Raw genomic sequence first — 61,232 nt, forward strand, 5'->3', positions numbered from 1 at the left:
TGTGACATAACATATGGTCTATTTTAGGGAAGGATCCATGTGCTGCTGAGAAGAAAGCATATTTTCTTGTTGATAGATAATATACTCTATGTCAGTTAAATCTAAGTTATTGATTGTATTATTGAGTTCTATAGTTTCTTTGTTTAGCTTTTGTTTGGTAGATCTATTGGTGAAAAAGGTGTGTTAAAGTCACCCAGAATTATTATGTTGTGATCTATTTGACTCTTGAACTTGAGAAGAGTTTGACTGATGAATGTAGATGCTCCATTGTTTGGGGTATATATATTTATAACTGTTATGTTTGTTGATGTATGATTCTGTTAAGCAGTATGAAATGTCCATCTTTATCCCTTTAGATTAACTTTGGCTTGAAGTCTACTTTATTTGATATGAGGATGGAAATCCCTGCTTGCTTACGTAGGCCATATGAATGGTATATTTTATCCCAACCTTTCACCTTTAGTCTGTGGGCATCTTTTCCTATGAGATGAGTCTCTTGAAGGCAGCATATTGTTGGGTCTTTTTAAAAAATCCAATCTACAAGCCTATGTCTTTTGATTGGTGAGTTTAAGCCATTAACATTTAAGGTTATTATTGAGATATGTGAGATATGATTTCTATTACCAGTCTTTTTAAAATTTTTGGTATTTAGCTTGATTTGATTTCTCCTTTTGTTGGATTTTCTTTTCTTTTTTTTAAAGAGAGAGTGAGAGAGAGAGAGAGAGAGATTTTTTTTTTGATATTTATTTTTTAGTTTTCGGTGGACACAACATCTTTGTATGTGGTGCTAAGGATCGAACCCAGGCTGCACACTGCCAGGCGAGCACGCTACCGCTTGAGCCACATCCCCAGCCCAAGCTTTTCTTTTTTTTAATATTTATTTTTTAGTTATCGTTGGACACAATATCTTCATTTTATTTTATTTTATGTGGTGCTGAGGATCAAACCCAGGGCCTTGCAAGTGCTAGGCAAGCATTCTACCACTGAGCCACAATCCCAGCCCCTTGTTGGCTTTTCTTTTAATGAAGTTCTTTCCTTTGCAGACTTTCATTGTTGTTTTTCATTTCTTCCTCGTGGATTGCCAAGAATGTTCTGTAGTGCAGGCTTTCTTGCTGTAAATTCTTTTAGTTTTTGTCTGTCATAGAAGGTTTTTAGTTCATCACCAAATTTGAAGCTTAATTTTGCTGTATATAATATTCTTGGTTGGCATCTATTGCCTTTTAGAGCTCGGTATATGTTGTTCCAGGATTTCCTAGCTTTGAGAGTCTGAGTTGAAAAATCTGCTGAGATCCAAATTGATCTTCCCTTATAGGTAATATGATTTTTCTGTCTTGTGGCTTTTAAAATTCTATCCTCATTCTGTTTGCTAGGCATTTTCATTATAATGTATCTTGGTGTAGATCTGTTGTAATTTTGTACATTTAGTGTCCTATAGGCCTCTTGTATTTGATTTTCCAATTCATTCTTCATGCTTGGGAATTTTCTGATATCATTTCATTGAATAGATTGAGCATTCCTTTGGTTTGAATCTCTGAACCTAATCAATCTTAAATTTGCTTTTTTGATGGTATCCCATAATTCTTGGATATTCTATTTGTGGTTTCTTATATTCTCCACTGTGAGAGAGATCAACCTTATTTTCAAGATTTATATTTTGTCTTCATTGTTTGAGGTTCTGTCTTCCAAGTTTGAGTTTTTTATTTGGCTTATTGTTTCTTTCATTTTGAGGATTTCTGTTTTTTGTTTGTTTGTTTTTTTAGTATCTCTTTCTCTTACAGGTAATCTCTTGCAACCTGTATTTGTCTTTGTTGGTGTGATCGATGGTCACCTGAATTTGTTCTCTATTTCTTTGTTGGAGTGATTGATTTTTGCCTGTATCTGCTCATAAGTAGGTCATTCTTTAATTCCCAAATCATTTTAGTTATGTATATTCTGAACTCCTTCTCTGCCATTTTACCTACTTCACTATCTATGGATTCTATTGTTGTAGTGTCTTGGTTTGTTTGGGTCACTTTCCTCCCTTGTTTTTTCATGATGTCTATGTGTCTTCCTCTCTTGCAAGTGTAGATCTGAGGTATTATAGCTTCTGCCCTTTTGTCTTATAGTGTGCCTACAGGTTATCAAATACCTCACTTTTAAGGGAGAGATCAATATTATAGCATTCAAAGTACCCAATGTGCAGCCATATATAAGTTAGCTTCTATTTTTACGTTTACAGTTTTGTTACTATAAACAGAAATGATGAGTTTGGTTATCTTCAACCATTTAATCAATAGGTTTGTGTAATGGTTTACAGTTTTTGATGGTGGAAGGGGAGATTGGGGAGCTGGCTGAGATGTTTATGAGGTAGGATGTGAGAATATAGAGGTATTGATGAGAGGATAATCATAGAAAGTTGGCTGATAGTAGGAGAAACAAGAGATAGGCAACCCTATGCAAGACTCCCTATTACCTCAGCAACAGGGATAACTGTTAGCAACCCTAGTAGAGAAACCTCTGGTGTAGCCAGGCCACAGGGACCTTGGTGATGTCTTACTGGGTCCTTATTGTTATCACTTGATAGAAGCAGTGATATCCCAGTGCGGGGTGGCTCTCAGCATGGGCATGGGGGGTGGAATTCTGGGCTGTGGTGGCTGAATTAGTTTTTTTCTAAACTTCTTGTTTTTAGTCTAGTCTACTGTGAAACCTACCTAGTAACTTGTTTAATTCAATTTGTTTTTCTTTCCAGGATCTTTCTTTTAAAAATTTAACTACTCAGATCAAAACAGCAGAATAGTAACAGACTGAAATTTCCAGTTCCCCTGCAGTTATGTATTACAACAGCAGTGGGCAGGGTGACAGGGAATACACTGAGGTTCAGTTTTTTAGACTGACAGAGACTTTGTGAGACTCGGAGACTCTGGGTACTGGAATAGAGAGCAAGAATGAGCTCATCAATTCCAAGTCTGCCCTTGTCCTTCTGGCTCAGGGTGGGGCAGAGGAATGACATGAAGGGAAAGAAAGTTATAAAAAATTGCTTAGTAAACAGTGGTAGAAGAGAAAACCAGATTGAATTTTGCTGATACAGAAACCATACAGAGGGCTGATGAGATGAAAAGTGTTCTGCTTCTCTTAACTAGTCAGTGGAGAGCTGTAGTGGGAAGCCATTTTGTGAAGATCGTGCCTAAACTTACATCTTTGGAAAAGACAATTTTTTTTTATCTCTTCTGGAGATAGCATCAAATATTGTCATGGAGGATCACTTTTGAAGCAAGTTGTCTTATACAATGAGTTAGCTGTGAATCAAAGGCCATCAAAATCTACCACCTACCAGAGCTGGGAATGGAGGAGGGTGGTGGTGCTTTTTAACATTGAAATCTTGAGATCTTCCTGGGTATACACATACACCTGTCACCCATGCAAGGGAAGGATATCCCTGCTAGACCAAGAATATTCTGGCACTATCACCTCTGCTACAGTAGGAGTTCTCTTGTGCTTGGGCCCATGGTGGAGCTCCAAGGACCACTGTAACAGCACCAGAGAAGGAGGGAAGTAAGGGCTGTGTTAATAGCCTTGAGATTGCAGCTCTTCTCATGAGTACAAAAAAGCAGCTGCCCATTCTATAGAGGAATCTGGGAACCTGCTGCAGACCTTAAGGATATGTGCCCCCTGTTCCACCAGAGAACACACCACCTTCTGGTCTCATAGTGCTAACAGCTACACATGCAAGCTGGAGTCTGGCAAGGTGAAGACTTAAAATTGACAAGCTCTGGAGCTTATACATATATAATGCCCTGCCCCAGCACAGAGCCAGTTGTCGGTTGACATCTCCATATGTCCAAAGATAACTCAGAGGACATGGCACTAAATCTTGAAAATTTTCCATACCTCCAACACCTGATGCATTCCAAATGTGGAAGTCCCAGAAAGAAGTCCCTCCACCTTAAAAAAACTCAATAAGAAAAAATTTTAGTATTTTTAATGTAGTTGATTTCACTGGTATTACTTTCTCTATTGGCTTCTTTTACTGCTCATTATTTGTTATTGCATACTGATATATAATTTAATGTGGTTTTTCTTTTTTTCTTTTAAAAATTAGTTCATTAATTGGATTTATTCTCTCCACCTTTTCTCTTTTCATTCTTACATTTTCCTTCTGTTTTGTTTCTTTTCCTCTTTTTTCCCGCCTACCTTCTTCTTTATTGATTGCTTATCCTGCTTTCCTTTTTTAAAAAAATATTTATTTTTAGTTACAATTGGACACAATACCTTTATTATAAATAATTTTTATGTGGTGCTGAGGATTGAACCCAGGGCCTCACATGTGCTAAGTGAGTACTCTACTGCTGAACCACAACCCCAGCCCTCTGCTTCCCCCCTTTTTAATTGTTCTATATAGTTTAATATTAAGTTTACATTATTTTGTAGTGGGGATTGAACCCAGGGCCTGTACCACTGAACCACACATCTAGCCCTTTTGAAGACAGGATTTTGCTAAGTTGCCCAGGCTGGACTTGAACTTGAGATCCTCCTACCTCAGTCTTTCAAGTAGATGGAATTACAGGCATGTGTCACCATGCTCACCCAATTTTATATTCTTTATTGCCTAATTTTCAGCCTCATCTATATTACTATTCCCTGTTTTTCTCTTTGATAAGCAGAGTTATAGAGAACAATTTCAATAGGTTTTTATTATAGGTTAGTATTTGCTGTCATCACTGCTACTGGTGATGGTTACTGGGTAATTCTTTCCTCTCAAAGTGGCTCTGGGATGTAATCTCAGTGTAGTTTTGATTTGCATTTCCCTGATTGATTGGAAGGTTGAATATTTTTGTAGGGCTTGGAATTGAACTCCAGGCCTTTTACATGTGCTCTCACTGAGTTACACCCTCAGCCAGTTTTCTTTTCTAATTTAGTGTGTAACAATGTTTTCCTTTTAAGAAATATTTAGTCAATTTACAGTGAATATAGCTACTAATGTTTAGTGTTAAAACAACTATTTTTAAAACACTAAATTTTTGTGTTCGTAATTTATTTTTTCTGCCTTTTTTCTTGAGTTATTTTTAAACAGCTCCATTTCCTCCTTCATTGTCTTGGTAGTTTTATACTCTTTCACAGTTCTTTAATCATTACTGTAGATTCTATAGAGAGTACAACATACATCCTGCTCTTTCTTTTCTTTCATTTTTGACACTGGTGATTGAATCCAGGGCCTTGCACATGTTAGGCAAGTGCTCTCACTGAGCGACATCCAAAGCCCCTTTTACATACTTCTAATTTTGAGGCAGGATCTTACTAAATTGCCCAGTCTGGCTTCAAACTTGTGATGCTTCTGTCTTAGCCTCCTCAGTCATTAGGATTATAGATGTGTGCTACCACTCTCAGCAGTTGATCTATTTTCAATTAATTTTTATATAAGGTGTGAGCTTTATGTTGAGGTTCAGTTTTTAGCATATGAAAGTCCAAATGTTCCAGTAGCACTTGTTGAAAGACTGCTTTATCTGCTTGATTGCCTTTATACCTTTGTCAGAAATCAATTGGCTATATTGTGTAGATATATTTTCTGAATGATGACCCTGTTGTAGGCATTAGCAAAGTGCTTTACCCAGATTCAATTCACCAGCCTGGTGTAGACAGCCATCACCAAGGCCTAGGTATCTCTGGTTGCAGCCCAGAGATTGTCATGAAAGAGTGAGGCAGAAGCATGATAAAGGTAGTGTGGTGCTGTGGCAGGTTCCTGCAAATAGGAACTCTGGCTTCTCTCCTGGCTCTATTATTAACTAGCTGAGGGGCCTTAAGCAAGTTCCTTCTCTTCTGTGAGCCTGTGTGCACTCACCTATAACATGTAGCCTTAAACTAGACTTTGTCTATGATCTCACTGATTTTTAACATTTGTATTCATGAGATCATAACTGCCTCCTGTCTTGGGGTGTTCCTTAGTTAATGGGGGTATAGAGTGTTGAAGACCCAATAGCTGAAGCATAAGAAAGCAGAGTTGAGGGGATTTACCCGGTTCTCTGGGGACTTAAGGGGGGTATTAGACTATGGACTGCAAACCAACAAGTTATGGAATGTCTCTGAATTCAAACTTTTTTGTTTTTTAGGTAAACATGTAGAAACAAGAAGATTTTTGCATATAAATATGTTTCCTTCTTCACTGAAAAGGATTTTAAAATGGGGTCACATAGGGAAACTCCGAGTGACCACTGTTCCTTTTATATGGAACTTATAGGGATGCATGGACTATACTGAAAGGGCTTTCCAGAGGCCCTATATCAGGGATCTGAGGACCAGGGTAGAGCCTGTGGTTCCCCCACCTTCTGTTCCAACAATTGCTGCAATTTTGAGGGTCAAAAGCTGGGAGAGAAAGCTTGAAGCAGGGCTTTTGCCTTTCCCCTGGAGGATTTGGTCCCTCCTGAGTAACCAAGGAACTCCTCTGTCAGCAGGCATCTGGCTTGGTACTTTGAACTTCCTTCTATGGCCCCTGCTGGTATAGCACCTGGCACCCCAGAACTCTGCCTCAAGAAGGGAGGCACTGGCAGAATTACAACAAAGGACCCCTTGAATTTGGGGAAACTTAAATTTGTAGGGGACAAAGGCTGCAAGAAAGGAATTACAAAGTTCTCCTCTCCCTGCAGATCGAGGAGATTGTGGAAGGCATCCTTGAAAGGCTCAACTCTCAGCTGGAGCCCAGCACAAAGGAGGAAACCCTACAGGCCATAGGCTCACTGGCAGGTAGCAACATCCACACCGTGGTGCTCATGCTGCTCAACAAACCCCTGCCTTGGGGTAGGTACCTCTCCACCATCCAGGGGCACAGTCTTCTGCTCAGTAGATCTTCTCCCCATCTACCTCAAACACAACAAAAATCATCACCTAGGGTGCTTTCTGTCTCCCTCCTTTCTGTTTGATGCAAGTCAAGCCTCATCTGTATGTTCTCTGGCCTCTTCCTCTTGGGTCTCACTCCCTCTAGTCGCTGAGAACTGGTTCTTCATGGGCCTGAGAACAGATTAATCCTAGGGGCATGATCACCAGGGCCTGTGATATAGCTTTCCCTGAATCTTACAAAATCCAACTGGCACCCAGCAAAAGATGACAATCAGTGTCCTGCAGCTGCTCCTGTGCATCTCAGAGAAGAACCAACCCAGAGGAGAACAGAAGGAGATGGCCTTCTAGCCTGTGGCAATCAGTACAAAAGAGGGGAGGACTTAGAGTTCTAGGAACCTGTGGGCAGAGCTGAGGACCCAAGGGCTTGGCCTGAGTGGCCAAACACGCTTTGGGTAGGAGCAAAGAGGAGAGTGTTAACCTGGAATCATTGATGCTGTACATCAGATTAGCACTTCAGCCTCCTTTTTGTACCAAGGACTGCAGAAAGGCAGAGGTCAGTCACATTTTATGGACAAGGAAATTGACATGCAAGGTTAAAAAGCTTTTTCCAGGTCTGGGATCATTTACTGGAATGCTGCTGTGCGGATGTCAGATAAGGGATGAGAGTCAGGAATTTTGGTACTTGGGATAGGGGTAGAAAAATTTTGTTCCCATATCATCTGCTGAGTAGGTTCCCTTTCCATTCCTTGCTTCATTTCTGCCTATTTCCTTTTCTCTTCCTTTATCCCTTCTTTCTTCTGTATCTCTCCTTCCCTTCTTTTCTCTCAACCTTCCTTCCTTTCTCCCACTCTCTTTTCTTTTTATGGAAATGGGGTTTTGCTTTGTTATTCATCATTGCCCTGTACTCCTAGATTCAAGTGATCTCCTGCTTCAGCCTCCTGAGTACCTGGGACTATGGTATGTGCCACCACATACAACCAGCCCCCCCCCCCCTTTTCTTTTTCTTTTTTTGGTGCTAGTTATTGAACTTAGGGGTACTTAACCACTGAGTCACTTCCCCAGCCCATTTAAATTTTTTAAAATTTAGAGACAAGTTCTCACTGAATTGTTTAGGGCTTGACTAAGTAGCTAAGGCTGGCTTTGAATTTGTAATCTTCCTGCCTCAACCTCCTGAGCTGCTAGAATTACAGGCATGTTCCACTACATCTGGCCCATTTCATTTTTTAATGTCAAGTGAGCAGAAGAGAAAGCCAATTGCATATGTGTGGGATCTGCTTTCCCTCAGGAGAAGGTTTTGGTTTTCAGCCTGGGGGGTGTTTGTTTCCTATAAGGCTGAGTTAGAGTGTGCTGTGGCCAGTAGGCAATGGGAATGTGGGCCAGGGTGGGCTCTCACCCTGGGCTGTCAGTGTGGGGTTGTGGTCTAAACTCAATCATTCTGCCCCCCCCTCTCAGATAGCATGTTTTTTATATGAGGTGCTCTCAGGACTCCTGTGCCAGAAGGCTGTTCAGGATCTTTGCTGTCTCTGCTGTGCCACCCCTACTGAGTGACTGAGCAATGTGCTTCCCAAAAGATGGTGGTTTATACTAAGAGCAAGCCCTTTGACCCCACTATGTAAGCCTAACTTCCAGATGATGGAATAATGGAACTAGTTAATTCCTGAGAACTGTTTGGGTGGGAGGAAGAGAGACGAGAGGTAGCCATAGATGTGGGTACTGGAGCATGGACTCCTGTACTGATTCACACAACACTTCATGCCTATTGTGAAAAGATTCAGTTTAGATGGCATTTTCTTCATATGAGTTGGACCATTTCAGTCAGTCTGGTTAGACCCTGTCTTGGCTTTGTCACCAATTGTGCCATCTTGTACAAGTCACCTTTAGAATTCAGTTTCCTCATATGTAAAATGGGGGTTGAACTCCTGAATAAATTGTTTTCATACTTTTTGCTTTAACCTCATAATATTCAAATAAAGCCAAGAAATCTGAGAAATTCTGAATTGTTAGATGTAGAGGTGGGGAGAGATTCTAACCCTGCTTCTATGTTCTTATGAGCAGAATTTGAGAACTCTATAGTCCAGAATCTATATAGTCTCTTTCACAGGACTCCGTGGCTGGATGAGGCCCACATTGTTGGGGTGAGTGGATAAGCAATTGGAATTGGGTTCCATAGAACCATGAATTAATTTTTAGTGGTACTGAGGACTGACCCCAGGTCCTTATGCATGCTAGGCAAGTGCTCTGCCCCTGAGCTACATCTCTAGCCTGAGCCATGAATTATTGTCAGCAGGAAAGTAAAACCTAGCAACCTGCGCTAAGAATTGTCTCTTAACTTGCCAATGGAGAGTTTTAATCTGGGGCATTCATCGTCCCTCTATCTGTCCCTTCATTTTCACAAACTCAATGGTGGCCTTCAGTTGTGCCCTGAAAGTAGTAAAGTTGATATGCGTAGTGGCAGTGTATGATGAGTTGGTGTTCTATGCCTATGAGCATCACTGCTGGAACCTTCTGCCCAAACCATATATTACTATGTAGGGATCATGGATCTGACAACGTAGAACCATTTCTCTAACATCCCTGCTACCACTCGACCCCTGACCCAAATCTTCCAGGTCTCAATACTCAACTACAGTAACCTTTGACCTTCCCTTCCCCATCTCCCAGTCCTCTGGTCTCCTGATTCCTTAGCCCTTGTGTTTTCTCTGCTTTGTGCACACTGGTTCTGGCCACTTTCTCCAGCAACTCCTCTGACTTCCTTTGTCCTCTCTGAGTGGCATTGTGAAGAACTGTGAACTCTTTATCTTGCACTAGATGCTGAACTACTTCAGGTGCCTGCTCAATTGCTTAGATGATCATCAGAAGATCATAACCAGGAACTTCTATGTGCAGGTGAAAGCTGGGGGGATACCAACAGCTCCAGTCAATTATTTCCCATAATGGTGGGACTATGCACCAGAATGTTACATAATTTTCCCCAGAAAGAGAAAATAATAGAATTAAGCCATTGAAAATGGGGTTCCCCTCCCTGTTACTTCAGGGGCCTGGTTAAAGGGAACATGGAAAGTCTGAGGAGGAAGTTAGCAGATCTAATATGATTCAACAATCCTAACATCTGGCTCAAAATTGCAACCTCATCTGCATCATCCCCCAAATTCTTATCCTTAATCTCCATTCCATGTACAGATCAGCCACTGGTCTAAAGTGGACACAGTCCTCACCTTAGTACAGGGCTGGAGGGCATGTGTGGGGAGTACCTGGTACCCATGAGCTTTTCTCCATCTATAGCTGTAATTTCTTTGTCTGCAAAGCTCCTCTGGCACTCATAAGTGGTACAGACATTGGGGCAAGACTTTGTGGGTGATCTGATCAGGTTGATCAAGCAGCCTAACCTCATCATGAAGGAAATCGGTCTGCAAGGAATCAGTAACCTAGTACTACACCCAGTATGTATGAGCCAGCATAGAAAAATATAGAATTGAGAAAAGCAGGAAGAAACAAATTATTTGGTGCCCTTCTAATAAGGTTATACCCTCTGCCCAGTCTTCCTCTCTCTCCTTTGCTGCCTGTGCTGTATAGCACTGTATTCTCTCTCTCTCTCTCATATATATATATATATATATATATATATATATATATATATATATATATATATATATAAAATAGCTTGTGTATACACACACACACATATTGTATAACTCAGCTTTCTGTTACTGTAACAAATACCTGAGATAATCTACTTAATAATAGGAAAGGTTTACTCAGTTTATAGTTCTGAAGTTTTCAGTCCAGGGGTGATTATCTCTGTGGCTTTGGGCCTAAGGCAAAGCATCACTTCATGGTTGGAAGCACATATTTGAGCAAACTGTTAACCTCAGAGATTATGGTTTCATAATACCCTTTGAGGCCATGCCTCCAATAACCTAAGACTTCATACTAGGTCCTACCTCCTACAGGCTCCAACCACCTCCCAATAGCATGGAGATAGGGGCCAAAACTTAATTTTGACACATGGTAAACTAAAGCACACATACATACATATATGCATGTCCCCCCCCCCCCGACATGTGTGTACACATGAGTAGTTTTTACAACTTTTTTTCATTTAATATTTTGGTACATATGGATTTATTGCATTCCTTTAACTCCCAAGTAGGTTTCCACATTATTGTTGTATTATAGTTTATTATTCATTCCCCACATAGATGAACTTTTAAGTTGTTTTATATTTTTACTGTTCAACCAATACTACATTCTTATGTATGCCTCTTTACATTTGTAAATGTTTCTCCAGGCTAGACTATAAAAGGCAGACCTTTGTCATATGTATTTAGCTTAACAGAATTTAAAGTAAAACACTTAACTTCCTTTCTATCTTTTTAAAATATTTTTTTTAGTTATACATGGACACAATATCTATTTTTGATCTTTATTTTAATGTGGTTCTGAGGATCAAACACAGTGCCTCACATGTGCGAGGCAAGTGCTCTGCCACTGAGCCACAACCCCAGTCCCCCTTCTTTCTTGATATTAATTACAATCACTATCTTTTTTCATGTCAATCATTTTTAAATCAGTGTGAGGTTGATTCACTGGAAAAAACACCAGAGATAATCAATTTATTGGGAGGAAAGTTTATTTTGGGTGAAGGTTTCAGAGGTTTCATTCCTTGGTTCTTGGTACTGTTGCTTTGGGCCTGTGGTGGTACAGCATGTCATGGTAGGAGTAAGTGGCAGAGGGGCCATGTTCACCTAATTGTGGTTAGGAAGCAAAGAGAAAGAGGAAGGGGATGGGGTTCTTATGCCTCCTTGAAGGGCATGCCTACAAGGACCTACCTGATTTCCACTAGGACCTACCTCCTTATAGTAGCACCACAGGCTATGGACCAAATCTTCAATACATAGGTCTTTGGGAGACATTTAAAACCAAATGACCCAGGCATGGGGGCACTTGCCTGTAATCCCAGAGGAGGCTGAAGCAGGAGGATTTGAGGGTTCAAAGCCAGCCTCAGCAAATGCGTGGTGCTAAGCAACTCAGTGAGATCCTGTCTCTAAATAAAATATAAAATAAATCTAGGGATGTGGCTCAGTAGTTGAATGCTCCTGAGTTCAATCCTTGGTTAAAAAGCAAAAACAAAACAACAACAACAAAAAACTAGGAATGGAACCACCATTTGACCCAGTTATCCCACTCATTAGCATATATCCAGAGGATTTAAAATCAGTATTCTATGGGGTTGTGGCTCAGTGGTAGAACACTTGTCTAGCATGTGCAGGGCACTGGGTTCTACCCTCACCACCACATAAAAATAAATAAATAAAATAAAGGTATTGTGTCCATCTGCAACTGAAAAAAAATAAAGTACTGATAAGTACTTAAAAAAACAAAATCACTATACTACACTGACTTGCTTTTTTATGGAGTAATTTTTGCTCTTTTTTGGTAGCTATGTTATGCTTTGCCTCTGATTATGGTAAGATATTTCTTTTTCTTTTGAGTTTTCTACAGAAGTACAGAGAATAGTGTCATCAACTCCCAGGTATTCATCCCCCATATATAGCAAGTATCAATTCAGGACCAACCCTTTTTTCCCCATTTCTTCACCTATACCTATTCCCTGCCAGGATTATTTTAAATCAAATCCCACACTTCGTGTTGTTTTATCTAAAATAGTATACATTTCTAAATTATTCTCTTTTAAAATTAATACATGAAAAACTATAATGTACCATTATGAAATAGAATATAAACCATCAATGAATTTTCAAGAATTTGAGAAAGGGATTTGAGGCATCTTAACCAGACCCCTGAGGCTACAAATTTATTCTTTTCTGACTTTGAAGTTAGGAGCACTTCAGAGAAGCATTTACCAGTCCTAATTTACCACCCTCCTAACCTCAGAGACTGAATCATTTCTCCATGGTCATAACACTGAATCACTTGGGGAACCATGCTCCCACATAGTTTGTTTGGTCCCAAGAAAGAGAAAGGGAATGGAAATTGGGAGTTTGGAGAAAGATACTCTTGAGATTTCCAGTATATATCAGAAGAAAAATTTGATATCATCTTTCAAAACCTTTGTTAGCCAATGGCTATACCCATGTTTTTTCTTTCAATCTCCAATACTTTAGTTTTTCTATATAAAGGGTATACATTTATATAATGAAAGATTCCATGATCCAATGTAAAATTCAAATGAAAAAAATAGAGCAATATGTATGTAAAACTAAGGACAATATCTGTATTAAATTTTATTTTAGTTTTATCTATTTATTAACTATTATACAGATTAATGAGATACAGTATAATGGTTCAATATATGAACCATACATAGTGTGTAATAATCAAACCAGGATAGTAAACCTTTCAATTTCCTTAAATATTTCTACTAAAATATTAAATATTATAAAATGTAAAATATTAAAAATTAAATATTTCTACTAAAAAGTTTTTGAGTCAGGTGCAGTGGCTCACACCTATAATCCCAGTGGCTGGGGAGGCTGAGGCATCACAAGTTCAAATCCAGCCTCAGCAATTTAGTGTGGTACTAAGTAACTTAGTGAGACCCTATTTCAAAATACAAAATAACAAGGACTGGGGAGGATGGTGGAATGTGATAGACATCATTATCCAAAGTACATGTATGAAAACATGAATTGGGTGTCAAATTGGGTGTCAAAATACTTTATATACAAAAAGATATATGAAAAATTGTGGTATATATGTGTAATAAGAATTATAATGCATTCCACTGTCATTTTTTAAAATCAACAAAAACCCCCAACTATTAATATTTGATTAAATTTTGTTTATATTAATTTTCATTAGTTATTATTGATAACAATAAAATATGATCCTATTAGAAAAAGGACTGGTGATGTGGCTTAGTGATTAATTAATTGCCCCTGGGTTCAATGCCTGGTGTCAAATATTTTTGATTAACATAATAATTATACATATTTATGCTTTATAGTGTGAACTTTCATCACATGCATACAATATGTACTGTTCTAATCAAGGTAAATAGCATTTCCATTTTCTTTTGTCCCCCTTTTTATTGCTGTGTAGACAACTTTTTAATTTGATGCTATCCCATTTATTAATTCTTGGTATTATTTACTGAGTTTTAGGAGTCCTATTGAGGAAGTTGGTGTTGTGCCTCTATGTTGTAATGTGGGCACTGTTTTCTTCTATGGAAGTTGTAAAGTTTCTGGTCTAATTCTGGAGTCTTGATCCATTTTGAGTTGACTTTTGTGCAGGGTGATGGATAGGGATTCATTCTCCTACCTATAGATAGCCAGTTTCCTCAGAACTATTTACTTAAAAAGCTCTTTTCTCTGTTACATGTTTTTGGCACTTTTGTCAAGGATCAGGCAACTGTATCTTTGTGGGTTTGTTTCTGCATCGTTTATGGACCATTGGTTTATGTGTCTGTTTTTATATCAGTTCCATGCAGTTTTTATTACTATAGCTTTGTAGTATAATATGAAGTCAGGTATTGTGATGCTTCCAGCATTGCTTTCTTGACTATTCTGGATCTTTTGTTCTTCTAAAATGAGTTTTTTTTTTTTTTTTTTAGTTCTGTGAACATCATTGGTATTTTGATGGGGATTGCACTGCATCTGTGGTTTGCTTTTGGTAGTGTTATAGTTTGAATGTGAGGTGTCTCACAAAAGCTCATGTGTGAGACAATATAAGAAAGTTCAGAGAAGAAACGATTGGCTCATGAGAGCCTTAATCCAATCAGCGGATTACTCACCTGATGGGATTAATTGAGTGGTTGCTGAAAGCAAGGGAGAGGTGTGGCTGGAGGAGATGGGGCATTGGGGACATGGCTCTGGGGTATATATTTATATCTGGTGAGTGGAGATCTCTCTCTCTCTGCTTTCTGATCATTATGTGAGCTGCTTTCCTCTGCCACAGTCTTCCTCCATCCTGTTCAGCTTCACCTTGAGCATGAGGAATGGAGTCTGCTGTCTGTGGACTGAGACCTCTAAAACCATGAGCCTCCAAATAAACTTTCTCCTCTACAGTTGTTCTGGTCGGGTCCTTTAGTCTCTGCAGCCAAAAACCTGATTAAAACAGTATGGCCATTTTAACTATTAATTCTGCCTGTTCATGAACATGGGAGGTTTTTTTCTATCTTCAAATGTCTTATTCAATTTTTTTCATCAGTGTTCTATAATTTTCATATATATAGGTCTTTCACACTTCCTTAGATTTATTCCTAGGCATTTTACGTTTTCTTGAAGCTATTGTGAATGGAATTGTTTTGATTTCCTTTTCAGCAAATTCATTATTGGTATATAGGAAAGCTGTTGCTTTTTATATGTCAATTTTATATCCTGAGTATGTCCATCTCCTTATCATATGTTGTGTTTGGAGCCCTTGAGCTCCTCTCTTCTAGTACTTCATAAAATTATAATAGGTTATCGTGAGTTATAGCCCCTCACTGTGCTGTGTTACACTAGGACTTATTATTCCTACCTGTGTTTGTGTGTCCATTATACCTCCCTCTGTCATTCCACTTCCTCTGCCCTTACCAGCCTCTAGCAATCACTGTATAGAAATGTCCTTCTGCTAGCCACCTGGTCCTTGCCAGGAGAGGGGGTCAAAGTAAAATGAACTTGTTGGTTGCATCTCAAGAGAGCAGCCATGATACATCAAGGATGCTAATAACTAGGAAGCAGTATATCTGTCCTCTTTGCTCTCACCCTTCCTGCAGTTCTGCCCCCCAGCATGTTGTACCACTGATGCTTTTTCCTTGCTTTTAAGCTGAGATCTCTGCAGTATAATCTCAGGGAAATTATATCAAGGATAGAATTGTAGACCCCTCTGAGTACCAGAGACTTTGCCTTTTTAATTGCACCCAGATTCTAGCAACAAATGTCCACATCATCTAGGCAGGAGGACACTTTTCCAAAGGAAGGTAATTCTAGCTACACTTACATCCATACCTAGTATCCAGCACTTCTTGTGGCAAAAAACAGAACAAAACAAAAAACCCCAAAACTTACATATTTTCTGTTATAATACAGGCAAGTACAGCTCTTTCTGTTTCCAGTATAAATGAAATCATGATACTATAGACTTTGCTTCTTTTGAGGAGCTAATACCAAAACTGTTCTTAGAGTCAAATTCTGGTCCTGCATGATTTGGCCTCTGTCTGCATCTCTAATTTGTGGCTGGTTCATCTTTTGGTTTTCAGCTCAAGCCTCAACTTCTCCTATAGGCATTTACTGATAGACATCTACAGGGGTCCTTTCAGTCATTCTTTCTCATTAGTCAGTTCAGATTCCTTTTTTGTTCTGAATTTGTGTTTGCTTGTAAATGTGTCTTTCCCTCAGTAGAATTAATTTCTCGAGGATGTGAAATCTGTCTTGTTTACCACTGTGTCCACAGCACCTAGCCAGAGTGCCTGGTGATATTTAAGGACTCAATATTTGTTGATTGAGTGAATGATTATTGTTTATAACAGTGAAAAATTGGTGACTATTTATTTAGCAATGGTGGTTCATAAAAATATGATAGGATCATGTGATTATATTACACACTATATGGAAAATATTTATGGGAAGAAAAAAATATTAGTCCTATGTTTGTAAAACAAAATTCTGTCTTCAGTATTAAAAAAATACTACAAGGTAACTAAGTATGAGTGATTCCTCTTCCCCAACCCTGCTTTCTTTCTTTCTTTCTTTTTTTTTGCTTTGGTACTGGTTGCTTAGGGCCTCACTAAATTACTGTCACTGGCTTTGAACTTGTGATCCTCCTCTCTCAGCCTCCTGAGATGCTGGGATTGCAGGCATGTGCCACTGCACTTGGCCTCACTTGTTTTTGAGCGGAGTCTTGTTATGTTGTTCAGACCTGACAGGAACTTCCTGTCTTAAAATCCCTTTGCTTTAGTGTGCCAAGTCAGTGCTTTTGTCCAGTTGGATGTGCATACTACCACACCCGGTTTTCCTTTCCTATTTTCAAAAACAATTTGTGTTTGAAATATTTTATACAATGAAACAAGTGATATTTTTACAGTGACAAGAATGATTCTAAATGGAATTATGCAATAATGACTTAACATTTGGGAAGGACATGCATGGGGCTAGGTAGATAGTTCTCAGGGATCCAGAGTCTGAGTTGATCTCTGGTTTCAGCTTTTGAATGTATGATCCCAGGGTGCCTATCTAATTGATGGTCAGTACTATCCTGAAAAAAGTGGATGACGATGTGAGATACAGGCTTCCCATACTTCCAGGCTGAGCCAAATTAGCATTAATTTTCTCAAGGTTTTAGCATCAGAGGAAGCCCCAGAGAGAAAAAAAGTACCTCCTTCAAGATTGTCAAATGGGAAACAGATAATGTTACAAGCATTAATATGTAATCTGGAATTGATTCCAAGGTTTTCTAAATTCCTTTTGCAAATGGCACAATGGAAATGTGAAAAACCCCTTGCTTATAACTGGCAATTTATATAAAACCTCAGTGGAGACAAGCATGATGTCTAGAAGTCCAATTAAAAGAAGCTAAGTCTGTCTAAAAAGCACCTACTTAGCCATCACGGTGAATATTTAAAGCTGGTGACCGAGGCTTTTTTTGGTTGTTTGTGCACGTCAGTGCTTTTGTCCAGTTGGATGTGCCATTTTGATCTTGGAAGATATGTTATGCTTATTGTCCTTTTCTCCCTAGGGGATTGGTGGCTATGGGATATGCACTTGTAAATTTATTTTCTCACTCCAAAGCTGGCTGGCCTCATTCTCAGTTCTTGGCATTTGGGGATAAACCCTAGTGACAGCTCCAGAAGCATGTCCTTCAACATTTAGGAAAGGTTCTCATGACAAAAAGAAGGGACATGATTTCAGAACAGCTTGGAACTTAGTTTTCTATCTTTTTCTGCACCTCTGCACATGCTGGAAGACATTCCCATTCTTGATACACACAGGCATGTTCAGATTGCAGGGTAGAACATTAAAGGGAGGCATATAGGTTATGTATTGCAGAATAACTATTACTTTTCTCCCATCACTGAAGACAGTGTATCACATAGCCACCAAGTAAGTGATGTTCTTATTTGATAACTTAAAACCATACTAACTTATTTATTTTGATGTTTTTATCAGTGTCATAGTTAACATAGTAGTTGGGTTCATTTTGAAATAATCATGCCTGCATGGAATATATTTTGCTCCATTTCAGTCCCAGTAATTGTTCTCACAATCTCTTCTTCCTTTCCTGTGTTTCCCTTCCTCTACTTGACTGGTCTTCCTTCTATTTATTGTTTTAATTAGTTGATACTTTATACATGTACATAAAGGTGAAATTCACTATGTATTTGGTCAATTTCATTTCTATTCCTTCTCCTTCCCCCTCAATTCCTTTCCTCTATTCTACTGATTTCACTTCTTTTTTTGTGGGATCCCCTCCCTTCACTTTAAAAACCATTCTGAAGCTTTGGTTTGAATCTTTGTTCCCTCTACCACGTAACAATTGTAGGGTCTCATGGTTTCCTCCACTTTTTCTCTGGAAACAGGGTACCTTAACTGTTCTGTGACCTGTCCAACTTCATGTTTTCCCAGAGGCTTTAACCAGGTGGGGGCATTGAACATTCCCAGGCACTGATAAGGGTGTGTTTAGGTTCTTGCCCAAAACACTGGAAGAAACTAGCCCTGGCCCAGAGCCAGATTCTTTCAGCCTCATATAAATTTTATCCCCAAGCCCATTTCTATGGACATCCCTGGGTATGACATCCCTTTCTCTCCAGATTCACCATGAGAATATGCTGCAGCCACCCTATACTTAAATTTCCCTGGCAAAGGCTTCAGACTTTGACTTGTCAAGCCTCCACAATTACGAGCCAATTCCTTAAAATAAATCTCCCTGCTTCTCTCTCTCCACATCTTGCTGGTTCATTTTTTTATGGAAAACCCTGTACTATACATGGCCTCATTTTCAAGATTCATACACGTTGTTACACTTGTCATAACTTTTCTTTTGAAGGCTGAATAACATAGTAGTTAGGTTCATTTTGACATAAAGTATGTATGTACCACATTCACATTTTGTTTAGCCATTCATCTATTAATGGACTCTTGAGTTGCTTTTACCTTTTGGTTATTATGACTAATGCTACTATAAACAAACATGCACAAATATATCTTTAAGATCCTGCTTTCACTTCTTTTAGGTATATCCAGAAGTGGAATTGGCAGATCATGTCGTGTTCTATTTTTAATTTTTTGAGAAACCCTCATACTGTTTTTCCATAGTTGTACCATTTTATACAGGCAGTATATAAAGTTCCAATTTCTCCACATCTTGCCAATACTAATAGTAGCCATCCTAATGGGTTGAGAGAGTATCTCATGGTCTCTTTGATTTACATTTACCTAATGATTAGTTTTATGGTTTGGATGTGAGGTGCCCCACAAAAGCTCATGTGAGACAATTCGAGAGGTTTCATAGGGGAAAAGATCATGTTGTGAGAGCCTTAATCCAATCAGTGGATTAATCACCTGATGAAATTACTGAGTGGTAACTGGAGGCAGGTGGGGTGTGGCTGGTGGAGCTGGGAATTGGGGTCATGGCTTTGGAGTATATATATTTTGTATCTGGCAAGTGAAGTCTTCCTGCTTCTGATCATCATGTGAGCTGTTTCCCTCTACTACAATCTTCTGCCATGAGTTCTGCCTCACCTCGAGCCCCGAGGAATGGAAGCTTCTGTCTGTGTTTTGGGACTGCTGAAACCATGAGCCCCCAAATAAAATTTTCCTCTTCTACAGTTGTTCTTGTTGGGTCCTTTTGTCACAGTGGTGAAAAAGCTGACTAAAACAATTATTGGTGTTGAGCATCTGTCTATGTGCTTCTGGACAATTTGTATATCTTCTTTGGAGAAATGTCTGTTCAGATTTTTGCCCATTATAAAATTAGGTTGTTTTCATATTATTGAGTTGTAGTTCTTTACATACCATAGATATCTGATATATTAGATTATCAGATATATGATTTATAGATATTTTCTCCCATTGTAGAGATTGCCTTTCTGTTCTGTTGATAATGTCCTTTGATGCACAGAAGTTTTAATTTTGTTCCGATATTCATCTAGTTTTAGTTTTATTGCCTGTGCTTTTGGTGTCATATCCAGGAATCATTGCCAAGTCTAATGTCAGGCAGCCTTCCCCCCATATTTTCTTCGAAGAGTTTTATAGTTTCAGTTATAACTTTTAGCTACATTGTGGGTTTAGTTTGATATGTGCTATAAAGGCAAGGATCATTTGCATGTGTATGCCTCTGTCCTTTAAAAATACTATTTACTTCAGAAATCTTACTACTTCCATAGCTTTGGGTGTAAATTTTTTTTTTTAACCCAAGGGTGATCAAATTACTATATCCAGCTTTTACCTGTTTCCTGCATTCTAGACCCCATTTTCAAATACCACTGAAAACCTCATGGAGGCACTATAAGCATGGCAGCGTGAAAATTCAGTGTGGCTAGTTTTATGTGTGAAAATGATGTGTCCTATACCCATCGTAGAGTAACTTAATGAGCAGAGGTAATATATAGGTACATATGGACATAGAAATAAAAATAACTAGGTTTCAGAGAAATATTGTTAGAGTACATCATGAACTGCCAATGAGGAGAGGCACATGGGGTCTTGGGGATAGGAGCAAGGTCTTTATAGAGGTATTTTCTCTTATAGACAGATATATTTCATGGACTCTCCCAGAACCTAGGTAACATGTGTCACTCAAATTCCTATGGTTTCCTTGTTATGATATGCTCATTAAGCAATTTTCAATTCATACACAAAAGAGAAATGAGCTTTTACTTACTGGAAACAGCTCCTTTACAAAGAATCCATTGCATGAATGTAAATTTAGCCATCATGCATTTGTAGTGAGCCTGAGACTTTTTGAGTTTATTGAGATAATTCAGCTTCTGGATTGATATTCAGGCACTACTTGACTGAAGGTATGCCAAGGCTAGGCTAGACCCCAAGAAAAGATCCCCTTCAGAGGTCTTAGTCCTGCCTGAAACATGGATGGGTCCTCCCTATCCTTGCCCCAAATAATGTTCATCTATCAAACCATAAATAACAGTAGAATATTTATTTTTGCCATTCCTGTTTTCTACTTTCTTTTTAAAACTTTTATTCATTCTTTTTAGTTATATACAACAGTAGAATCCATTTTGATATAAATATACAAGCATGGAATATATCTTATTCTAATTAGGACCCCTTTCTTATGGATGTACACCATGGTGGTATTCACTGTGGTGTATTCATATATGTACATAGGAAAATTATGTCAGATTAATTCTGTTTTTCCTTTTCCTATCCCCCTCCCTTCTATTCATTCCCCTTTGTCTAATTTACTGAATTTATAATCTTACCCTCCTCCCTAATGTTTGCCTTTGAAATGTATTATTACTCTTGAATTCATTATATTTGCCATTCCAGTTGCCAGAAGACTAAATCTCAAAGTTTGATTTATTTACATTCAGGACCAACTTTATTTATTATTATTTTTTTAAAAAGAGAGAGTGCGAGAGGAGAGAGAGAGAGAGAGAGAGAATTTTTAATATTTATTTTTTAGTTATCGGTGGATACAACATCTTTGTTTTGTATGTGGTGCTGAGGATCGAACTCGGGCCGCATGCATGCCAGGCGAGCACGCTACCACTTGAGCCACATTCCCAGCCCCTTTATTTATTATTATTATCTTTTATTCATTTATTGTTAGATTTATATTATAGCTGTATTCAAAAGACCTAAGAAAACATAAAAAAAAGCACAGGGAGGCTAAAACAAAATCCAGTTCATGAATATTAGCCATAACTAACGTTATTGAGCTTTTATAATGGGGCATGCAATGTGTTAAGCACTTTATGGGATTTCTCATTTTTCAATATTATTTTTTAGTTGGACATAATCCCTTTATTATCTATTTATTTTTATGTGGTGCTAAGGATCAAACCCAGGGCCTCGTATGTGCTAGGCGAGCACTCTACCCCTGAGCCACACCCCCAGCCTGGATTTCTCATTTGATCTCACAAGAATCCTTTAAGGTAAGTCCTATTAATTTTATAAGAGAGACTCTCAGAGTGCTTAAAGTCACTCAGCTGATTTAATAGTAGAGTGGGGATCTGAATCCTGATAGCTGTGATTTTACTGCAGCATGTACTTTACATTAGTAAGAAAAAATGCTGGCCAATCAATAGTTTTTTTAAACTGCACACTATTTAGCTTTGAGATTACTAGTAGTAAATGCAAAGACATTGTGGGTTTAAATAGCTCTGTGGATCTATAGAAAGCAGATTTCTACACTAGTAGAATACTTTTTCTTCCAAGTCTTGAGTTTGAGAGGAGTTTGTTAAGCAGGTCTTTGATTTAATTCAACAAATGTCATCATTTGAGACTGTTAAGTAAGAAATTCACTGGTGATCCCCATAGGGCTAACTTCTGATTTTATATTTGAGATGAAGCCCAGGGTCTAATGTTAGGAATATGACTCTCTTACTAAAAAAACTTCTGAGGTAGGAGTGAGGGGAGGATAGAAGTATCAATCCAGGTTTACAGCCTAGTATTAATTGCCTTGATTCTCTCTATTCCTGATGTCACTTTTATTTTGCATTGCTGGATGGAATCTGTAGCCTTGAGCATGCTTGGCAAGCACTCTACCACTGAGCCACATCCCTGCCTCTATTGCCATGCTTGAGGTTGAAGTCCCTATGGCACTGTATGGCTTAGCACACAACCCAGTTTGCCTACTTCTGGTCTTTTTCCCTGCAAAATCATCCTTAAAATATTAAGCTTTTGGCTTAATATTTCCAAGACATTGCTTTTGTCATTTAATTCTTCTGTTCAAAACACTTGAATAACAAATTGCTCTAAAGTTTTTAGCTTGCTGTTTAGAACCTTGTACAACCAAACTCTGACTGACCTTCATGTCCCAATCACTTTCTATTCCTACAATGGTTGTTCTTAAATTGGAAGATTCATACTCTAGGAGGGATGGGGAGAATTTGAAGCAAAAGGGTAAAACCTAATGTGTCTTATTTTTCAGTTTGAATTGACAAGAATTAATTTTTTTTATGGTGAAATAGCAAATATGGATGATATGTAATTTTTACATTATTTTTAAAGTTTAAATTTTAAAGACCTTTTTAGGGTTTTCTTGGGCCACATTCTGTGACAGTGAAGATTATAAATTCCTTGCCCTCTTCCAGTCAGTGGGAATTGGAAGCAGATAACAAAAACTGACTCTGGCATAACCTTTTGAAAATTCCCACATGCAAGCTTTTACACAGCTTGTTGGAACACTGGCTTCTCTCCTCAAAAACCTTTCCTCCAGGTTCCAGCAGTTCTTCCTGATACTCCTGCCCTGTCCGGAAGTCCAGACAATTTCCAGAGTCATTCCCAGGAACGCTTGCATAAAGTGCTCCCTGTTATTTTATAGAATCATACTTTCAGAAAAGTTGAGAATCAACTAGCCCAATTCCCAACTGAAAAAAGGAGAAACTTTAGGGAGCAGAAGGGATGTTTTGTCCTAATTTGAAGGTGAGCCCTTTGAAAAAAAGTCGTAACTTCTTCCACCTTTGCAGGGCGGTGCCGTGCACGGAGTAGGAACAATTCCACGGAACTGTCATCTCCAGAGCGCTTTCACTTAGACGCATTCATCTCTTGAGGCTGAAGATACTGCACAGCTCTGTGGAGGTGGCAGGGCAGGGTTCCTCTGTTTTAGAGACAAAATAATGAAACTCCAAACATGCTATAAGCTGACAAAAGCCAGGACCAGAATGCAGGGTTTGGATTCTCGAGTGCAGCGCTTTGACCTTGGGGTATTTGGTAAAATATAGGCCAATTTGATCAAGTCAGCCACTGCTGAGCGCCCAGTACACTTGGCGCTAATGGACAGAAGCTCAACTAAACACCCCTGCACCGGTCCGAAAAGCAGAGGGAGTGGGGCACTGAACCAGAAGTTGTGGTCTGGATTCCCACCCACAGCCTTAAAGGTCCGTTGCGTCCAGAGTTCCCAATGCCACTTAATGCCGGGCAGTATTCTACCGCCCAAGCTCAATGGCGCAGCCCTCGCAAACCCCTGGTCTTCTAGGTCCTGGCTGTCTTGTGCCGGGGTAGTGGAGTCTGCAGGTGCAGTGGCGCGGGGGGCCTGGCAGCGCACGCTTCTCTCTCGGTGGATGTTGGCCAACGTTGACAGTCGTTAGTGCAGAGGCGGGGCGATGCAAATTCGCTACCGGCTGACTTGATTCCTCGGGGGTCTGACCTGTTCGCGCTGTAAGAGACAGTAAGCCACGGTGAGTGCTGCTCAGGAAGGGCCGCCCCAAGGAGACACCTGCGTGGGACAGGGTTGGTAGTAGGACCTCTGTCTGTATTGTTTCATGTAATCTGCAATTTGGGGGAGGCAGAGGTGAGGGCTGGAATATCTTTAATATTCCAGACATCGGATTTCATTTCTCTTTTCTTTCCTTCTTTCTCTCCCTTTTATTTTGAACCCAGGAATGCTTTAGTACTGAACCATGTATATATACACACACACTTTCTGATGTTTTTAATTTTTTCTTTTAAGGCTCAATTTTGTTAAGATGCCCACACTGACCCGCCACTGGTGATCCTTCTGCCTCAGTCTCTAGAATCATTTGAGATTACAGGCCCGCACCACCCAACCTGGCCCCACAATGCACTTCATCTGAGTTTTCAGCATGCATCTCTAACAAATTATTACTTTAAAAAATACATAATTACATATAATAAATTATTAAATTCTAATATCTCTGCATATCCAATATGGGTTCAGCTGTCTCTTAAGATATTGTCTTTTCATAGTTGTTTTATCTGAATCAGGATCTTGATTAGATTCAACTCTGCATTTGTTTATAATCATCCATTTTTGGCCCCCTTTTACAAGCCCTTGTTGACAAACTGGATTACTTTTCTTGTAGACTTTCCCATCTAATGAATTTGACTGAGTGCTTGCTTGTGATGTAGTTTAGTTTTTTTTCCAGTTTAACAGTTGAATGGACTAATACTCAAGCATTAAAAGAGAATAAAATTATAGCATTTGCAGGTAAATGGATGGAGTTGGAGAATATCATGCTAAATGAACTAAGCCAATCCCCCAAAACCAAAGGCGGAATGATGATAAGTGGATGCTAATCCATAATGGGGGGTGGGGAGCATGGGAAGAGTGGAGGAACTTCCTGAAAAAGGGAGAGTGGGGAGAGGAGGTGGCAGGAAAGATGGTAGAATGAGATGGACATCATTACTCTAGATACACATATGACTGCACATATGGTGCAACTCTATATTGTGTACAACCAGAGAAATAAAAATTGTGCTCCATTTGTGTACAATGAATCAAAGTGCATTCTGCTGTCATATATACCTAATAGAACAACAACAAAACAAATATTTCCTGGGTGGTGCTTTGTGGTTCCTATTACATTGCATCTACAGCCTGTGAAATTTCACTTTTAGTAGATTCATGTGTTATCAGCTGACATTGATTATAAAGTTTCCATTAGCCTTTGCCTAATGGTTGTACTGTTCATTAGTGTTCAGAGTTAGATCCATAATTTCATTAAGGTTGAAAAGGTGGTTTTATGACTTGCTCATTCCTTTTCCATTTACTAGCTAGAATCATGCTGAGAACTTTTCTCAGCAACTGTTTGGTTACTCTGTAACTCAATTTGTACAGGCAAGGTAGGAAAAACATGATGTTTGTCAATTTTGAAAGTAATGATTCGATATAGTAGTAACCAATAATGGTGAAAAATGAGTAGTATTCCATGGTGTGGATGTGTCACAGTTTGTTTAGCCATTCACCTATTGAAGGGCATTTTGGTGGTTTAGCTTTTGGCTATAACAAATGAAACTGCTATGCACATTTGTTTTGCTGGTTGCCTCCAGTCATGGGGACAGTGATCAAGGGGTGGGATTGGTAAAAGAGTGTGCTGAGAGTGAGCACCTCTGGAGTCCCATAAATGTGCCAGGCCATAGGAATGGACCAGAAGCAGCTGGAATAGGAAGATAAATCCCTTTTCCTGTACTTTCCCTCCAGCCCCCTCTACTAATAAAGCCTACCACTGTGTCAACTGGCAAATAAATCTTCCAAAGTCCATGTTCAGTATTAAGAAAAGAAGGATTGAAGGGTTTAAACACAGGGCCTTGGGTATGCAAAGAACATACTTTAACACTAAACTCCATCTTGCAGATATATTTTATTTTCTATTCCAATTAGGTATATATGACAGCAGAATGCATTTTGATTCATTGTACACAAATGGAGCACAACTTTTATTTCTTTGGTTATACTCAATGTAGAGTCGCACCATATGTGCAGTTATACATGTACCTAGAGTAATGATATCCATCTCATTCCACCATCTTTCCTGCACCCATGCCACCTCACCTCTCCAGTCCCCTTTTTCCCTGAGATACAACAATCTGAATTTATGAGTCTAATAACATAACTTTAAATATATAAAACATAAAATTATCAACAAAAAATAGAAATTGGTAAACCCAGACTGAAAGTGGAGATTTTAACTCTTAGACTGGATAAAACGAAAGTATAAATACATATTTGAAAGCCATAACTAGCAAAATTGATAAAATAAACTTAACTGTATCCAAAATTGATATGTATTCTTCTCTAGCATACACACACATAAAAAACGCATAATATACTGGGAACTAAGGCTAATCTCTACAGATTTTGAACAAAAATTTATACAGAACATGTTCTTTGTCTACAATGTAATTAGAAATCTGTGTTTTGCATGCCTGAGTTCTTGTGTTTGAGTCTCACCAGCACGATAAGGAGCTAGAGAAAGAGAAAAGGAAGGGGAAATTAATATACTTTTTGATGAATTAAATGTGAAATGTTCTCCTTGATGAATTAAATGTGAAATGTTCTCTTTGCCTGCAGATCTATTTTATTTTCTGTTAATCTACCTATGCTAGCTTTTCTTCTTTTTTTCTCCTCCTCTTTTTTCTTTTTTGTATGAGGGTCAAACCCAGGGCCTCATGCATGCTAGGTAAGTATTCTACCACTGAACTAAATTCCCACTCCCATACTAGCTTTATTTTGATTAGTATTTATATAGTCTATTTTTTTCTTGTATTTTTTTAAAATTTAAATTCGTTTTGGAGTTGTAGATGGACAGCTTGCCTTTATGTATTTTTATGTGGTGCTGAGGATTGAACCAGGTGCCTCATCCATGCTAGGCAAGCGCTCTGCCAATGAACTACAGCCCCTTCAATCTTGTATCCTTTGCTTATAAATAGCACATGGTAGGTTTTCTTTTTTAGTTCTAGGGATTGAACCCAGGGCCTTGCCCAATCTGGACAAGTACTCTACTTCTGAGTTACATGCCCATCCCTGTTTTCTTTTTAATAAAGTATACCAACAATCTTTTTCTTTTACTTAGAATATTTACTCAATTTACATTGAATGTAGGTGGTAATATTTGGATGTACATCTACCATCTTTTTTAAAAAAATATTTTTAAATTTTTGGTACTGGGGGTTGAACCTAGGGACATTTTAACACTGAGCTATATCACCAGTCCTTTTTATACTTTTTATTTGAGACAGGATCTCTCTAAGTTGCTGAGGGTCTTGCTGAGTTTTTGAGGTTGGCCTCAACTTGAAATCCTCCTGCCTCAGCCTCTGGAGTCACTAGGATTACAAGAATGTGCCACCACTTCTGGAATATCTACCATCTTTTAAAAGCACATTCTCAATGTGCCACTTATTCTGTGTCCCTAATTTTTCTTTTCTCTCTTTATTCTTTGGATTGAGTTGGTTTTATTTTATTTTATTGATTTTTTTTTGAGTTGGTTTTAAACCATTCGGTTTCTCCTTTTTATTACTTTGATAGTTTTACATTCTTTATACTTCTTTAGTCATTACTGTACAATGAGTACAGCATACTTCTTTTTGTTTCCTTACTTCCTCCATGCCATGTCTTATTGCCATAAGTATGCCATAAGTTGCCTATTCTTTTGTAGGTGATTTGTATTTCATTCTCATGGTTTTAGGATTTTTCTTTTTACCCCTGATTTCTGAAGTTTTACTAAAGCATGGTTTTATCTTTAGATAATACCTATGGTGCACTTTAAATTAGAAGATTCTGGCCTTTTTCACTTCTGGAAATTCTCAGTTACTTTTATATATTGCCTTCCCTCTATTCTTGTAGAACTCCTCTTTCCTCCATATCTGTTCATTGTTCTTTTATGAAAAATTGTTGTGTTTCTCTGCTTTGTATAATGGATAAATTCAATTTCGTTATTCTCTCTTTAACTATCTCCAGTCTTAATTATATTGATTGGGTTGTTTGTTTTTTAGGTGTTAAGTTTTTTGAGTTCTTTATATATCTTAGAGATTAGTGCTCTATCTAATGTATATGTGGTAAAAATTTGCTCCCAAGATGTAGGCTCTTTCTTCACTTCATTAATTGTTTCTTTTGCTAAGAAGAAGCTTTTTAGTTTGAATTTATCTCATTTATTGATTCTTGATTTTATTTCTTGTGCTTTAGGAGTCTTGTTAAGGAAGTTGGGGCCTAATCCAACATGATGAAGATTTGGGCCCACATTTTCTTCTATTAGATACAGGGTCTCTGGTTCAAGTCCTAGGTCCTTGATCCTCTTTGAGTTGAGTTTTGTGCATGGTGAGAAATAGTGGTTTAATTTCATTTTGCTACATATGGATTTCTGGTTTTTATAACACCATTTGTTGAAAAGGCTATCCTTTCTCCAATGTATATTTTTGGTGCCTTTGTCTAGTATGAGATAACTGTGTTCATGTGGGTTGGTCTCTGTGTCTTCTACTCTGCACCATTGGTCTACATGGCTATTTTGGTGCCAATTCTATGCTGTTTTTGTTACTATTGCTCTATAGTATAGTTTAAGGTCTGGTATTGTGATGTTTCCTATTGCACTTTTCTTGCTAAGGATTGCTTTGGCTATTCTGGGTCTCTTATTTTTCCAAATGAATTTCATGATTGTTTTTTTTTAGTTCTATGAAGAATGTCATTGGGATTTTAGTAGGCATTGCATTAAATCAGTTTTGGTAGTATGGCCATTTTGACAATATTAACTCTGTCTTCCAAGAACATTGGAAATCTTTCCATCTTCTAAGGTCTTCTTCAATTTCCTTCTTTAGTGTTCTGTAGTTTACATTGTAGAGGTCTTTCACCTCTTTTGTTAGATTGAAGCTATTTTTAATGGGGTAGTTTTCCTAATTTCTCTTTCAGTGGATTCATCATTTATATATAGAAATTTGATTTATGGGTATTGATTTTATATCTTGCTACTTTGCTGAATTCATTTATTAGTTTTAGAAGTTTTCTGGTAGAATTTTTTGGATCTTCTAAGTATAGAATCTTGTCATGGGCAAATAGTGATAGTGAGTTCTTCTTTTCCTATGTGTATCCCTTCAATTTGTTTTGTCTGTCTGATTGCTCTGGCTAGAATTTCAAGGACTATATTGAATAGAAGTGGTGAAAGAGGGCATCCTTGTCTTGTTCCAGTTTTTAGTGGGAATGCTTCAGATTTTTCTCCACTTAGAATGATGTTGGCTTTGGAATTAGCATAGATAGCTTTTACAATGATTGTACTACTCGTACTTTTTCTAGTATTTTGAACATGAAGAGGTACTGTATTTTATCGAATGCTTTTTCAGCATCTCTTGAGATAATTTATGATTCTTGTCTTTAAGTTCATTGATACATGATGTATTACATATTGATTTCTGTATGTTGAACCAACCCTGCAACCCTGGGATGAACCCCACTTGATCATGGTGCACTATCTTTTTAATATGTTTTAGTATGTGGTTGGCCCAGGATTTTATTGAGAATTTTTGTGTCTATGTTCATCAGGGACTTGAGTCTGAAGTTTTCTTTCCTTGATGTGTCTTTGGTTTTGGTATCAGGGTGATGCTAGCCTCATAAGATGAGTTTGGAAGGGTTCCCTCCTTTTCTCTTTCATGGAATATTTTGAGGAGTATTGGTATTAGTTCTTTTTAGAAGGCCTTGTAGAACTCAGCTGAGAATCCATCTGGTCCTGGACTTTTCTTTGTTGGTAGGCTTTTGATGATTTCTTCTATTTCCTTGCTTGAAATTTATCTGTTTAAATTGTGTATGTCCTCCTGATTCAGTTTGGGTATATCATATGTTTCTAGGAAATTGTCAATGTCGTCAAGATTTTCTATTTTATTGGAGTATAAATTTTGAAAATAACTTCTAATTATCTTCTGTATTTCAATAGTGTCCATCGTGATATTTCCTTTTTTTAAAATATTTTTTTAGTTAAAGATGACATAACTTTATTTTTTTAATGTGGTGCTGAAGATCAGACCCAGTGCCTCACATGTGCCAGGCAAGTACCCTACCACTGAGCCACAATCTCAGTTCAATATTTTTCTTTTTCATCATGAATTTTAGTGATTTGAGTTTTTTTCTCTTCTTTGTTAGCAGGACTAAGAGTTTAATCAATTTTATTTATTTTTTCAAAGAACCAACTTTTCAACAGAGATATGATAAATTGTAGTATAAAGGTGTATTAAGAATTGTAATGCAAAAAAAAATCAATAAGAGAGCTCATATATAATGGCATAATTTGCTGTGAACATACTTTATATACAGAGTTATGAAAAATTGTGCTGTGAATGGATAATTATGAATGTAATACATTCCACTATTGTCATATATGAAAGAAATAAAAAAGAACCAACTTTTCATTTTGTTGATTCTTAAAAATTATTATTTTTTGTTTCAATTTCATTGATTTCAGCTCTGATTTAAATTATTTCCTGTCTTCTTCTACTGTGTTGATTTATTTTTTCTAGGGCTCTGAGATGTAATGTTAAGTCATTTATTGACTTTTTATTATTTCATTGAATGAGCTCAATGCAATGAAATTTCCTCTTAGCACTGCCTTCATAGTATTCCAGAGATTTTGATATATTGTCTCAGTGTTCTCATATACCTCTAGGAATTTTTTAATCTCCTCCTTGATGTCTTCTGCTATCCATTGCTCATTTAATATCATATTATTTAGTTTCCAGGTTTTGGAGTAGCTTCTATTATTTTATCAATGATTTCTAGTTTCATTCCATTATGAACTGATAGAATACAGCGTAGTCTATTTTTTTTTTTGTATTTGCTGAGAGTTGCTTTGTGGCATAATATATGGTCTATTTTAGAGAAGGATCCATGTGCTGTTGAGAAGAAGGTGTATTGCTCGATGATGAAATACTCTATATATGTCTGTTAAGTCTAAGTTATTGATTGTATTATTGAGTTCTATAATTCCTTTGTTTAGTTTTTATTTGGAGATCTATCCAGTGGCGAGAGAGGTGTGTTAAAATCACACACTATTATTGTGTTGTGATCTATTTGCTTCTTGAAATCAAGAAGGGTTTGTTTGATATATGTAGATGCTCCTTTGTTTGGGCCATAGATATTTATGATTGTCTTTTTAAAAAATTTTTTATTGTTGGTTGTTCAAAACATTACATAGTTCTTGACATATCATATTTCACACTTTGATTCAAGTGGGTTATGAACTCCCATTTTTACCCCATATACAGATTGCAGAATCACATCAGTTACACATCCATTGATTTACATATTTCCATACTAGTGTCTGTTGTGTTCTGCTGCCTTTCCTATCCTCTACTATCCCCCCTCCCCTCCCCTCCCCTCCCCTCCCCTCTTCTCTCTCTACCCCCTCTACTGTCATTCATTTCTCCCCCTTGTATTATTTTTCCCTTTCCCCTCACTTCCTCTTGTATGTACTTTTGTATAACCCTGAGGGTCTCCTTCCATTTCCATGCAATTTCCCTTCTCTCTCCCTTTCCCTCCCACCTCTCATCCCTGTTTAATGTTAATCTTCTTCTCCTGCTCTTCGTCCCTACTCTGTTCTTAGTTACTCTCCTTATATCAAAGAAGACATTTGGCATTTGTTTTTTAGGGATTGGCTAGCTTCACTTAGCATAATCTGCTCTAATGCCATCCATTTCCCTGCAAATGCCATGATTTTGTCATTTTTTAATGCAGAGTAATACTCCATTGTGTATAAATGCCACATTTTTTTTATCCATTCGTCTATTGAAGGGCATCTAGGTTGGTTCCACAGTCTTGCTATTGTGAATTGTGCTGCTATGAACATCGATGTAGCAGTGTCCCTGTAGCATGCTCTTTTTAGGTCTTTAGGGAATAGACCGAGAAGGGGAATAGCTGGGTCAAACGGTGGCTCCATTCCCAGCTTTCCAAGAAATCTCCATACTGCTTTCCAAATTGGCTGCACCAATTTGCAGTCCCACCAGCAATGTACAAGTGTACCCTTTTCTCCACATCCTCGCCAGCACTTGTTGTTTGACTTCCTAATGGCTGCCAATCTTACTGGAGTGAGATGGTATCCTAGGGTGGTTTTGATTTGCATTTCTCTGACTGCTAGAGATGGTGAGCATTTTTTCATGTACTTGTTGATTGACTGTATGTCCTCCTCTGAGAAGTGTCTGTTCAGGTCCTTGGCCCATTTGTTGATTGGGTTGTTTGTTATCTTATTGTCTAATTTTTTGAGTTCTTTGTATACTCTGGATATTAGGGCTCTATCTGAAGTGTGAGGAGTAAAGCTTTGTTCCCAGGATGTAGGCTCCCTATTTACCTCTCTTATTGTTTCTTTTGCTGAGAAAAAACTTTTTAGCTTGAGTAAGTCCCATTTGTTGATTCTAGTTATTAACTTTTGTGCTATGGGTGTCCTATTGAGGAATTTGGAGCCCGACCCCACCGAATGTAGATCGTAGCCAACTTTTTCTTCTATCAGACGGCGTGTCTCTGATTTGATATCAAGCTCCTTGATCCATTTTGAATTAACTTTTGTGCATGGCGAGAGAAAGGGATTCAGTTTCATTTTGTTGCACATGGATTTCCAGTTTTCCCAGCACCATTTGTTGAAGATGCTATCCTTCCTCCATTGCATGCTTTTAGCCCCTTTATCAAATATAAGATAGTTGTAGTTTTGTGGATTGGTTTCTGTGTCCTCTATTCTGTACCATTGGTCCACCCGCCTGTTTTGGTACCAGTACCATGCTGTTTTTGTTACTATTGCTCTGTAGTATAGTTTGAAGTCTGGTATCGCTATACCGCCTGATTCACACTTCCTGCTTAGCATTGTTTTTGCTATTCTGGGTCTTTTATTTTTCCATATGAATTTCATGATTGCTTTCTCTATTTCTACAGAAATGCCGTTGGGATTTTGATTGGCATTGCATTAAACCTATAGAGAACTTTTGGTAATATCGCCATTTTGATGATGTTAGTTCTGCCTAGCCATGAACAGGGTATATTTTTCCATCTTCTAAGATCTTCTTCTATTTCTCTCTTTAGGGTTCTGTAGTTTTCATTGTATAAGTCTTTCACCTCTTTTGTTAGGTTGATTCCCAAGTATTTTATTTTTTTTCAAGATATTTTGAATGGAGTGGTTGTCCTCATTTCCATTTCAGAGGATTTGTCGCTGATATACAGGAATGCCTTTGATTTATGCGTGTTGATTTTATATCCTGCCACTTTGCTGAATTCATTTATTAGCTCTAATAGTTTCTTTGTAGAGCCTTTTGGGTCTGCTAGGTATAGAATCATATCATCTGCAAATAGTGATAATTTAAGTTCTTCTTTTCCTATTTTTATGCCTTTAATTTCTTTCGTCTGTCTAATTGCTCTGGCCAGTGTTTCGAGAACTATGTTGAACAGAAGTGGAGAGAGAGGGCATCCCTGTCTTGTTCCAGATTTTAGAGGGAATGCCTTCAGTTTTTCTCCATTCAGAATGATGCTAGCCTGAGGCTTAGCATAGATTGCTTTTACAATATTGAGGTATGTTCCTGTTATCCCTAGTTTTTCTAGAGTTTTGAACATAAAGGGATGCTGTACTTTGTCGAATGCTTTTTCCGCATCTATCGAGATGATTATATGGTTCTTATTTTTAAGTCTATTGATGTGGTGAATAACATTTATTGATTTCCGTATATTGAACCAGCCTTGCATCCCAGGGATGAATCCTACTTGATCATGGTGTACAATTTTTTTGATATGTTTTTGTATCCGATTCGCCAGAATTTTATTGAGGATTTTTGCATCTAGGTTCATTAGAGATATTGGTCTGTAGTTTTCTTTCTTTGAAGTGTCTTTATCTGGTTTAGGTATCAGGGTGATGTTGGCCTCATAGAATGAATTTGGAAGTTCTCCCTCCTTTTCTATTTCCTGAAGTAGCTTGAAAAGTATTGGTATTAGTTCTTCTTTAAAGGTTTTGTAAAATTCTGCTGTATACCCATCCGGTCCTGGGCTTTTCTTAGTTGGTAGTCTTTTTATGGTTTCTTCTATTTCCTCAATTGATATTGGTCTGTTTAGGTTTTCTATATCCTCCTGACTCAATCTGGGCAGATCATATGACTTCAGAAATTTATCGATGCCTTCACTATCTTCTAATTTATTGGAGTATAAGGATTCAAAATAGTTTTTGATTATCTTCTGTATTTCTGAAGTGTCTGTTGTGATATTGCCTTTTTCATCCCGTATGCTAGTAATTTGAGTTCTCTCTCTTCTTCTCTTCGCTAGCATCGCTAAGGGTCTGTCGATTTTGTTTATTTTTTCAAAGAACCAACTTTTAGTTTTGTCAATTTTTTCAATTGTTTCTTTTGTTTCGATTTCATTAATTTCAGCTCTGATTTTAATTATTTCTTGCCTTCTACTTCTTTTGCTGTTGTTTTGCTCTTCTTTTTCAAGGATTTTGAGATGAAGTATGAGATCATTTATTTGTTGTTGTTTTCTTTTTTTAAGTAATGAACTCCAAGCAATGAATTTTCCTCTTAGAACTGCTTTCAATGTGTCCCATAGATTCCGATATGTTGTGTCTGTGTTTTCATTTATCTCTAAGAATTTTTTAATTTCCTCCTTGATGTCTTCTATAACCCATTGATCATTCAGTAACCTATTGTTCATTCTCCAAGTGATGTATGCTTTTTCCTTCCTTCTTTTATCGTTGATTTTCAGTTTCATTCCATTATGATCAGATAAGATGCATGGTATTATCTCTACTCCTTTATATTGTCTAAGAGTTGCCCTGTGACATAATATATGATCTATTTTTGAGAAGGATCCATGTGCTGCTGAGAAAAAAGTGTAACTGCTTGATGTTGGGTGGTATACTCTATATATGTCAATTAGGTCTAGGTTATTAATAGTGTTATTGAGTTCTATAGTTTCCTTATTCAACTTTTGTTTGGAAGATCTGTCCAGTGGCGAGAGAGGTGTGTTGAAGTCTCCCATGATTATGGTATGGTGGTCTATTAGACTCTTGAACTTGAGAAGAGTTTGTTTGACGAACATAGCTGCACCATTGTTTGGGGCATAAATATTTATGATTGTTATGTCTTGTTGGTGTATGGTTCCCTTAAGCAGTATGTAGTGTCCCTCTTTATCCCTTTTGATTAACTTTGGCTTGAAATCTATTTTATTTGATATGAGTATGGACACTCCTGCTTGTTTCTGAAGTCCATATGAGTGATATGATTTTTCCCAACCTTTCACCTTCAGCCTATGTATGTCTTTTCCTATCAAATGCGTCTCCTGTAGGCAGCATATTGTTGGGTCTTGTTTTGTGATCCATTCTACTAGCCTGTGTCTCTTAATTGGTGAGTTTAAGCCATTAACATTTAGGGTTATTATTGAGATATGGGTTGTTCTTCCAGCCATATTTGTTTATTTCTGTTACTAAACATGGTTTGTTTTCCTCTTTGATTATTTTCCCCCCCTTTACTGTCCTACCTCCCACTGTTGGTTTTCATTGTTATTTTCCATTTCCTCTTCCTGTAATGCTTTGTCGAGGATGTTTTGAAGAGATGGTTTTCTAGCTGCGAATTCTCTAAACTTTTGTTTATCGTGGAAGGTTTTAATTTCATCTTCCATCCTGAAGCTTAATTTCGCTGGATACACAATTCTTGGTTGGAACCCATTTTCTTTCAGTGTTTGAAATATGTTATTCCAGGATCTTCTAGCTTTCAGAGTCTGTGTTGAAAGATCAGCTGTTATCCTGATTGGCTTACCCCTAAATGTAATCTGCTTCCTTTCTCTTGTAGCTTTTAAAATTCTCTCCTTATTCTGTATGTTGGGCATCTTCATTATAATGTGTCTAGGTGTGGATCTCTTATGATTTTGCACATTCGGCGTCCTGTAGGCTTCTAGGATTTGGGATTCTGTCTCATTCTTCAAGTCTGGGAAGTTTTCTCGTATTATTTCATTGACTATTCATTGCTCATTCCTTTAGTTTGGACCTCTATACCTTCCTGTATCCCAATGACTCTTAAGTTTGGTCTCTTAATGTTATCCCATATTTCTTGGATGTTCTGCTCATGGTTTCTTAACAGTCTTGCTGAGCTGTCTATGTTCTTTTCCAGTTGAAATACTTTGTCTTCATTGTCTGATGTTCTGTCTTCTAAGTGTTCTACTCTGCTGGTAGTATTCTCAATTGAGTTTTTAAGTTGGTTTATTGCTTCCTGCATTTCTAGGATTTCTGTTTGTTTGTTTTTTATAACCTCTATCTCCCTGTATAGTTGATCCTTTGCTTCCTGGATTTGTTTGTGTAATTCATTGTCGAAGTGATCTTTCATTGTCTGATTTTGCTGTCTAATGTCTTCCTTGAGACTCCAGATCATCTGAAGCATGTATATCCTGAATTCTTTATCTGACATTCCATCTGCTGCAGCTGTTACCTCTTCTAAAGTTGAGTTGACCTGCACTGCTTGTGGTCCTTTCTTTCCTTGTCTTTTCATACTGCTTGCGTTTCTTTCTGCTTGGTAAAACTGTTGTGTTTTTGAAATGTTTTTTTCCCCTATATATTTATATTGCTCTTGTATAGTTGAAAAGTCTCCCTTGCAGGGTCGGGCGGCGGTCTGCCTACCTTGCAGGCGCGGGCGGTGGCTCTGCTCTGCCCTTACTCCAATTGGGGTGACGTGTCTACCACGCCGGCGGGTCGCTGGGCTTATTCCGGGCGCGGGAGGCGGCTCTGCTCTGCCCTTACTCCAATTGGGGTGTCGTGACTACCACGCCGGCAGGTCACTGGGCCTGAACCGCCGGTCGGTTGCAGGTCTGCCTACCCTGCAGGTGCGGGCGGCGGCTTTGCTCTGACCCCCTTCAATTGGTGTGACTTGTCTACCATACCCGCGGACTGCTGGGCCTCTTCCGGGCGCGGCCGAAGGCTCTGCTCTGCTCCTACTCCAATTGGGGTGATGTGCCTACCACCCCGGCCGGCCGCTGGGCCTGTTCCACCGGTCGTTCGCAGGTCTGCCTACCTTGCGGGCACGGGCGGCGGCTCTGCTCTGACCCTACTCCAAATGGGGTGTCGTGACTACCACGCCGGCAGGTTGCTGGGCCTGTTCTTGGCGCGGGCGGCGGCCCGGCTCCGCCCCCTCTCCAATTGGGGTCACGCGACCACCAGGCCGGCGAGCCGCTGGGCCTGCTCCGGGCGCAGGCGGCGGCCCGGCTCCTCCCCTCTGGCTCGAAGACAAAGCGAGAGAGACTCAGGTGTCTGTGACTCATCCTCCCTACCAGGAGACCAACTGTTTCTGTCACCGCTGGTATTGATGAAGTTCTCTCCTCCGCCGCTTTCTGATGACATCAGATCTCTGCCATGTTGGTATCCTATGCGAATGGCAGCATTTCGTTCCCTTTGCCGGGTGACCAAAGCAACGTGTGAGTCCTGACCGGCCCTCACGGGCCCCGTCTCAGTCCTGTTGCCACTGCCCACGAAGGCTCGGTTGGTATTTACCTCCACAGTACTCAGCAGGACCCGGACCGAGAAGCAGTTTCCGCGGGCTCCTTAGCCCTGGGCCAGAGCAGTTCCGGGAGCCGGAACTCAGCCGCTCTGTGCTCGGTGTATGCTCTGATAAGAGCAGGCTCCAAGAAGCAGTTTCCACGGGTTATTTAGCACTGAGCCTGAGTAATCTGTCTGCAAGCCGCAGGCGAATGGCAGCCTGAAATTACCTGTTCTATGGCTGAATGAGCTGTGGTCAGTCGAAAACAGGGATGGTGACGTCAGCTCTCCAAGATGGTGGCCGCTGGCCTCCTCTGTGATCTGACCGGTGTGGAGAACCGAATTGGACCGCCTCCTTCCCCCGTCTCGAACCCAGAATTCAGCACTGAGTACGGTGCTTGCACGGCTGGCAGAAACTGCAGAGCTGTATCCCTGCGTCGCTATCTCCTCGTTTCCCTGCGCGTGCTGCAGACTCTAGCCGTGGGGCGATTTGCTGAATAAGCAGTGTTACCCTCCGTGCGACAAATCTCTTGCGTTTGAGTCCCCGTAGCCGATCCTCGTGCGATGGAAATCCTTCCTCCAGGTTCCGGAGCACCCCACTATTGCTGGAAATTCCTAAAAAGATAGCCTTTAGCAGTCCTGACTCGTCATTCTCCCACACAGTGACTCGGCACACGGGGGCAATGCACTCCCCTCGCCACCATCTTCGTGACTTCGATATTTATGATTGTTATGTCTTGTTGATGTATGATTCCCTTAAGCAATATGTAATGTATTTCTTCTGACTAACTTTGGTTTGAAGTCCACTTTATCTAATATTAGGATGGAAACCCCTGTGTGTTACGTGGCCCATGTGAGTGATATGTTTTTTCCCATCCTTTTACCTTCAGTCTGTGGATATCTTTTCCTATGAGTCTCTTGAAGGCAGAATATTGTTGGATCTTTTATTTTTTTTAATTCAATATGTCAGTCTATGTCTTTTAATTAATGAGTTTAGGACATTAACATTCAGGGTTATTATTAAGACATGGTTTGTGTTCCTGGTAATTTTGGTTTATTTTTGGTTTTTGAGTTGATTTCTCCTTTTATTGGATTTTCCTTTAGTGTACTTCCTCCCTTTGCTGATTTTCATTGTTGTTTTTCATTTCTTCATGGAATTTTTTTTTTTGCCAAGAATATTCTGTATGTAGTGCAGGCTTTGATTTTTGTTTATCATGGAAATTTTTTACTTTGTCATCAAATCTGAAACTTAATTTTTCTGGATATAAGATTCTTGGTTGGCATTCATTTTCTTTCAGAGCTTGGTATTTGTTGTTCCAGGATCTCTTAGCTCTGATAGTCTGTGTTGAGAAATTTGCTGAGTTCCCCTTATGTAATTTGAAACTTTTTTCTTGCAGCTTTTAAAATTCTTTTTTTATTCTGTATGGTAGGTATTTTCATTATAATATGCCTTGGTGTAGATCTGTTGTAATTTTGTACATTTGGTGTTCTGTAAGCCTCTTGTATTTGGTTTTCCAATTTGCTCTTCATGCTTTGGAAATTTTCTGATATTATTTCATTGAAGAGATTGTGCATTCCTTTTGTTTGTATCTCTGTGCCTTCCTCTATCCCAATAATTCTTAGATTTGGTCTTTTCATGTTGGCTCATAATTCTTGAAGGTTCTGTTCATGGTTTCTCACCATCTTCACTGTGTTGTCAACTTTATTTTCAAGATTATATATTTTGTCTTCATTGCCTGAGATTCTGTCTTCCAAGTGATCTAGTCTGTTGTTGATGTTTTCTATTGAATTTTTTATTTGATTTATTGTATCCTTCATTTCAAATATTTCTGACTTTTTTTTTCAGGGACTCTATCTCTCTCTTGAAGTAATCTTTTGCTACCTGTATTTCCTCTCTTATGTTTTTGTTGGAGTGGCCAATTGTTGCCCTTATTTCCTTTCTTAATTCATTCTTTGCTTTGTAGATCATTTTAATTATGCACATTCTGGACTCCTTCTCTGATACTTCATCTACTGTACAGTTAATAGAATCTATTATTGCATCAGCTTGGTTTCTTTTGGGCAATTTCTGAATATCTTCCTCTCTAGCAGTATCCATTCGAGGTATTACAGTTTCTATTTTATAATCTTGGAGTATCCCTACAGGTTACCAGTACCTTGCCTACAGGAACCAGGATGATGGTCTTGTAGGTCCTGGCTGTTGTCACTAGATGGAAGCTGGAGAGGAAGCTGAAGCTACCATGTTGGTAGATGGGGTTGCTCTACTGCATGCAGTGGGCTGGGGTCACAGTCCTCTGCTGCTCCTCCTTCTGCACAGCAGGTGGCTGAGAGAATGTTTTATAAAATTAGTGTTGATTTTGTTGGCTTTCCTAGTATTCACTTTCTGCATGTCTTTTGGATCTTGGGTTCATTTGTTTGTTTTAAATGGCATCTTTCTGTGTCTCTTTTACTTCCCCTCCCTCTCCTCCTTTGTGCACATATCTCCTTTCTGGTTGTTTTGTGGAGGTATCACCTGCATCCCTACAACATGGTATAATGTGCATCGCCTTGTCTAAAAATGGCAATGAATGCTTCTCAGCATGGTGGCACATACTTGTCAGCAATTAGATCTTGTCCCAAAATAAAACAATAAAAATGTCTGGGGATGTTGCTCAGTAGTAAAGTGCCTCCGGATTCAACTCCAGTACCCCCCACACCCCAAACAACAACAACAACAATGAATGGCTCCTTGCTTTCAGTTGTGCTGTGGATTTAAGCAGTGTGCTCAATTTTGTAATTGTGAATAAAATAATAAGCTTTTATTGAGTTCTTACTACATGCTAGTTACTCTTCTTCATATATTGTCTCACATAATGCTCATAACAACTCTGTGAGGTAGGTAAAGACTACAATACAATGATGAGGACCACAAAGATGACCACACGCCCTTTAAGTAAAGTAAGGCATGGCAAGGTTAAGTAATGTCTTTAATAAAAACAAATGAAGCATTCAAATGAATAAATTATCCTTAATAGTAGTAAACTGAGACCCAACTAATCAATGTGCTAAGTTATTTTCTTTCTGAATAATATTAACTTATGACTCAGGTTAATGTAACATGCTTTGTAGTTTGTATAATTATAACTTTTAGTTCTGTGGATAAACACTCACCACCCTTAAAACTCACTGGTCCCTTAAAAGGCATGTATGACCTTGGGGAAATGATGTTATCCAACAGACTGGAGTAGATCCAGAAAGTTGATATCTACTAACACATATCCCATTATTTTTGATTCTCATGTTAATCTTTCTTATACTTATTTCATGCATGAGGAAGTAGAGATTCCTGGAGTTAAAGATTGCTTAATATGTTATATTATGACAGAGTTGGAATCAGGAGTTAAAATATGTCTTCTTATTGTTTTTTTAAATTAAAAAAATTGTTTTTTAGTTGTAGATGGATACAATACCTTTACCTTATTTTATGTGGTGCTGAGGATCAAACCCAGTGCCTCACACATACTAGGCAAGCATTCTGACACTGAGCTACAGCTGCAATCCCTTTTTATTCTTTTTTTAAAAATATTTATTCTTCAGTTTTAGGTGGACACAATATCTTTATTTTACATTTATGTGGTACTGAGGATTGAACCCAGTGCCAAGTGCATGCTAGGCGAGCGCTCTACCACAGAGCCACAACCCCAGCTCTCCCTTTTTATTCTTAAATGTCTTTTTGTGTGTGTGTGTACATTTTCTCCATACCATGGTGAAATACTTCTAAGGAAATACCCAACTCCTAAATGAAATAAACAGCTCTCTTCCTCAACTTCTTTATTGTTTACAGAGATATTTACAGCTATGTTAGCGACCTCTGAAAGGGACTTGATGTGGGATATCACAGGAAGGAACATCAAGAAATTTATGGATGCCCTCCAAGTTGCTGGTGAGGTGAGGATGTTTCAGATACCTTCCTGGCTCCAGCCAGGGCAGGACCACCTCCACCAAAGTAGTGGGTTGGGCACATAACCACTATACAAGGAGGATGGGGAGAATTTCTAATCAGCGGAACACTACATGGTCTCCAGTCCATTCACAGCTCCAGGCCTGGTTTCCATGTCCTTGGTCTGACCCACACCTCTACACAAACCCTGACCCAGCTTTAATCCACTCCCTAGGTCCGCTCTTCCTGTTCCTTTCTCTACCAGGGATTGTTATCCATTTTACTATTTTCACCCTTCAACATTACTTTCCCCTTGAGTTCTCTCTTTCCTACAGGTATCAGCTGATAATGTCTTAGAAACTCTCAAGCTATTAGAAGTCAAAATCTTAAATAATAAAATGTCAACTGCACTGTGCCAGAAGGTGACAGATACCATCATCACCTACCTGAAGATGTTGGTGAGGAGTCTATGCTTCTATGTCAGGGGAAAGGAAAGGTACAAGATCTGATCCCAGAAGTTCTCTTTTGGTGGCTTATTACATTTGGAAGCTAAATGGCACCTGGAATATGAGTAACTCAGGTTTCTAAAAAGTTTATTGGAGTCCATGTCTTGTATCCTAATGCATGTCAAGAATTGTGATCTAGGTAGTTTGAACATATAGCAATGGAGTGAAGTAATAGGCAGGACAAGTGAGATGGAAAGGGGGAAGGATTTGGGCTGTTGGCCTCAAGTGTGATCTTGTCCTCAGATTGTGACCTAAATCTCCTTCTAGGATGCTGTACACAGTCATCTTTGATACTGTAACTCAACTAATTATCTCAATCTGTTTACTAACTAACCTATTTACGACTACCCATCTGTCTGCTAGCCCCTTTAGACTAAACTTGCATGTTGTCTATGTATCTATCAACTCACATTCATACTTTTATATTTACTTTTATGACCCTAGGTTAATCTGCTGCTTTATTTTCTTAGTTAACTATCCACCTATGAGGTGTTCTTCTTTTTCAGATAACCTGCCTTCCCCTGGCACACTTGTCTTCTGACCTAGACCTTGGATCTATCAGGGATTTTCCAAAGTTATTGCTTCTGTTCACATTTTATTGGTTAACTTTCTGCAGCAGAAAAAGCTCTGTACTCTGGAAACCCCAGTTCCCACCCCCACCACAAAATACTAGACAAGAGACTGTATAGACTTAAGAACAAGCTCTTGTTATCCATCATTAGAAACATGCGTATTGGCTGGGGTGTGATGTTGATATAAGTGAGTTCCTGCTCTCTTGATAGAATTGGTTGTTGACCAAAGCTGATTCTCAAAAGCCTGGGGAATGTGTCTTGGTTATTAACTTTGGCAGTTAGTTTTTCTTTCTTTCTAGAAGCCACATGGAGAACTGGAGGAGATGTGTACAGCAGTCTTAATGGCTGTGGGGTCCCACTTCCCAGGAATGATCATTGTCAAGCTGTGGGACAGACCTGATCTGCAGAGCCTGCCCCCAAGGAGCCTCTTGGTGGCAGTGGGGAAACTTAACCTCTACCAGGGTATGGATCCCTGTGATGGAGGAATTAATTTGATCAGAGGACAGGACATTGGGTGTGGGTCACTGTTAGGACCTGAGACTACCCTCATCACCATAGTTCTTCTCATGGAACAGCTCCACCTGGGTCAGGCTGAGGTTGTGTGTAGGGTAGGACTGGGACAAACCAGCATCCCTGAAGGGTGATGGGAACATAGGAGAGAGTTCTTGGAGACCAGGAATGGCATAGAAGGAAACATGTTAAGGCCTGGGAGCCTGGTTGGCTGAGGAGGACATTTAGGAACAAAGAAGGGAGTGAGCAAGCAGAGTAGAAAGTCCCCACTTGACAGAGGGAGTGGGGAGGTCATGAGGAATGTTTTGCTTGGGGAAAACTGGTTTTGAATTTGACTAGAATCTCATAAGATAATAGTGTCATAGTAGGATGAGGCAGGGAATCACCATAGAGTACAGTCTCCATCTCTGTGGCTCAGTAGCCAGTGGTGACTCAACCCATTCCATTCCAACCTTAATGAAAAATAATAAGTCACCAGGCAAATGACACCTGCCCTTTATTTACCACTTGTATCTGAAGTCAGAGACTGGAGGAAGTCAGCTTTTCTTATGGTACTGGCTTCAAATGATAGGGCATGTGGGTTTGACTACCCAGAAAGCTCAGAAAACATGGCAGTAAAAGTTGTGTCCTGATCTAATCCAGGCAGATGCCCCACATTGACCTCAGACAGCCCAGCTTTTTGTTGTTCAAGTTTCCTTGAAAAGGGTGTATTAGCAGGCTGTTTGGACTTATGGTGTAGTAGCAGCCATTATTAAGCTTTACCTTTCTTGTGAGTTCTGTGAGATAATCTCATCAGAAACTGTAGTTCTGTCTCACAGTGGAAGAAACTGAAGTCCAGATAAATTGTATCTAGCTCTAGGTTTCTCAGACTCTTTGGATGTAGATCTAGGGCAGAATCCAAGCCTTATGGCTCCTACTGTAGATTTTGTACACTATAGCTGGAAAGCTTACCTCCCTAGAATAGGCTCACCATTCCTTCTCCCTCTCAGGTACGATCACCTACATTGGTGCTACATGGAATTATATCCTGCGCTTGCTGAGGATGGCTGAGGAGGAGGAGGATATGTTGGTGATGTGTCATGGTGAGGCTCAGATGACCCTGGGGAAGGCTCTCTTGAGTCAGTATAGGAGGAAAGAAAGGCAGGAAAAGACCAGATAATGGGGATCCAAGTAGCCTGAGGAAAGGGCAGAAATTAGTGGGAATAGGACAGGGTGTGAACAGTTGCTTGCTATCTCCTGGTTGGGGGCAAGAGCCAAACTTGATAGGAATGCTGTGGGTGCTTCTGGAGAACCAGCTATAGTTGGAAAAAAATATAGTTGGAGAGTCAGTGAGTGAATGGGTTGGTGTTTTCCTGCACAGGATTCCAGTGACCCTTTTAGGTTTGGGTATAGGAGGACTGTATTCTTTTGTGGGAAAGGAAAATTCAATGGGTAGCTGAAGTTCTGTGCTCCTCTCATAGTGCTCAGCAGATTGGTTGTCAGTGCCCGGAAGCATCTGGATATGGGCTCTAAGGATGGTGAAGAAAGGGACATAACCCCTGAGACAGTGTCTATCAAGGCCTACTGCACCCTTCGGGTTCTGTTCAACTGTTGGCCCCTGAAGAACATGAAGAAGGTGGGAGTGGGGGTAGTTGGGTTTGGGTTGATGGGATGAAGGATTGATGCTGAAGCCCAAACAGTGTCGTTAAGGAATAATGTCTGCCCCAAAAAGGAGAGTGATGTTTTTCAGTTACCTCTTCCCATTGTCCAGAAAAGGGGACAGTCAAAAAACCCTGTATGATCGCTGGGCATGGTAGTACATACCTGTAATCCCAGTGGCTTGGGAGGCAGAGGCAGGAGGATCGCGAGTTCAGAGCCAGCCTCAGCGAAAGTCAGGTGCTAAGCAACTCAGTAAGACCCTGTCTTTAAATAAAATACAAAATAGGGTTGGGGATGTGGCTCAGTGGTTGAGTGCCCCTAAGTTCAATCCCTGGTTACCCTCCGCCAAAAAAAAAAAAAAAAAAACCAAACCCATTCACTTTTTCATTAATGATGTAATTGTTATTTGCATTTACTAAATTCCTTCTGTTTGCCAGGCACTGTGCCAGGCTCCGGGAAGACAAACATGAATGGGGCAAAGCTACTGAGGACTTGTCCTGTCTTTATTCCTAAACTGAGGCCAGCTCATTTCATCTCCTTGTGCACAGGTAGCAGAGCAGGCTCTGGTGATAGTAGGCCATCTCTTCTTCCTCATGTCACCATACAAACTCAAGAACCAAGTGAACTGGTTAACACAACGGTTAATGACTTTGATGTCAGCAAGACTGAAGCCTTTCTACATTTCCCAGGTGACTGCAGTGTGGATGATAAGGAAATGGAATTAGTTCATGAAGTTCATGTATTGAACTTGGTAGCACATGGCCCACAGGCTAAATCTAGCCTGAAGCCTGTTTTTGAAAAATAAGGTTTTATTGGAACTTAGCTGTGCCCATTTATTTACATATTTTTTTATATATATTGTCTATTGCTGCCTCAGTGTTAAAAAACAGCAGAGTTGAATCGTTGGTTACAGAGACCCTATGGAAGACATAGTGTGAAATATTTCTTGGAGCCAGGGGCTTAGATCAATGGTAGAGTGCTTTCCTAGCATGCACGAGGCCCTAGGTTTAATCCCCAGGACCATAAGAGGAAAAAACAAGACTATTAGAAAATATTTAAAATATACATATTTATTGCTTATCTGACCCTTTATAGAAAAAATTTGCTGTCCTCTGTGCTAATGCCTACTACATTCATTGAGTCACTAGTATATACTAGGATATGCAAGTGGAGGTAGAAAAATCACTTTTTTTCTATGGGGAAAAGGGAACTATGAGAAATACAGCCTAGGTGATAAATGCAATAATTAGAGGTTCTGTGTAAAGATAGGACTGAATTAAGGCCTTTTGGAACACAGAGAAGAAAAGATTAGTTATGCATGCAAGAATTTAAGGCTTCTCAGAAGAGATGACATTTGAATTGCACCTCAAAGAATATGGATGGGCAGACCAAGTAAGGAAATTGAATCAGCAATGAAATCTCCCATCAAAGAAAGTCACAGGACCTGACGGCTTCCCTGATGAGTTCTACCAAACATTTAAAGAAGAACTAATACCAAGCCTTCTCTGATGTTTTTGTGCAAAAGAAAATCAAAGGAAAGGGAATACTTCCAAAATATGAGGCCAAAATTACCCTGATACCAAAACCAGGCAAGGATGTTTCAAGAAAAGAAAGTTACAGGCCAAATCCCTGATAATCAGAGGTACAAAAATACTGTACAAAATACTTGCAGATAAATTTCAACAGTATTTTAAAAGAATTATTCACCATTCTCAGGGAGGCAAGGATGGTTCAACATAACAGGATGCAGCACATGTTAACAAAATGGACAAAAACCTATTATCATCTCAATAGATGTAGAAAAAGCATGTGACAAAATTGAATGTTTTTACATGATTAAAAACTCTCAAAACTAGGTATATAAGGAATATACATAAATAAATAACATATATGACAAGTTTGTAGCTACTATCATACTCAGTGGTGAAAAGTTAAAAGTTTTTTCTAAGGTGCACTCCATGTTTGTCATAGCATTATTCATAATAGTTAAGATATGGATCAACCTATGTGTCAGCAGATGAGTAGGTAAAGAAAATATGGTATATATTATAGCAAGTGGAATATTATTCAACCTTGGAAAAAGGAAATCCTGTCATTTGTGGCAAAAGGGATAAACCAAGAAGACATTTCACAAAGCAAACCAAGCACAGAAAGATAAATATCACATGATATCATATGTGGACTCTAAAGAAGTTGAACTCATACAGAGCAGAATAGTGGTTGTCAGAGGTAATCTGGGAGATATTAGTCAAAGGCACAAAATGTCATTTAGACAGAAGGAAAAAGTTCAAAGAGATTATTGCATGACATGGTGACAATATATACATATATAAATAGTAATGTATTTCTGAAATGGCAGAGTAGATTTTTTAAGTGTTTTTACCAGAAAAAATAAGCATATTGTGCATATATTAATTTGCTCAATTTAGCCATTCCACAGTGTAGACATTACAAAACATCCATGTTGCATACCATAGCATATACAATTTTTGTCAATTAAAAAAAAAAGACGGGGCTGGGGTTGTGGCTCAGTGGTAGAGTGCTTGCCTAACACACATGAAGCACTGGGTTTGATCCTCAACACCACATAAAAATAAAATTATCATGTCCATCTACTAAAACTTAAAAATAAATAAATAAATAAAAGAAACCCAGCAAAAAAAAGTGTAGGCATTTTTTAATTTTAATTTTAATTTGTTATATATAATAGCAGAATGCATCACAATTCATATTACACATATACAGCATAATTTTTCATATCTCTGGTTGTACACAAAGTAGAGTTATGCCATTTGTGTCTTCATGCATGTTCTTAGGGTAATGATGTCACATCACTTCATTCTACCATCTTTCCTGCCCCCATGCCTTCCCCTCTCTCTCCTTTGCCCTACGTAGAGTTCATCTAATCCTCCCATGCCCCTGACCCCCAACCCCATTATGAACCAGCCCTCCTTATAGCAGAGAAAACTTTCAGCATTTGTTTTTTTGGGGGGATTGGCTAGCTTCACTTAGCATTATATTCTCCAATTTCATCCATTTACCTGCAAATGCCATGATTTTATTCTCTTTTAATGCTGAATAATATTTCATTGTGAATATATATACCACATTTTCTTTATTCATTCATCTACTGAGGGATATCTAAGTTGGTTCCACAGTTCAGTTATTGTGAATTGTGCTGCTATAAACATTAATGTGGCTGTGTCCCTGTTTTTAAGTCCTTTGAGTATAGACTGAGGAGTGGGATAGCTGGGTCAAATGGTGATTCCATTCCCAGTTTTCCAAGGAATCTCCATACTGCTTTCCATATTGGCTGCACCAATTTGTAGTCCCACCAGCAATGTGTGAGTGTGCTTTTCCTCCTACGTCTTCTCCAACGCTTATTGTTGTTGTATTCTTAATAGCTGTCATTCTGACTGGAGTGAGATTAAATCTTAGAGTACTTTTGATTTGCATTTCTCTAATTGCTAGAGATGAACATTTTTTTATATATTTGTTGATTGATTGTGTATCATCTTCTGAGAAGTGTCTGTTCAGTTCCTTGGCCCATTTATTGATTGGGCTACATTTTTTATGTTTAGCTTTTTGAGTTCTTTATATATCCTAGAGATCAGTACTCTATCTGATGTGTGAGTGGTAAAAATTTGCTCTCAAGATGTAGGCTCTCTATTCACCTCACTGATTGTTTCTTTTGAGAAGTAGCTTTTTAGTTTGAATTCATCCCATTTGTTGATTCTTGATTTTAATTCTTGCTCTGTAGGGTCTTATTAAGGAAGTCGGGGCCTAATCTGACATGATGGAGAATAAGTGCATTAAAAAAAGGGAACAAAATGGACATTCACAAGACAGACAAGGTCAGGGAAGCGATTCAAGGCAGAGGAACCAGTATAAGCATAGAATCCTTTTCTGGGCCAGTTGCTGTATGACATTTGGTGTAGATGAGAAGGTGATTATTCTCATGAAGTGAGATCAAGTTATTCTTGTTCCTGGGAAATATTTCCTTGATGGAAATATTCCCATCATCATATTCCTCAGACTCTTGATGTCATCAGTTCCTAGAGAGCCCAAAAGAGATGGCACAGGAACTGGGATATAGTCATGTTTTACAATGTACCCAGAAGAACTGAAGAGCACAGGTTGCATTCAACTTTGGGTAAGCAGTTCTCAACCTGCTTTGTGACTCAGACCTCTTTGAGATACAGATGAAAGACACATTTAAATAGAATTTTGTGTACAGACTCTCTGAAGCTCATCCCTAGTCCTTAGATTAAGAAGTCTTGTTTGGACTAGGTGGTGCATATATGTAGTTCCACTTTAGAAACTTTAGAAACTGAGGCAGAAGGATCACTTGAACCCAGGAGATTGAGATCAGCATGGGCAATAGAGCAATACCTTGTTTCAATAAATAATCTTGTCTAAATGAATGAATGGGGGAATAGCTCAATGGTAGAGTGTAGCATGCATGAAGTGCACACAAACACTCACATGTATATACACACACACACACACACACACGGACTCTGGTTGTAATTTATGTCTTGTTAGGAAAGAAGGATCCATAGCTGGGTGTGGTGGCATATATCTGTAATCCCAGCTAGTTGGGAGGCTGAGGCAGAAGAATCTCTTGAACTCGGGAGTTGGTGGCCAGATTGGTATTGTGAAAACTCATCTCAAAAAAAAAAATTCAGAGTAGAATTCACAACAAAGAAAACAGGGAATAAAAATTCATTTCATAATGATAAATGAATCAAGAACACATAAAAATTCTAAATGTTTGTGAACTTGATAATAAAACTTTAAGATACATTAGGGGAACACTAATAGAATGGCTAGAAGTAGTAGACAAATCCATAATCATAAATTTTAACATCTTTTTAATAACTGATAGAACAAGTGGATAACCAGTAAGCATACAAAAAATTGGAACAACACTATCCAGCAATTGGACCTAATTGGCCTATGCATTGGAAAGGAAGATATGCAGCTATATTTTCAGGAAACATGAACATATACATAAAAATATGGAACACATAAAAATAAATCTTTGAAATAATTTTTTAAAAGTAAATGAATTTTAAAGATCTGTTCATTATTAACTACAAACCATTGCTAAGTTTAAAGTAAATGGAAATGTGGTATGTTTGTGGATCAGAAGAGTCAATATTGCTAATATGTCAATTATTCCCAGATTAATATGTGCACTCTACACAATCCTGACCAATATCCCAAGTGGCATTTTTTTTTTAAGTTCTGGTAAGACACAATACCTTTATTTATTTATTTATTTTTATGTGGTGCGAGGATCAAGCCCAGTGCCTTACACGTGCTAGGTGAGTGCTGTACTGCTGAGCCACAACCCCAGCCCCACAAGTGGCTTTTTAAAAATGAGCTGAAATTCTAAAATTCTAAAATTCACATGGAAGTGCACAAAACTCAACATACTCAAAACAATTTCAAGAAAGAAGGATAACAGAACTACAATAATGAAGATTGTGTGGTATTGACATCAAGACAGACACATAGATCAATGGAATGACACAAAATACTATTCCATTTTTGGCAAAGATATAAAGGCAATTAATTGGAGAAAGGAAAATCTCTTCAACAAATGGAACATTGGGGATCTGCACGCAAAAAGATGAGCTTCAAGTCCTACTACATGCCATAAACATCAACTCAAAATGAATCAGTAAACCCTCAAACTCAAAATTCTACATGAAAACATGGGGAAAATATTGTTTATTCATTTTTCTCCTTTTATGGATCATTTTTATAGTACTCTTGCTAAGTTATCTTTGAGCAATTCAAGTTCTATTTCCCTATGTTTTCATGTAGAATTTTGAGTAGTATCTTCAAAGAAAAGTTATTTTAAGCAATAACTTTAAAGATACTATTAACAGAATGAAGAGATCAGCTTCAGAGAAGGAAAAAATAACAGAAAATCATAAATATATCTAGGATATATAAAGAACTCTCAAAACTCAAGAAAACTAGAAAAACAGATAAAAGCTTTGAACACATACTTCACAACAGAAGATACAGGGATGGCAAATGAGTACAGGCATATTACCTGACTTCATTTATACACTAGGGAATTTAAAATCACAGTGAAATACCCTACATGCCTATTAGAATAATTTGTCCTATTAAAATAATTTTGGAAGTTTATTTAAAAATATGGGAGAGATAAGTGACAGTAGATCGGTGGTTGCCTGAGGAAGAGGAATGTGCTGGAAGTAAGGTGAAAAGATGGGTCATGACAGTATTTAGCTTTGGAACAAACAGACCCTGAACCTGCCCTGAAAAGGTCCAAAAATGGCCACGTGACATTAGGATCATTTAGACCACCATTTAGACCTTGAAGATGTGAGGAAAGAGTATTTGGGGTCTATGGAGAGGCTGGGAGTCTTGTCTTGACTGTCTTTATGTACACAGTGTATTTGTCAACTCTTGGATGCTCTGACTCTCAGTGGCTCTGGAGGAGTCAACTTGCTGTCACAGATAGAAAATGTTACAGACATGCTGTTCAAGCTGGTGAGTGCTGTGGGGCTGGGAGCATCCTGGACTTGCCTTGTCTCTCTTCTTTAGAGATGATGATTTCCCCAGTGCAGGTTACCATCTCCACATGACAGGTGTCTTTCATGTGGTGTCTGTAGCTATTCACACCTTTGGCTTTCCTGAAGCAGGCAAATGCCTGGATTTTGGCTGCAGAAAAAGATATTCTTTGTTGGTAAATTGGGCACATCGTATGTCTCCCAGGATGACAGGTCTTTGTTGCTTCCCCTAAAATCTGAGAAAAGGGCAGAAGGTTCAAGCCACTCCATCATGCCTATGGGAAATGCCAGGCTTTCTGTATTATGGAGTAGAGTAAGAAGACAACTGAACATTTGGAAAAGGGTGATACCTTCCAGAGAATTAATTTGTTGGCTGATGTCTTCCCTCTGGAGCTAAGCATGTTTCTGAGTTGTATCTTCTTGTTTTCCTTCTTGCCAAATACCACACTTTCATGGCTTAATGCCTCAGTTTCCCCATCCATGTGTAGAGATAGTTTCAGTTCTTCCAGGTCTGATGGCCTTGGTTTTCCTATAGGTGAGTGAAAAAATCACCAACACAGATCCTCATTCTGTGCAGAACCACAATGTTTCCCTGAGGGCTTTCTCCCTGTTGAGTAAGTGAACACATTTCCTTCACCCCAGGTATGTGTGTCCTCACTTTTGTCTCTGGACTAGAGTGGGAGCCCATGTTCCCATGGGGGTGTGTGCTTCCATCCTTTTAGATAAGATATAAAGTTAATCATGTAAGCTTTGGAATTTAATGAATCTGAAAGGGCATGGGCCTTGATTCTCCTCCACTCTTTTCAATTCCATTCCCTGGAGTTGGGATTCAATTCCCTTTCTCCATTGGTGAGCTCCAGCTCAGGAAGAGAATAATGTGATTATTACAGCACTGATGGGAATGATTGGTCTGCTGATCTGTGGGGGGCAGGTGGTTGGTAGGACAGGGACAAGGTGTAGCTCAGGAAAAATATCTCCATGGCAAATCCTAGACAAATGTCTGTTTTCTTCTGCCTTCTTTTCTTCATAGTAATGGGCCCTAATTTATTCATCCCATGTCATGGGGTTTGCTGTGAATATGATTTATTCCTCCTTATAACTGCCACTTAAACTTACCCTTGATTACCTTGTATTTCTAATAGCCAAGTTGTACAATGATCAGATGGTATCTTTAATACGAAAGACCATGGAATCCAAGGATCCAGCCAGGGTTATGTCAGCCCTTCAGGTCTTCCGGGATGTATTCCATGTTGGTGAGTGGGAATGGGGATGGTCCTGGGGCTTTAGGACTTGGTCTTTCCTAGGAAGGAGATCTCCTTTCTCAGGGAGACTGTCCAGTGAATTAGTTAAAAGGATGATTTTAAATTCAAAGTAAACTTAGTGTGTTCAATCTTGGCTTTGCATCTTACTAACTGTGCAACCTTGGGCAGATTACATTTAATCTCTACCTCTACTTCCTCATTTTCAAAAATGGATGTAAAAGTAATGTCTATCTTCAGTGTTTTTTAGTGAAGATTGAAGAGAAAACAGGTGAGCTGCTTAGAACAGCTACCATGCCATTGGTTTGAGTGGTATATGTATGATTTTCCAAGAGAGAGTTTCCCCTCCTATCAAATGTTTTATGAATCTTTCACTGTATGCTTAGCACAGTGCTAGGCACTGAGAATGCACACATAAAACACATTTCCTGTTCCCAAGAAACTCACTATTGAACAGGTGGTATGGAGTATAAAACAATGCCAGAAAGTTCAAAGGTGAAACGATTGTTAGGAGAGCATTAACCTTATCAGTGCATTAATCCTCTGATGGATTAACTGGTTGATAACTGTAGGCAGGTAGTGTGTAGCTGGAAGAAGTAGGTCACTGGGATAGGTTTTTGGCATATATATTTTGTTCCTGGTGAACAGAGCAATGTCCCCACCCCCCGCCCCCACCACTGCACAGCCCTCTGTTGCTATGTCCTGAGCTGCTTTGCTTTGCCACACACTTCTGCCATGATGTTCTCTGCCTCACCTGGGGCCCAGAGCTATGAAGTCGGCAATCTAAGGACTGAGACTTCCAAACCTTGACCCCCAAACAGACTTTTTCTCCTCTAAAAATGTTTTTGTCAGATCTTGTGGTCACAGTGACAAAAAACCTGACTAAAATAACAGAGAAGATGAGGATTTTCCCACTGGGAAGTAATGTAGGACAGTATGTACTCCATTACTGAAATGAAGGTTGGCAGGGTATGACAGGGATACAGAGAAGGGATCTATCAGGGTAGCTGGGATGGGCTTTACATAGGTGATTTCACTGAAAACAGAGAAGGAAGGAGATTGCAACAGTATATCAGGAGAGGGAATTTACCTCAAAGAACAAAGGTCAAAGTTCTAAAGGTTGAGGTGGAAGAGGTGGGGTAGAACAGCTTGGCTGGGGAGGTGAATTTGTATGTTTAGCCATGCAAGATTGGAAGGAATGGGGCTTAGATGCCAGCTGGATGAAAGTACTGTTTCAGATCACTTTTAAGTCCAGGCTAATCATTTTCAGGGTGCTTAGGAGTCAAGGGAGGGCTGAGATGCCTTCGGAGACTCCACCTAGCCTTGGAGGCCAGTACTGTGCCTGGAATTCTTCCCATTTGTCTTCTTATCTTTCTCCAGAAACAGAGGAGGAGGAGGGAGGAAGCTGACCTCTAGCTGCATGTATGTGTTTTCTCTAGTGTCCCAGACAGAGAAACTGCAGAGTGAGGTGATAAATTCTGTCATCATCGTGATACAGGAGGATTTCAAGCCATTGAGCAGAGGATGAATGTTTGTACTGGGAGGGCCATTGGTTTCTTGATTCTTTAAGGTGGTATAAAATGGAGAGGGGGAGGGCGATGGGAAATGAGGAAGGTCTCACAGCCAGTCCAGTTCTGTCCTCAGACTTCTGTCCTTGGGTTACATTGGAGTTTTTCAGAGCCTGAGAAGGAGTTGAGAAATGGGCAGTACTTAACAGCCTTTTTCTGAACTGTTTCTGTGGGCAGCAGTGTGGTGTCTCCAGTGTGGTGGGGACACAGCTCTAAATGACATTAATTTAGACCCCTGAGAACACACAACTGCTGTTTTGTTTTGAGAGAAATCTCCATATCATGTCTGGGGTGGGATCCTGACAAGCTGTATTTTGAACAAGCTCCACTGCCAGGGTTGGAAGCAGCAGAGACTCCCAGTTCTGGATTGAGCAGGACAGAGCACTGAGGTGCCTGAAGCAGGGACAGTCGTTTTGAGTAGCAAGTGGAGAATAATGACACTATCCTAAAAAAGAGAGGCCTAAATCCCTAGGTTGGGCTGTCAGGAGTTATAGATTCATTCCTGGCTTTACCTTGGAAGGCCACAACATAGGAACCTTCCTGAACTCAGATTCGTCCCCTCCCTAACACTCCTGCCATTTTCAGTGTCTCTGGGGACAAAAAGTACTTAGCATTCTATAGGAGGATGATAGAATTGAAGTGGGTTGAAACTTCAGGACAGAGTACTAAAGTGGTCAGGTTCATTGGCAGGTGGTCTGTCATGACCATTGAGTCAACAGAAGAGTCACACTGGGCTTGGAGTAGAGAGATTTGAGTAGGGAGATTTGGAGTAGGGAGATCTGGAGTGGTCCTCTGTGTCCTCACTGGAACATGAGGGATCCTGTCAGCCACCCTGAGATATTACTTCCAGTCTTGCCATGTGATGGTCTGTGCCCCCACAGGTGCGTAGAGCCCTCCTGAACTTCATTGAGACCCTGAGCCAGTATGACTACTTAACCCTGTCCCAGGGGAACGTTGTCATTGACTACCTCATCAAGCTCAGCCTGTCCAACTCCTCAGTGAGTAGAGGCCAGAGGCAAGGGAGGGCACCGAAGGGAAACAAGCCTCAGGGAGGCAGAAAGAAAAAAAGGACAGGGTTAAAAACACCAGGGCAAGAAGAGGGAGGGACAGCTGGCAAGATGTGGAGGAGCTTCGGTGCCTAGGACCCTGATCAGGGAGTAAGCCAGTAAAGGCCTCACATTGACTTCAGATTTCAACTTTTTCCTTTTCTTATCTCAGAATGAAGAGGATATTCGAATAATGTGCTTCAAAATCCTACAGATGGTAAAGCTAAATGGGGTCAAAGGGCTTTTTTTCCTCTTCTACTGGCTTCCAGATCACTACTCTGCCCCATCTTCCACTCCCCCTCCATCTTATTCCTTGTTCTGTCTTTCCCATTCCTCACCACCTCCATCTATTCCCCTCAGGTGCTGGGGCCCCCTTTGAGAAGCAGCTTGGCAGAGTACAAGGAGGACATTGGGCAGCAAGACTGGAGGCCTGAGTCTGAGTCTCACTTCTGGTTTCTAGTTGTAGAGTCTTGAGCAAACTACTCTCAGGACCACACTCTCTCCTTCTGTAATAAAAGGGGAGATCATGTGCCCTGCATGCTCACAGAACCTCCAAGTATTCATGGCTGCCTTTAGGCACTGACTCGTAGATCAGAACTGAGAAGAGGGGCCAGGAGGGAAAACAGTTGTGATTTATGCTCCTCCCTGGATTTGTAGTCCTTCTCACTCTTGAAAAGCTCTTGTCTCCTTACCATTAGCATTTTTTTTTCTGCATCTGGAATGTTTCCCCATGAAGGCAACTAAAAGTCTCACAGTTCCAGATTTCACAAAGCCCCTCTATGTAATCATTTCCTTCCTAGTGTTATTTTAACAGCACCTCAGTTACATTTCACTAATATCAGCTGAAAGGGGGAAGAAGAGAGGGTAAAAGGGAGGGAGAGAAGGAGCTAGGGAAGGAAGAGAGAATATGGTTGAATGGGAGGGATGCTAGGTGTATGTACAGATCTCAAATACCCCTCTAGGAAACCAGGAAAGGAATACAAGATCATGGGTTAGAGAATATATGATTGGGGCTGCCTTGCTCTTGGTGTTGAAGCTCTGGGCATGTCCCTTGCCAGGTGTCCTTGCCCATACTGATCACCTTGGTGTGTCATCCCAGCAACATCTTGGCCTTTGTGACTCTGAGTAAGGCAGCCACAGAGATAGCTCTGAAGGCACGGACCCTGGGCCAGGTCCCCTACCTTAGCAGCTTCCACCTCATGCGTGAGTACAGGGGAGGGGCAGCCTCTGGACATGTGGCATCTGTGAGCATCCTGGCTGGGACAGGCCTGGTGGGGTGGAAGGCAGCTGAGACCCTGTGGGGGTGTCAGGTGGAGGAGGGAGGGGTGCAGAACTATGATGTGGGTAAGGCTGCAGTGGGGACTTGGTCCAGGCATGAGTGAGAAAGCAGAGGGTCGGGGCAGCAGCCTGAGACCTCTTGGCCCCTTATGATCCACAAGGGGCCTCCTCTGAAAGAGAAGCAGCCCTGGACACAGTTTCTTCCTGCCACTAGTCTTTATTTTGAAGCACCGGAGTCAAGATGTGAAAACACTGTTGGTTAATTATAAAGTCATGAGTCCACAGGCATTCCTGATCCTTTGTTTTTCCTTGGCCCTGATTTGGAGACTTACCCCATTTCTGACCTGTAGTCCTGGTGGAGTTAGGGATGGGGTAAGGGTGTCATTCAGCACATTATTATTTTTATTTTTAAATTGAATATATTGTTTGATTTTTTCCCTTTTCTGAGTCAAAAATGTCACAAGCATTGTGACAATGCACTGGCATTGATGCTCCCTCTCCACTTTGCGTTTTCTCCTCCTGTGTGGCTCTGATGGTGGCTGCCAGTGCACTGACTCTGTACCTTTCCTTTATCCTCTCTGCTGACCAGGTCGTCTCCCCTCAGAAACTACTGACCTATCTTGTGGTAAGTGATGCTGGGATGAATATTCTTGTCCCCATCTATTCATCCACACACCATCACTCATCTGTCTGTCCGTCCATCTAGTCATCCCTAAATAGTTTGAGAATTACTCTATTCTAAGTGTTATGCTGGATATGGAGTAAAGAGGTAAGGCCAAGGATCATGGCAGTCCCTGGGAGATGCAGTCTGGGCCAAGAGCATGGAAGAGGGAACTGGAGCTTAAGTGGTAGGACATGGAGCCTGGGAACTGAAGGTAAGATGCAAAATGCCTGACCTGTCTCCTCTGTGGCTCAATGGCGAACCTATTTCTGTTGACCTTGGATAAGTGCACCTGCCTTTCTGGATGTCATTTTTCTCAATAAGTGTGTTTTGTATCCCTGTCTGCTCACCACTGTGACAGACATTATGAATATTTGGAGGGATGGAGGGACCAGGTATAGACCTGCCTTTGAGGTGTTCACAGTTGTAATGAGAGAGACAAATGACAATAATCTAGTCATTACAGATCAGTGTAATAAGTATATCAACAGGAACCTACAGATTCAGTGGGGTCTTAGCAGAGTAATGGGCCAATTTGGCCCCCAGGAGTCATGGCAGAAGAGGTTTTATTTGAGGGCATTTTGGAGAACATGTTCAACAAGTGGGGAAGGTCTCAGCTTCAGATCTACCCTTCTGTGGTTTTATTCTAATTTTCTTCCTTCTCTTCCCTTAAATTCTTTTCTCTGCCTCCTGTTTGCTTTTCTTGTTTCTCAGTTGCTCTCCCTGAAGCCTTACAGAGAAAAGGAGTTTGGTGTGAGCTCCTTAAGGCTCTTATATGCCTTGCATCCTATCACTTCCCTGCATCCTGTTATCAACTCAGATGTGGGCCAGGTTTGGAAGAAGGAGATACCCCAGATGTTGCGGATCCTGGATGGTGAGGGGTGGGCTGGGAGGGTGGAGGGATGGAGCTGGGGCAGTGGGGGAGACTCCAGAAGGGTTTGAGTCACAAGGAATAGGAAGGATCTGGTTAGGGTTGAGGAAGTGTGAGAATAGCTGCTTTTCGCCTAGTTGATGTTATGTGTGATGCAAATTCTAGTTCAGAGTTCTGTATCTCTATAGAGTTCCAGAGTGACTACTGTTCCTTCATGTTGGTGGAGGATTAGGGGAGAGTGTGATAGGCTTTCAGACAGACTCAGGTTTGCATCCTTGCTCTGACACTGACCAGCTATGGGTGTCTGACCTTTGGGATGTCACTCATAACCTGTTGGGGCCTTGTGAAGTGGGCTAGCAGTTGTCTTGCTGGGTTGTAGTGAGTGTGAGATGAGAGGTAGAATGTTCTGATGTTGGTACTTTTTTCCCTGACTGGGGCCTTCTGATCTGGTGGGCACCATTGCTGTCATCTTTTCCAGATAATACTGAGAAGACCCTGAATCAGAAGGAGTGGGAGGAAAGACTCCTCCATGTGAGGCCCTCCCTGAGAGATACCTCTCTCCACCCAGTGAGGTTCCCTCTTCAGCATCCTAGGGGAGGAGAGGACCTGAGAACACCATGGCTAAGGCTACAATCATGGAACCTCCATGACCAAGGGAACCTTTGTCTGGCCATTCATGCTGCCTGGTCTCTATATTGGAGCCTCTGATGATACTCTAAAGCCTTGACCCACTTTTCATGTCCCCACAAGGCCCAACCTTTGTTGAAGAGCAAGGAAAGACCCCTGGTTGTGTGTGCTTGGGCAAGTCATTTAGCCTCCCCCAGACTACTGCCTCTTCATCTGCAAACTGGAAATGATCATTGCTATTTCACACAGTTCAATAGGATGATAAAGGAGAGGACCTTGTGACCTGGAAGGGCCTGCTTCATATATGACTTGTCGTGACCATTATTCTAGTGTTGTTCTTGAGTCCTTGATCAAGCCAGACCCCATTTTTAATTTTTCTCTCTGTATTTCCAGAGAGTTCCCTTGACTCTTGGTTTTGTCTTACCCCACTTCTATGAGGCAGAAAAACTTACCCACCTTTCCTTGTGGCTCTCTCCTCCCTTCCTCTTTCTCAGTTTTCAGGTCGGTCACTAGTGGCCATCAATGATGATGACTGGCTGGAAAAACTCGCCAAAACCATCTTGGAGAAGATAAATTACTTTAATGATGATGAGGAGAAGGTAGGTATGTGTGTGTGATTGGGGTGAGAGTTGTAAGGGAAGCAGGTGGGGGTGTTGGGAGTAGGGGAGGAGCCTAGTGGGAAGGGCTATAGAAATTCTCAAGAAGGGTAGGTCTTGGGAGCAAGAGTAAAGTGGTGTCCCTGGGTCCCGAGGAACTGAGGAATGGAGATCATCACCCTGGAATGGCAATAGCATGAAAGTATCTCACATTTGCTTAGTGTTTTAGGCTTTATTTTCTGTTGTCTTAATGGAACCTCCCAGCAATTCTGAACAGAATAGAGCTGGTACTTGGGTGCAATGGAAAGATTATTGACCATAGAATCAAACTTAAGCAAGTTAATTCAAACTATTTGAGGATGCAGCACATGGCTTGAGGACTGTGCTTGGTGCTGATTGAGATAGTGGGGCACCTTTCCCTTACGGTGCTTGGGTCTGCGATGGCAAAGGCATGGGTCCTGACCCTGCCTGCCTGTTTGAAGTGTTCTGGGTATCATGTGTCTTAACCTGTTTAATCTAACTCGCCCACTTGGGAAATGGCAAGAATAACCTCTACATCCTAGGAGGATTGATGAAGAGCAAACATGGGGTTCCTGTGAGGATACTTTGTTCTCTCAAAAGGCTAAACAACCCAGAATCCAGGGGTTTTATAGTCCTAAGCAGATTGTTGTACAACTGGCATTTGAATCTAAGTTCTTTGATTTTTGATCTTGTTTTCCTGTCCCTGAGCAATACTTTATTTCAGCTTAGGAATCTCCAGGCAAGAGGCCTGCCTCACTTCCAGGACCCTAAGTATTGGCAAATATTTACAAAGCACCTACAAGGTGCACTGCATTGTGGATGGTGGCTTAGGGATGCAACATGACACGAGCAGGAATTCTTATCTTACAAATTTAGTTACTAGAAATATGTACTAGGTACCCACAATGCAGCAAGCCCTGTTAGGCCCAGATTCCTCATGTGAAAGACAGGTCCTGTCTTTAGGAAACCATGTCTACTTGAGGGGATTGATCTGCAGAGGGGAGTGAATGTGTGGCCTATGAAGAGGGACAAAGCAGCTTTCCTGGAGATGATCCATAATCTTGATTTCCTTGTGGTTGTCCCAGGTATTTTTTAGTTGGTGTATTACAATTATAGATAGCAGTGGATTTTGTTGTCACATATTTGCACATATGCATAATATAAAATATAATTTGTTCACTTTCATTAGGGGTAGTCCCAGGATGCTTTTTTCAATAGCTATTTTATTATTGCATTTTTCCACATCATAAGGTTCTATTTTTATTTTTTGAGCTCATACAAACCTAGGTTAATGTTTTTCTGATCAGTTTTATTTTTTGACTGTGGAGTTTTTAAACATTGCAATGGAGATTTCACCTAGGTAAAGCTACAAGGCCTTTACTATTTTCTTATGTGTTGTACGTTTGTGTACACTCTTGTGTTTTGTGTTGTATGTCTGTATGTGCGTATGTCCATATTTCTTATATGAGGAGCGCTCATGATAAAATGGATCCGAATTATTATTATTTTTTTTATTCACGTGATTTAAATGGTTTAATTTAAATTATGTAAACAGCTGTTAAGGATTGTTTTTAAAGGTGGTTAACAGATCTGTTTGTTTACTAGTTTAAATTAGGTAAAAGGCTGTTAAGGATTGTTTTTAAAGTAGGTTAACAGATCTGTTTGTTTACTTTCACCTTTCCTTTTCATTATATTTAATAATTCTTTTCAGGATAATGTCTCTTTAGCATCATTGCCAGAATTCCTATCTCCATCCCAGTGCCGGTGAAGAACTCAACAAGTAATGCTCAATCAAAGAGTCAACTTACTTTGGGAGGAAACGGATTTTGGGAGGAAATGGACATATTGATAGATTCCTCTGCTTTGAACTGCTTGCAGAACTTGCCTGGACTATGTAACTATCGTTTGGTGCAGCAAATTGTGGTAATGCTGGCAAGGAAATTGTCATACCTACTTGGCTAATGGCTCCCAGCAGA

The 61,232-nt window shown here is 39.7% G+C and overlaps 1 protein-coding gene and 1 long non-coding RNA gene across 8 annotated transcripts; one reads left to right on the forward strand and one right to left on the reverse strand.

The window, feature by feature from the left end:
* The first annotated feature begins 6,376 nt into the window (after positions 1-6,376).
* On the forward strand, positions 6,377-57,990 carry LOC124078559 (uncharacterized). 7 transcript variants are annotated; one of them, XM_046423402.2, is made up of 13 exons: positions 23,986-24,112; positions 41,454-41,557; positions 41,885-42,007; positions 42,927-43,089; positions 44,127-44,219; positions 44,598-44,752; positions 45,324-45,464; positions 51,211-51,309; positions 51,865-51,943; positions 52,472-52,582; positions 54,028-55,154; positions 55,375-56,405; positions 57,070-57,990. In XM_046423402.2, the coding sequence occupies exons 2-11, from the start codon at positions 41,468-41,470 to the stop codon at positions 54,114-54,116; spliced, it is 1,143 nt and encodes a 380-aa protein (XP_046279358.1). In that variant the 5' UTR covers positions 23,986-24,112; positions 41,454-41,467; the 3' UTR covers positions 54,117-55,154; positions 55,375-56,405; positions 57,070-57,990. The 7 variants fall into 7 exon arrangements, with proteins under 7 accessions (XP_046279359.2, XP_058428354.1, XP_046279358.1 ...); XM_046423405.2 differs by having other exon boundaries at positions 54,028-54,118; positions 55,038-55,154; positions 55,375-57,990; XM_046423406.2 differs by having other exon boundaries at positions 53,969-55,154; positions 55,375-57,990.
* Positions 21,368-46,275, reverse strand: LOC131423358 (uncharacterized). The gene is made up of 2 exons (XR_009224797.1): positions 44,941-46,275; positions 21,368-24,090 (listed from the first exon to the last, which is right to left on the reverse strand). It is a non-coding gene; the product is annotated as an uncharacterized LOC131423358 (long non-coding RNA).
* Positions 57,991-61,232: the final 3,242 nt, after the last annotated feature.

This window comes from Marmota monax, unplaced genomic scaffold (genome assembly GCF_021218885.2).
Source record: "Marmota monax isolate L192 unplaced genomic scaffold, Marmota_monax_Labrador192_F-V1.1 WCK01_AAM20220418_F8-fsc01438, whole genome shotgun sequence".
Lineage (NCBI taxonomy): Eukaryota > Metazoa > Chordata > Mammalia > Rodentia > Sciuridae > Marmota > Marmota monax.

What these genes read in the sequence shown, in the direction of transcription:
- LOC124078559 (XM_046423403.2), top strand. Translation starts at nt 41,468, where the DNA reads ATGTTAGCGACCTCTGAAAGGGACTTGATGTGGGATATCACAGGAAGG. An exon ending in TCACCTACCTGAAGATGTTG is followed by an intron (nt 42,008 to 42,926) that starts GTGAGGAGTCTA and finishes CTTTCTTTCTAG; the next exon opens with AAGCCACATGGAGAACTGGA. An exon ending in CCCTGAAGAACATGAAGAAG is followed by an intron (nt 44,753 to 45,323) that starts GTGGGAGTGGGG and finishes CCTTGTGCACAG; the next exon opens with GTAGCAGAGCAGGCTCTGGT.